General features: G+C 40.4%; 1 long non-coding RNA gene, 1 pseudogene and 7 gene segments (V, D, J or C); all 9 read left to right on the top strand.

Moving 5' to 3' along the window:
• Positions 1–5,977: 5,977 nt before the first annotated feature.
• Positions 5,978–6,669, top strand: LOC106028024 (immunoglobulin kappa variable 3-11-like). The segment is given in 2 exon segments: positions 5,978–6,055; positions 6,257–6,669. Coding segments are annotated over 2 exon segments (462 nt in total).
• A 5,293-nt stretch (positions 6,670–11,962) lies between these two features.
• LOC100715420 (uncharacterized) lies at positions 11,963–15,998 on the top strand. The gene is made up of 3 exons (XR_010040728.1): positions 11,963–12,074; positions 12,194–13,514; positions 15,771–15,998. It is a non-coding gene; the product is annotated as an uncharacterized LOC100715420 (long non-coding RNA).
• A 1,675-nt stretch (positions 15,999–17,673) lies between these two features.
• Positions 17,674–18,280, top strand: LOC100715989 (immunoglobulin kappa variable 1-39-like). The segment is given in 2 exon segments: positions 17,674–17,823; positions 17,946–18,280. Coding segments are annotated over 2 exon segments (465 nt in total).
• Positions 18,281–23,560: 5,280 nt separating this feature from the next.
• LOC100716269 (immunoglobulin kappa variable 1-39-like) lies at positions 23,561–24,085 on the top strand. The segment is given in 2 exon segments: positions 23,561–23,615; positions 23,739–24,085. Coding segments are annotated over 2 exon segments (402 nt in total).
• A 10,671-nt stretch (positions 24,086–34,756) lies between these two features.
• LOC134471449 (immunoglobulin kappa variable 1-27-like) lies at positions 34,757–37,438 on the top strand (annotated as a pseudogene).
• A 1,252-nt stretch (positions 37,439–38,690) lies between these two features.
• LOC100716829 (immunoglobulin kappa variable 1-39-like) lies at positions 38,691–40,029 on the top strand. The segment is given in 2 exon segments: positions 38,691–38,786; positions 38,908–40,029. Coding segments are annotated over 2 exon segments (402 nt in total).
• Positions 40,030–44,437: 4,408 nt separating this feature from the next.
• Positions 44,438–44,999, top strand: LOC100717100 (immunoglobulin kappa variable 1-39-like). The segment is given in 2 exon segments: positions 44,438–44,542; positions 44,665–44,999. Coding segments are annotated over 2 exon segments (375 nt in total).
• A 5,299-nt stretch (positions 45,000–50,298) lies between these two features.
• LOC134471448 (immunoglobulin kappa variable 1-39-like) lies at positions 50,299–50,823 on the top strand. The segment is given in 2 exon segments: positions 50,299–50,353; positions 50,477–50,823. Coding segments are annotated over 2 exon segments (402 nt in total).
• Positions 50,824–65,006: 14,183 nt separating this feature from the next.
• Positions 65,007–69,390, top strand: LOC100717937 (immunoglobulin kappa variable 1-39-like). The segment is given in 3 exon segments: positions 65,007–65,061; positions 65,180–65,480; positions 69,330–69,390. Coding segments are annotated over 3 exon segments (417 nt in total).
• Positions 69,391–72,089: the final 2,699 nt, after the last annotated feature.

Raw genomic sequence — 72,089 nt, 5'->3', positions numbered from 1 at the left:
AGTTGGGTCTGTCTCAGGTTTTTGGACTAGAGTAATATTTACTTCCAGGAATGACTTAGGAAGGATTGCTTCCCTTTCAATTTCATTGAAGAGTTTGAGGAGTGTCAACATTAGGTCTTCCTTGTATTTCTTGTAGAATTCTGCAGTGAATCCATCCGGGCCTGGGCTCTTCTTTGTAGGTAAGGATTTAATTACATTTTTGATTTCATTAATAAAAATTGGGTTATTCAGTAGTTTTACATCTTCATGACCTAGCTTTGGTGTTTCATATGCTTCTAGGAATGTGTCCATTTCCTCTGTGTTACCAAACCTTTGAGAGTAGAGGTTTTCGAAATAGGTGTTGATGATTTTCTGTATTTCTGTAGGGTCTGTAGTGATTTCTCCTCTTTCATTCCTTATTGCATGAATTTGAGCTTTATCTTCCCTTTTTAAAAAAGGTTGACTAGGGGCTTATCAATTTTATTTATTCTTTCAAAGAACCAACTCTTTGATTCATTGATTTTTTGGATTATTTTTTAGTCTCTGTTGCATTGATTTCTGCTGATTTTTATAATTTCTTCTCTTCTTTTGGCTTTGGGCTTGACTTGCTCTTCTTTTTCTAGATGTTTGAGGTGTAACATCAGGTTATTTATTTGTATTCATTCTGTTTTCCTGATGTGTGAACTCAGTGCTATAAAAATTTTCCTCTGAGGACAGCTTTCATTGCATCCCACAGATTCCGGTAAATTGTATTTGTGTTTTCATTTTCCTGTAGGTAGTGTTTAATTTCTTCTTTGATTTCCTCTGTGACCCACTGATTACTCAAGAGTGTGATATTCAATTTCCATGTCTTTGTGGGAATTTTGTAGTATCTTTTATCATTAATTTCTAATTCCATAGTGCTATGGTCCCATAGCATGCAAGGGATGATTTAAACCCTTTTGCATTTATTTAGATATGTTTTGTGGATTAATATATGGTCTATTTTAGAAAATGACCCACGTACTGCTGAGAAAAATGTGTATTCTATTGTTGTTGTGTGGAATAATCTGTAAATGTTTATTAAGTACATTTGTTCACAAGTGCAATTTAGTTCTTTTATTTCTTTGCTGATTTTCTGTCTGGTTGATCTGTCCATTGGTGTCAGTAGTGTGTTAAGATCCCCTGTTAGAATTGTGTTACTGCTGATTTGGTTTTTCATTTTTGTTAGTACTTGTTTTATATAACTGGGTGCTCTGGAATTTGGTGCATATATAAGATAGTTATCTCTTCCTCTTGGAGTTTTCCCCTAACCAGTATGTAGTGACCTTCTTTATCCCTTCTGATCATTATTGGCTTGAAGTTCACAAACAGAATAGCCACCCCTGCTTTTTTTTTTTTTTTTTTTTTTTTTTTTTTTTTTTTTTTTTTGGTTCCTGTTGCATGAAGTATTGTTTTCCATCCATTGACTTTCAGTCTGTGGGTATCCTTTTGGGTTAGATGGGTTTCTTGTAGACAGCATATGGTTGGATTTTGTTTCTTGATCCATTCTGCCAGTCTCTTTTAATTGGTGCATTGAGTATATTTACATTAATGGTTATAACTGTTATACATTGGTTTATTGTTGATATGTTATCTTTCTGCTGTTGCATCTTTGTCTTTCGGTTCTGTTTAATTGTCTGCTTTGTTTAGTGGTTTTTTCCTAGATGCATCTAGGCTGTCTTTCAGTATTCTTTGCAGGGTTGGCTTGGTGATCATGTAGTTTTTCAACTGTTCTTTGTCATGGAAGTATCTTATTTCTCCATCCATTTTGAAGGACAGTTTTGCAGGATACATCAGTCTAGGTTGGAAATCATTTTCCTTTAGGATATGAAATACTTCACTCCATGCTCTTCTTGACTTTATTGTTTGTGCTGAGAAGTCTACTGTGATTCTGATAGGTTTTCCTTTATAAGTGACCTGTGTTTTCTCTTTTACAGCTTTTAATATTCTATTTTTTGTTCGATTTCTGGGATGGTCATTACTGTGTCTCTGGGTGTAGTTTTATTTTAGTTATGGCTATTTGAAGTTCTATATGCTTCACTGATCTTAATATCAGTTTCCTGTCTCATGTTTGGGAAATTTTCAGTGATTACTTCTCTAAATATTCTGTTGACATCCTTTATGTTGTTCCCTTCTTTTTCATTTATCCCTACTAATCTTATGTTGTTCCTTTTTGTGTCATCTTGCAGGTGTTGAATTGTTATTTCCTGATTTCTTGTTATTTTTAAAAGATCTTTCCTTTCCTGTTCACTGGCTGCAATCTTGTCTTCAAGGTCTGAAATTCTATCTTCACATTCATTGAAGTGGTTTTTACAATTTTTGATGGAGTTTTTGATTTCCTGCATATCTCTTTGCATCTGCTTTATATATTCTGTTTGTTTCTTATATTGTTCATCTAGGGATTCTATCTTTTTTTTTTCTATCTCCTTAAGTGTTTTTTAACTGTGTCTTCTTTAGATATGTTCAGCATCTCCTTCATTTCTTTTATCATTTCTTCTTTTACCTGAGAGATTATTTCTAGTTTGATTTCCTTTAAGGCTTCCCAGAGTTGCTTCTTTATTTCAGTTACTATTATTTCAGGTATGTGGCATATATTTTCTTCTATGCACATGGCTCCTAGGCTTTCTTGGGTTGTGCTGGATGTTTGAGACTGCATTTTGGTCTTTCGTTTTGTCATTTTCCTATATTTTTGCACTTCAAATTTTGTTCCAAGTGAGGTAGAGAGGTCAGTCAGGCTGAGACAGAGGTCCCTGCTTCCTCCTTACTAACTGCTTTTGACAGGAAGCCGAATCCTGGGCTCCAGGCAAAGAAAACAGTTTGGAGGGCTTTGGTGGAGTTTCCCGTCTCCACTGGTCTTGTCTGACAAACAGGGAGCTGGAGGAGTCCAGCCTGCAGGCAAAGAGGAGAGTTCCATGCCTCCGCTGGACTTATGCGACCCACAGGCAGCTGGATCCTGGGCCCCAGGCGAAGAAAACAGTTCTCTGGCCTTGGGCAGGGTTCCCTGCCTCCATTGGTCTTACTGGAGCAACAGGGTTTGGCCCTTAACTTTAACTGGATTTGCCAGTACAAATTTAGAACTCTTGCTGTTCTTCTTTTGTATCATTTAGAGTCATTCACTATTTCACAAAACTTAGTTTGGGCTATTCTTCTGTTGCTCAGGAGAGTGCCAAGCAGGCTACCTTTGTTCTTCAGCATTTTAAAGGAAAAGAGCCCATTTAATTTCATGCTGAAACAATCTCCTTTCCTGTCACATACTACCATGTGATTTTCATGACTGTACAACTTGAACACATCTCATAAAACCAGTGTCTTAGCTGAGTGTGAAAACAGTTAGCTGAGTGTGAAAACCAGAGTCAAATCTTTGGGAAGAAATGGAGGTGGCTTAGTTGAGGTAGGGTCCCCAATAGGCTCTCTACTTTCCCACCAAGATGGCTTCACTGTCGGTGGTGACAACCACTATAGGGACCCAGGGTTTAAGGCTGCACTATTGTTTTCCAGACATATGTCAGATTGAGGCATACACTGTGTACCCACTGCATACCCCATTCCCTCCTTCCTCATCATAGCAATATGATGTTCTTATTTATCTCCTACTTTGCAGTAATTTTTAATTTCTTGTGAATCAACATTATTGTTTTTAATGGTCCCTTCCAAAGCATGTCAAGCACAGAGTACCAAGAAAGTGGTAACTAATAAGCATTAATAAATAACATGAATGGTAGGAGTTCCATTTTATTTTATGACTAATATTCTGTCATTTATGTTGCTTCCTCACTTTGGTTGTTGTGAATAATTCTTACTGAACATGAAAGTGCAGATGTCTCTTCAAGATTCTGATTCCGTTTCTTTCAGAGATACTCCCAGAGATGAGATCATATGTTGGTTCTATTGCTAAATTTTTGAGAAACCTCTATAATTGTTTCTTATAATGGTTGTACCAGTTTACATTTCCACCAACAGTACTACATGGTTTCCTTATTCTCCACACCTTCAACAACAGCTAGTATTTCTCATCTTTTTGAAAATAATCATCCTAGTAGATATAAGGTGATATTTATTATGGTTTTCGTTTGTATTTCCATGCTGATTAGCATGATTAGTGGCATTGAGTACCTTTTTACATATCTACTGATGTTTGCTTCCTTTGGAAATAGTTGTATTCTGACCCATTTTTAAGTTGTGTTGTTTTGTGTTTACTTTTGTTTTTGCTCTTGAGTTCTATTCATATATTTCTTAGATATTAAATACCTATTGGATATTTGATTTGTAAATATTTTCTTGCATCCTGTAGATTTCCTTTTCTTTTTCATTTTGTTGAATATCTCCTTTGTTTTGCAGAAAGCTTTTGTCCCACTTGTTTAGTTTGGCTGTGATTTTTGTGTGATATCTGAAAAGGCACTGCCAAGACCAGGTCAAGGTACTTTACCCGTTTCCTTTCTTTTAGATTATATAGTTTCAGATCTCACACATGTGTCTTTAATAAACTTTGATTTTATTTTTATAGATAGTGAGGGGCATAAGTTTAATGATTGTTTTGCTAGTGTATATCCATTTTTCCCAAAACTATTTGTTGAATATACTTTCCTTTCCCTATTGTGTATATTTGGTGCTTTTATCTAACATTCATTAATCTATAGGGAAAGTTTTGTTGTCTGTCTCCCAGAAAATGGTATCAGTACAGGGAAGGAAGAGAAACCTAGTGCTGCTCATCTGTGCAGGTGTGGTTGTCCACTGACCTACACTACTGAGCCTAAGTGCAAGCTGCCCTTTGTCAGTTCTCTTCAGAGTAAGGCTGTACCAGGGATCTCGGGAAAGACTACAAAACTGCAATGGAAATGAGTATCTGGAAGACAAATTCCATACAAAGACTTAATTCAGCTTGACAAAATCAATCACTTAGGTAGATGATAAGACACATTAGAGGCAGAGAGAAGCAATGTTCCTGTTATGGATCAAAAACTGGTGGTCAACTTACCACCAGCTGAGTTAAATCAGCATGGTGCTGAGTGTAGATGGCCCACTGAGGAAAGTGCCAGCATAAGAACAGATGTGGAAAGGAAGAGGAGGTGTTGTAGTTCTCCTAAGTGTTTTTGGTTGAAGCTTTCCCTGATATGAATTCTGTCATTATCATTGGAGGCGTTTGGGGCCTTGTTGCTGAGAAAAATTGCAGCTCAATTTGAGTGAGGTTTGGTCCTTATGTTCATCATTACTACCTGGCTTTGAAGCAGAAGATATGTGCTGTTCATGTTCCTTGAGAAGCTTGTCATGCTGTCTTCCTGACATGTACTTGGCTGTTATCATTGAAGGAGCTCAGGACCTCATTGTCACAGAGGATGTCTGTGATAATTTTCAAAGGAGACCTGGTCCTTATTTTGAGCCTTCTCAGCACAGATCTATAAAACAGACTTGCATGAAATGTTATCATGGGCTCTAGACCTCCAGTTGGACTCATCAGAGGCTTTGTCATGGACTCCACATCTCAAGCTGTATTGATGCAAGACATTGCTGTGGGATCCAGGCCCTCAGATGGATTTTCTAGGTCTTCAGTATGGTGCACAGATTTCCTGCACTTTCTTGTAGGTCACTCTGGGTGACCACAATAAAATGATATTACAAATTTGTGTCCCGTATGTAGTTGTTCTCCTTGCAGCGCCTGACTACAACAGTCTCTGTAAGCTTCTATCTTGTTCCTACCAGGTTTGCACTGAACATCATCTGGCTGAGTCTTGGAGTTTGATGATACAGAGTGTCACAAAGAATAAATTCTGTGAACACAAAAGGGAAATTCTTTATTTAGTCTTAAAAAAGGATATTTTCTGACATGAACACCTGGGAAGAAGTTGGTCAAGTGTGGAGAAGACCAGACCAATGTTGGCAGTGCTGGAGCCCAGCTCTCTCAGCTCCAGCTGCTTTGCATGCTCCTCCCAGCCTGCCCTGCTGTCCAGCGCCCATATCAATGCCCTGTTCTTCTGGGTGATCTGCTTCAGCAGGGACTCAGAGTGAACCATGGAAGCCTTGGCTCTGCTCCTCTGCTTTCTGGTACTAAAGCTCCCAGGTGAGGGGACTATGGGATGATGGTTCAGCACATCTGTGGAAACTCTTTTAATGCTGGGTCCTGTGTCCTGGCACCTCTGATCAGCAAGCACAGTAATTAAAGTTCAGTGTTTATCAATGCGCTGAGAAGACACTATTGAGAGTACAATGGGTGTTACCTGAATTACATAGGAAACATTTCTTTTCTATGTTTTAATTTCAGATACCATTGGACAAACCCAGCTGACTCAGACTCCAGAATCCCTGGCTGTGTCTCTTGGAGAAACAGTCACTCTCAGCTGCAGGGCCAGTCAGGGTGTGAGCAACTACCTAGAATGGTACCAGCAGAAACCTGGGCAGGCTTCCAGACTCCTCATCTATACTGCCTCTAGCAGGGCCACTGGTGTCCCAGCCCGGTTCAGTGGCAGCGGATCAGGGACAGACTTCACTCTCACCATCAGCAGCCTGCAGCCCGAGGACATTGCAGTTTATCACTGTTTCCAGTATTACAGCGGGAGTCCCACAGTGATTCAACCTGTGACAAAAATCTCCCTGATTGTTTGTCATGATTTTTCTCATTGCAGCTGCTTCCTGGACAGCTGCAAAGGACAGCTGCTGTGGTTGCTCTCAGTTTAAATGCTCTGCCTACATCTGGCAACCTTGTGACTCTGAAAAGTAACTTGCTGATAAGATTTTGACTGATTCCTCGATTTGTCCTCAGACTCAGGCGCACAGCCACGTGCAGGAATAGCTTTCCTGCTAATGCCGTCAGATCAGACTCACATTAGTGGTTGCCTAGAAAGATGTACATTTCATGCCCATGAAAATAAGACAATACAATAGCCAAGAGCAAAACTGCATCATATGCATGTGAGATTAACTCATTATGCATTCTAAACAGAAAGCATTCGTCCAATTTTCTTTTCTAGTATTAACTTGATTCATTGCAGTGCTAATTCTCTTGCTATTACCATAAATATTAGCTTTTTCAAAAATGATAGATCTATAGTTTTGTTTTTCACATCATTTTTCAGTGTTTTGGCTGAGATTGAGTGCAGTGTTATTTTTCTTGTATACCAGCACAGCTACTGGGTCTGTACTTATACTTCCCACTTATTACATGGGTTAGTTCCATTTTCATGTGGAGCCTGGTATTTCATATCATGTCACTGGCTCTATAAAACTCTTGGCACAAATTTTCTTTTGAAACCTGCATGAGATTTTCTATTATAGCCACTTTTCTTTTTTTTTTTCCTTTTTAACTCTTTCTGTTTCCTTCTTCCTTTATTTTTTCAATGGTGTTGAACTCTAATAACTGACTGAAACAATCGTAATAATAATCAGTAATGGTGCCTCTTTCTTATTTTCTTGTTATTAGCTCACTCATTCATCTTAATTTTAGTAAGATAATCAGAACATGAGACTCCAGCCCACAGAATACAAGTTAGGGCAATAATGTTTATCTGACTCAGTGAGCTTCACAGCTCCATTTGCTTATCTTCCACTAAATAGTTAAGCTCAATTAAGTACAGTATATTCCTGAGCTGGGCGTGGGGGCGCACTACTGTAAACCCAGCACTTGGGAGGCTGACAGGCAGGTGGATCCTTGCAGATTCGAGACCAGCCTTTCCTCCAATGTGAGCCAAGGACAGCCTGAATCACGTAGTGAGACTCTGTCTCAGAAACACACATATACACAAAAAATTATATTCTTCATAATTTTTATTTTTCTCATATTACTTCTTATATATGTATTCATTGCATAGTATTTAAAATTTGTGCATTAAACCATTTTGAAATCATTTAATGAAATGAGGAAACCATTTAATAAAGGAAATCATTGAAATTATATATATATATATATATATATATATATATGATGTGATATAAAATATGGTAAATATTTAAATTTGAAAAAAATACAATAAAGGACACATTGTCATCAGTTTCCCTTACAGTATTTCCCCTTGCTCTGAACATACTCATCCTACTGTTCTTTCCTCTTTCTGAAGCAGTTCTGGAAGTCCTCTTTCATGAGTATGTTAACTTGCACTGTCGTGGCTTCTTTGATGTCTACTTCACAATGTTTACCTCTCAGGGTCATTTTGACTTTGGGAAGAGCTAGAAGTCACAGTGTGATCTGGGTATGGTGATGCATGCCTGTAATCACTGCACTCAGAAGGCTGAAACACAAGGGTCACCATGAGTTTGAGGCCATGCTACATTACGTAGCTAGCTCTGGTCTCAAAAAAAAAAAGTATAAGTGAAGATAAATCACAATATATACAAGAGGCTGCCTTCTGTTAGATGGTTCTTGGTAGCAGGTTTCACTAATTCTTGGTCACACCTTGTAAAGACAAAGTAATGGAGAATATTATGAGGACAATCTATGGCAATATGTTTTTGTTTTTAATTGGGATAATGTTTTAAAAATATAAACATTCGGCCCATTTGTTAACTACACCTTTTATATACTTGAAACATATTTTCAATTTCAAGATAAATCCAATAGGACTCTGTGTTACTGAACTTTCCATTGCTGTGACAAAATATTTGTGATAAAGTGTTTAAGAGAAGAGAGGTTTATTTTGGCTCATGGTTTCAGAAATTTCTGTCCATGGTCTGCTGACTGCAATGCTTTTAAGGAGATAACGATATAGAAATGCCGTGGTGTAAGGAAGGATTGAAAAAAGGAATCTATTTATTTCATGATTGCCAGGAAGCAGAGAGAGAGAGACAGAAGGAGAGAGAGAGAGAGAGAGAGAGAGAGAGAGAGAGAGAGAGAGGCAGAGAGAGATAGAGAGACAGAGAGACAGAGACAGACAGACAGACAGACAGAGAAAAGATCCAAGAATGAGCTACAGTTCATACTGTCACGCTCTCCTCATCCAACTCCTTGTAACCACGTCACATCACCTGAGATTCCAATGCCTCCTATTAATTCCATCAACTTCTGACCTCATTAAGGGATTAATCCACAGATGAAGTTAGAGTACTCATGGACCCGTCACTTTCTGAAAACCCCACTTTGTACTGTATGACTTTTGGAGGGCATTTTGATCTAAATCATAGCAAATTCCTATTGTTGCTTTATTGAAGTAATTTGGAGCAAGTTGCATTATAATATTCATTTCATTATAATATTTCATTATAATATTCATTTCATTCATAGCTATTTCATTAATTGTTTTGAAACAGACAGTTTACTGGATATGCCATCATTTCTAGTCAGAAGCCTTTTGTACATTTACACATTATCTATGTTAACTTTTTATTTTACTTTACTGTCAGAGATAGAAGTACAAAAATGGTGAAAGGAACACAGACCTTTGACTTACATTTAGTTAACTCCAGTAGATGAGATTGTACTTGCATATCCTGCCATAACTATTAGTTGACATTCTGTTAGTTGGAGAATATGGTGTAAAGCAAATCACCCCAAAACATTGAGGCATATAGCAAAGTGTAATTACTTGTCAAACCTTGGAAGAGGATGAATCAGTTTATTTGAGACATCAAGACATTTGACAACTTCACCAATGTGGCAGCCCCAAGAATTTCTGTAAAGTTTTCATTGCACCCTCTGCACAGCAAATGTTTTCATTAGACAATCAAGATAATCACAATTTTTCCTGCTCAGTATAGCTACTTGACCTGCTGCCATCAATATCATGTGGAATGAGAAGAAGTTCCATGGCTAGTTTATGTGATGTATTTTGTTCAACCTGCTTTGATGGAAGGAGCAGGAGAGTTAACATAGCCTAAGATCAAGCTAAGGACCTGAGGAACTGTTCATTCCAGATGACTGAAAACTGCACCAGAGGACAGGGACAGATTGTGTCTCCACTCTGCTGCTGATCCCTGCCTCTGATCCTGCAAGAGGCTAGCTCATCAGAAACTCAGGTGTGCTCAGCAGTGATCAGCAGGGGAAGACAGAAAACATTGAGAACAGAGACCTATAAATTCTGTTTAAATCAATACAATGTCCATACGATCTGCATTTATCTTTCCTCTTACATTGGAAGTACATTTGCTTTTGGGATCTTATAAGAGACTTCTCTGGGATGCAGGCTGAGCAAATTAGATATGGCAAAGTCAAGATGATGTCCTTATCACGGCTCTTATGTTTCTAATATTGTAGATTCCCAGTGAGGCTACTTGGATGATGCTCAAAGTGACAGTATTACTTAAATCTATAACTTCCTTCCTTCCTTCCTTCCTTCCTCCTTCTTCATAAAAGCTCTATAAAAATATATCCTCTTTTATTTTAGACTACAGTTGTAGTGACTTTCATATGCACATGGTCATGTTCTGCTGATGCATGGCTTCAGCCTCCAGAAGCGAGACTGTGCCCAAACACCAAATCAGGCTCCAAAGCTCCTCATTAAGTGAGCCCTCTAGTCCATGTCAGGGATTCATATGAGGTTCAGTGGCAATAGATCTGGCACAGATTTGACCCTTATCATCATCACCCTGTGACTTGATGATGTCACAAGTTATTACTGTCACCAGGAATAGAGAATTCTTCACACTACACCACAAACCAGAACAAAAACTAGTTCAGCGTGGATGAGCAGGGAGATTTGGTGCTACCATGGTCTTCTGATTTTTGCAAGTGCAAATTGGTCACGGACTTCACAAACACCATGGACAGCCCAGCAGAAGTGAAATTTCAGATCCATGGTTTCATGTATTAGTTGCAACTTCATTTACAGGAATTTTTCTAAATAAAAGAAAAGCTGTTGAGGATAGATCCCTTTGTAACCATCTAAGGATTTCCTACTTTGTCCTTTACAAGTTGGTCAAATTTTGAAGTCTTCCTTGGGGACCTCCAATCAGTCAGTAAGATTCAATAGTCTTAAAAGTAGAATACTGTGAAATTACCAAGCAATTTCCAGGAGTTGAGGGGAAAGAAAAGACCCCTGGACAAGTACTCCTCAACCTTGAAACATTTCCAAGCTTGGCAACCAGCAAGGGTATCCCAGGTCCCCCACTCTTTCCCAAAACTAACTTTTTGTCATTTCTTGTAGTCACATACCTGGACCTTAACTACCCTGTGATCATTATCTTTTCTGAATTCCAGAAGAATTATTAGCTGTTTGTCTTTAATAGTTGCATGATTTATTTATTAAGAAGACGAACCATGAAAATTTCTATAGACACTTGTCTGGTAGTGGGCAGAATAAGATCAAGTTCCTGTATTTGGGATTGGGAGGGGTGATTAAGTGAAGAAATTAGGGCCCCAATCCAAAAGGTTGCTGTTACAAAGCTTTCATTAAATGGCAAAGAAACCCTATAATACACAAAGCGAGAGTCCTCATCCTAGAGAATGAATGAATGTTTGACTGTTGAAGTGAAAATTTCCCATTAAAGGAGGGAGCTCTCTGTCCAGCTCTCTAAGCTTATGTGGCTGGATCCTCAAGGGGCAATGGGTCATGTCTCCCCCATCTGCCAGTTCCTCAGGATTTCCTGCTTTACTTTGTGATGTGAAGTGCACTTGGCTATGATGCCCCTTCCAGGAGGATTCTTAGAGTATGACCTTGGTGAGCAATGAGACAGGAGGGGTGAGAGAGGCAGGTACACAGCTCTGAATGTGGGTGGCCATAAGTCAAACAGGAATGAAGAATCCTTGTGCATTTAGAGAGGGAGGGGACAGAACTTTTTAATCCCAGCTCTGTTCAAAGGTGCAAAGGGTGTTGTGATCCAACAATAGAACATGGTTCACTCTAGTCATGGGAGAACAGCTGGATTCTGCTCTGTGGCCCAAGGGAGAAACACATTCTCAGGGAAATTGGTGCCATCCTGGCCTGGAAGTAACCCCAGATAACCATGGACCACTGATGAGACGACACAGCCTAGCAGCTGTGTGCAACCCTGCTCAGCCCCTGCTGATTTGCATGCACACAGAGCACAGCACATGCCCAAAAGTATTTCTTCCCAAAGTTCTCATACCATGTGCAGGAGTCAGTCCTGGTCCAGACACAGCATGGACATGAGGAGCTCCACTCAGCTCCTGGGCCTCCTGCTGCTCTGGCTCCAAGGTGAGAAAAATTTTATTTTGTAATTTAGTCTAGTTAGAGTTCCCTGGTCACAGTTGCCTGGTTCTACAGGGAGGTGTTGTTTTACCATGGTTGTGTTGATACTTGTTTCTGATTTCCAGGTGTCAGATGTGACATCCAGATGACTCAGACTGCATCCTCCTTGCCTGCATCTGTGGGAGACACAGTCAACATCAAGTGTAAGGCAAGTCAGGGTATAATCAATGCTTTAAACTGGTACCAACAGAAACCAGGGAAATATCCTCAACTGCTGATCTATGATGCAACCAGTTTGGGATCTGGGGTCCCTTTGAGTTTCAGTGGCAGTGTATTTGGGACAGATTTCACTCTTGCCATCAGTAGCCTACAGCCTGAAGATGTTGCTACCTATTACTGTCAACATGTTTATGGTACCCCTCCCACAGTGATACAAGCCATGACACACCAGCCAGGGAAGCAGAAGTGTGAGGTTGGGCTGCCCCAGCTCAGCTCCACTGCATCTGTACTCAACTGCTGAGAGCATTTCTCTGAACAAGCCAGGCTTGAATGCTCCTTTGAAGCTTTAGAAGAAGAACCAAGCCTGTCGTCTACACCCTTACTCTCTTTCCTTGTTTTAGCTACTAAAGCACAGATAGTCCAGCTCCTGTCCTAATTAAGTGAAGGCCACAGATGAGCACCTCTGAGCAGTGTGGATTATGGCATAATTTTGGATTCAGACAGCAACATAGAAGCCCTTCTGTGTTCTAAGCAAGGATTTTTAAAGATCTCCTTCAATTTTTAGTGTAGATTTGTTCATGGAAAAGTTTAAAATACAGAGGTGGCCCTGATTACCCAGTACACATGGCTCTGCAGTCTATCATCAACAACCAAGGACAATTTTGTTACAAACCATTAAGATCCATAAGTGTGCAAAGTCTGTACTTTGCATGAAGGTTCACTATTGCTGCTATACATTTCACAAGAGGAAACAAATGTGCAATAACACACACGCAGCGTTTGCTACTGTGCAATTTTGTTTCATTGCCATAAAATTCTCCACCCTAAAAATTATCCCTGTTCATTCTCCTCCAATTCCTGCCAGTAATTTGTATTTTACCATCCCATTTCCAAAATGACAAAATCTTGCCTTTATAACTTAGAAGTTTTTGAAAGACAATCTCAGAATATGCTGTACTAAGAAATACAATAATTAAAAATATTGAGTAACACCTCTTTGTACTTACAAGGTTCTCTTTATCCCTTCTGTGTCCTCTGTTCAAGACCTGGAGGCCTTGCTGTGCAACCCTTGCTGGTGCTCTGCTTCTTCTACGAAGTCCCTTCCTGTCACAATCTCTCAGCGGGATGTGGTTACTGTCTCTGGACAAAGATCAACCTGAATCAGGTGCAGCAGTGAGCTGCAGACCTGGAGCTGTGGCCCTCTGAGTCCTGGTGCTCTGGGTCCAGGTGAGACAGCAGGGTTTGGAGAGGCCTCCATGACAGGACCTATAGCACCCAGGAGTCTGAGGCTGAGACTGTGTTCACTGTGCCCCACGTGCACTGTCCACTTGATCAGCCAGCATCACTCTTGCTGGGAAGACTCCGTTGTTGGGATATCATTCACTGAGGGGCTCACATGTGTCTTGTTCTGGCCTTTAAACTCCCGTGAGAGCATTGCAGGCTCTAGGGCCCAGCTTCCCTTTAAGTGTCTCTTAAGAGAAATGGTCTCCACCACTTTCCTTGCAGCAGCAGAATCCAGGCAAGTTTCCAAAGACTCAGCAATGTGCTGTGTATGCCTTGGCTTGAATCTGTCTATAATTGTGATTCAAACACAGGATAAATGCTCCAAGTACTTTATAGATAATACTTAGTTAAAATTAGAAGCATAATTCCACAATTAAACCAGACATAGATCCAGGGCTGAATAGAAATATGTTGCTCGTGGCTAGACTATTGATCAATAGGGGTGGATACACTTAAATAATTTTAGAAAATTATTTTGATATTCACTGTTCACATCTCCTTTGTCACTCATATTGTTATATACAGAGACATAACTTCCCTAACCTGCATCCCGTAAGCCTGATGACATCATTCTTTCCTCGGCTCTGTAGTTTTTGCTTCAATTTCCCTTTCTACTGAATTAATTTTTATTTCACGATGAGTCCTGCCAAAATAAATCTCAGGACCCAATCCTTTTCTGTAAGAGTGCTATGGTTTTCTAACTCCATTCTTTCTTTGAATATAACTGAGGTTCGTGTGGGGTGAGGATTATCTGATGACCTTTATTCAAATCCATAATTGGGCAGTTGGCTGACTGGGACCAGGAGAAAGTGAGGAGGAAAAGAGGAAGCAGAAGGGAGGAAAATAACATTATGCCAGTTGTGAGTGTTCTTGGATTGAGGAGGAAGGAGGAGATTACCTTTTTCACCTTAGCAGTGTTAGCTACTGTGTCAAATGTAAATTTGCGAGGTTTTTCCTGAGCTGTAACACAGTGAAACAATGTATTTGTGTTTATTACCTTAGGGAATAATCTGAGAATACCTAATACATATGGAAATATTGCACAGTTAGTTCATTTTGTTCACAGTCTTTTAGGGGAACTATATGTTACCTCAGGTATGAAGCTGTACTTGAAGGAATAAAACACGTAAGACTTAAAAATTTAAGAAAAAATTAAAAAATACCTGTCACTATAGATAGTTGAATGTAATTATAAATGAACCAAATTATACAGGTGTTAATTGCTAATTATCCAAAGGATAGAAACTCATGATATAAAAATTCTAAGAAGTAAAGTTACACCTGAATAAAATTAAGGTTTTTTTTTATTTTCTATCTTGAAATTAACCTTCAGTGTGTGGAGCAAAGTGTTTGCTATTCTGAATGGCTGCTTTCTTGTGAGCTCTCAGAAGATGATGTGATAATACATCTGTCTGAATAAATCTAGCGAGTCACCTCTCTAGTACTCTAACTGTATTATAAAAGTAGTTTACAATGCCATCCCTTAGAGATGGGTGGGAAGAGGTTACCTGACAACATTTCTCTGTTCAACCCCTAATCCCAGCATTGTCTGTGAATTACAGGTTAATGGTGATTATAAAGAAGATACAGGAGAAGAGAGGGAAATAGGATGCTAACAAAGAGTTTTCCTGCAGTGAGGAAATGAGGAAGTGTGAGGTTACTTTGTTTTCTCTGCATTAACTACTCTATTAAATACTGATTTCAGCAATTAACTCAGGAGGTGTTTCCTGATCTATGACTCAGAAATTTTCTTCCTTACACCAATGTATTTATAATCATGCTTATTACTTTAGAGGTCCTCAGAATAACCAATAAATATTAAACAAATGTACTTCTAGTTTATATAGTGTTTGAAGGTAAATATTCATTACCTCAGTGACAAAGATCTAACTAAATGCAACAAAGTAAATAGTAACTGGCTATGTAAAATTGGAAATACTTGTAGCATTACACATAAAAGTATAATTGCCACTGAAACATAAAATATCCTGGTGAACAAACTAAATGGTATCAATCTATGTATCTGATTAAACAAACTATATAGCCTTAATGAACCAACATTTAAAAATGTCAAACATAAGGGACAAACCAGAATACAATATCACCATATTTATTTTGAACACAAATGTCTGTATCAATGTATTTGCTATTGTGAAAATTGTCTATTGTGACCTTTATATATTATCACCTCTTGTTTAGTTTGGACAACATAGATGCTCTTAGAAGATTTCTGGAATGAGTGAATATTCGTGATATTGGGAACACCACCTGCAGTAGCAGAGTCATCAATGTACCATCAATGAAGCTCAAATAAATCTAGAACTGCTGTGTCCATATTATGTTACTAGCATTTAAGTTCATTGCTTTCAATGAAAAGTGAGAGCAATGGTTTCCTGAGAGATGTAACACTGTGTGATACATTAATCCAGAGATGCTGGAGGCCCTTAAAGGAAGTAAGTGTTGGTGGAAGCAGAAATATGCCTGGGCTCCAGTGCTAGCTGTGATCCCTTCCTCATGCCCTGTGTAGAGACTGGGAAGAGAGAGCTAGAGAGTGGCTTGCGGGAACCCAGCACTGAGACCTTCTCACATCTCAGCTGCCACAGTTGCAGCCAGTCACCAACCACTGAGAGTGTGAGCTAGGGAGCTGCTGGGTTCCCAGAGGCTGCTCTGGCAGGGGTTCTGGGACAGGAAGGATGGGCTGGCCTTACAGATCTATAGTGTGATTCTTCACAAACATTTCCTGCAGGGTCTTCAGGGGCTCATGGGCATTGCCAAAACTAAATCTTTGTCCGATCATGAGGGTTACACATGTCATGTTCACAGTCTTATTACCATTATCACTTTAGATTTCTAGGTGAACTGTTAGTCTTTTGTCCTCAGTAGTAGGATGATTTATTAAGAGGAATCATTTAAATTTCTATATCATCTTATCTCATACGTAATAGAATACAATCAGCTTCAGAAATACAATTGAAAAGATTCAGTCAAGGCCTGAGAGTATCAAAATGTACAGGTTGCTGTGTTAAAGATCTTCCAGTAGATGGCGAACAACCGCACATTAAACAAAGAGTGATGCTTTCCTGTGAGGGAGCCACTAAGGCAGGGAGCTCTCTGCCCAGCTCTCTAAGCTCACATGGCTGGGGCTGTTGTGCACAACGGGCTGTGTCTTCCCCATGTGCCAGTTCATTACTATTTCGTGTTTCAATCTGTGACTGGTATTCACCTGACTATAGTGAACTACCCAGGAGGCCTCGTGGTCAGCAATGAAACAGGATGGGTGAGAAAGCTAGGGCCACAACTCTGAGTGTGGCCAGCCATGAGTGAAACAAGAGTGAAGTGGCCTGGTGTATTCTGAGGTGGAGGTGACAGAGGCTGTAGATCTCGATTGCAGTCAGAGATGCAGGGGAGAAACACTGGAGGAGTCCCTACGAGGAGGGCAAGGTGTGGGGAGAGGGGTTGTTACTACAGACCTTTTCCCTGCTGTTTTCCAGAACCTTTGGCTCAGAAATATTCTGATCCCCAGATATCTGTTTACCACTTTATATGTCTTGATGCTCACATTGTTTCTTAGATGATTCTCACTTATCCTGCAATGAACATCGAACGCAAGAATCTGGCTGGGACTTAGAACTGCGCTTGGTTGAAGACAAGCTGAAACATGCTTCTGTGAGTGCTATGGAAGCCTGGGGCTGGACAGCAGCATTGGTCAGGTCCTTCCCTGCCCTCTTAGTCATTGTGTTATGGTGAATAGACAGACCCAGAGAATTTCACAGAGTTCAGAGATTCTGCTCTGTTCTTGTCTTGCATTCTCATTTTTTACTTTGTTTGAAGTAGCCCATGTGTTTCTCTTCATTCTTCTTTCTCAAAGGGATCATAACATAGAACCCTGGTCCTCAAGCAAGGCGTGTTCTGTTACGTGAGAGCAGCAGTGCACTCTACTCATGGGAGAGCAGCCTGATTCTGTCCTGTGGCCCAAGGGAGAAACAGGTGCTCTGTAGGCACATCTGTGCTGCCCTGTTGTGGACAGGGTCCCAGGGGACACTGAGCCTGTGCTGAGATGAGCCAACCCGCACCTGGGCCAAACCCCTTCCAACCCTGCTAATTTGCATGTCCCAAGATCCCAGCCAGCTACTTGTGGACTTATTCACAGGCTTCTGGTCTCATCCTGTGCAGCTTCAGTCCCAGTCAGGACACAGCATGGACATGAGGGTCCCCACTCACTTTCTGGGCCTCTTGGTGCTCTGGATATCAGGTAAGAAAGGGCAGCACCAGGAATTTACTTAGTTCTGAAGGTTCATAGTTGCCTGGCATTGCAGTGTGGGCCTGATTTATCTTGAATACCTATGTTGATATTTGTTAAGTTTCCCATTTCAGGTGCCAGATGTGATATCCAGTTGACACAGCCTGCATCTGCATCTGCATCTGTGGGAGACACAGTCAAGATCAGTTGTCAGGCCAGTCAGAGTGTTAGCAGTTACTTAAGCTGGTATCAGCAGAAACCAGGGCAAGCTCCTAAACTCCTGATCTACTATGCAAACAGATTGGCATCTGGAGTCCCATCGAGGTTCAGTGGCAGTGGTTCTGGGACAGATTTCACTCTCACCATCAGCAGCCTGCAGCCTGAAGATTTTGCAACTTACTACTGTCTACAGTATGATAGTTCCCCTCCCACAGTGATACAAGCCATGACATAAACCTCCCAGGGAAGCAGAAGTGTGGGGCAGTGCTGCTTCTGTTGTTCCTCTTTGTGTCTCCAGCTGCAGACCAAGTTCTCAAATGCATCTGGACTTTGAAGGTCCCTGGAAGGATTTGGTAGAAGTATCCAAGGAAGCTCCTCCCTCCGCTAACTCCTTTTCTGTTTCTCACCCCTGATTTAATGAAAGACCCTGATTTAATGAAGTAATGTGGAGTATGCCATCATTTTCTATTCACTTGGCATCAGTGAAGCTCTTCTTTGGGTTCCAAGCAATAACTTTTAAAATCTTTTATCACTGTTATACATTTATTAATTAATTTTGTTTTTTATTTTAAAGAGACTAAAACCAAAGTACAACAAAATAATTTTAAGCAAAACAATACAGTTAAATCCATATTGCACTACAAAACAAGGTAATAGAAATCAACAGAGGCTAACATATATACATATGTATAGCTATGTTCAAAGTAACTTCCCATAGCATCAGACGTAATGAAGTAAATAAAACAAAATGGAATAAAATCAAACAAAGTAAAACATTATAAACAGTATAGAACAATGAAATAAGATTTTAGGATATTAATAATGGCTGCAGATATGCCTCTTCAGGTCCTCCATTTAGAGACGTGTATTCACAACGAAGGTTAAAGTGCAGAGGTGTATTTCATGCCTCTGTCCCTACATCTGCAAAGTAGATTATCACCATAAATTCAACTGTGTTGCAACTCATCATGATAAGTTCAAACTCAAATTTCCCAGTCCACAATAATTTTGACTCTTGACAGTAAATATTTCAGCACATGACACAGATGTAATGCCACATGTCCAAAATGTTTTATGACGTAGTGTTGTCATAATACCACTGTCTTGTACCTATGCAGCTTCTTTTTCCTCCGTTTTCTGTAAGTGAACCATGTCTCCCCATGTCTATAGCATTCCCTTTCCTAGAAAGATAATATCCTGGTGTTTACATTATGGAAGATTTTCAAAAACCAATGTCAAAATATACTGCTATGTAACACAGAAATAAAAATAATCAATAATACATTTTGTTACTACCAAGACTCCCTTTATAGCTTCTATGATTATCACAAATATCTTGCATAGCAAGTGTGTTAGATCCTGTACTGTGCAATACTGAGGTGCTTTCATAGTACTGAGTGTGTCTCAGAGGTCACCACATGGATACTGATTGTTTGGACTTATGTTAAGAGTCTATTGTAATTTTAAAATAAGCAGTGGGGGTTCTAAACTCTTTTTTCTTTAAGTTATTTTATTGATATAATTTTGTTATAAATCTGGTGCTCATACAACCAATTGCATTTACAGGTGGACCCTGAGACTCTCACTGTTCTTTTTACATCATTCAGCGCCTTTCACTGTTTCACTGAACCCAGCTGTGTCTTTCTCCACCAGTCAAGGAGTTCCCACTTGCTCGTGTTGATCTTTTTCTTAGAAATGAAGAAAGAAAGCAGTGGCTTCAATTTTTCCCAAAGATAAGTATCTTCTGTTCTTATTTCCACATCTTCATATGTGACTTTTAGGTTGTGGCACTGAATACCTTCCATCAAAACAGCCTTTCAGCCCCGGGGGAAAAATAGACTTCATTCTTAGGTAAATATTATGGTGTGGCCTGGTTATCATAGGGCCACTAGAATGTTTTCTAGTTTTCCAATCAAGATGGCAACAGCAGAGAAGGTTGCAGCCATTGTAGGAACACAGTCTTCAAGTAACATACTGTTATGGATTAAGAATTGGTGGTCAACTTCATGCCAGCTGGATTATATCAACATGGCGCTGAGCATAGATGTTCCACCTGAGAAAATTTGCCAGCATAGAGCCGTGGAGAACGAGAAGCTATTGGGTTGAGGCATTGATGCATTGTGGGTTCACCTATGAGTTTCTGTTTGAGCCATTGGTTCTCCTCTAGAAGGTCTGGTCTTCACATTGAGCATTGCTTCCTGGCCTGGGGAGGAAGATGTGTGCCCTTTGGTCTCCAGGATGAACTGGTCATGCTGGCTTTCCAGCACATACTCGACTGTGCTTGTTGTCCAAGGAGCCTGAGGCCTCTCTTTGGCTGGGGATGGTTGTGGTACTTTTTAGGACAGACCCGGTCTTTGTTGTTAGTGTGACTTCTCAGCTCCATCATAGAACCCTCAACCCACCAGCACAGCTGGTATAGATTTCCTGGCTTCCATCGCTGACCTTTGGGCCTTCCCAGCACAGATCTGTAAAAGAGACTGTCATGAGACCTTGTGGGCTTTAGACCTCCAGTGGGACTCATGGGAGGCATTGTCATGAGCTCTGGGTCTTCATCGGGACTCATGTGGGACATGGCTGTGGGATTCAGGCCCTTGGCTAATATTCTATGTCTTTAGTGTTGTGGATAGTTTTTCTGCATTTTCTTGTGTTAACTCTGGGTGACCATTATAAAAAATAATATTATATACTCCATATCTTGATTCTAATGGTTCTCTGAACAACCCCTGACTATAACACATACTGATTTTTTTCCCAGAAAAACCTCACATTTAGCAGTAGCGAGCATTCTCTCTGTGTAACACATTCCCTCCTTCTTGAATCCATTGGCAAGATGTTTTCAGGTATTCCCACTCTCCAATGTTTTCTTTACTAATTTTTGCCTTTTCGATAGGCTGTATTAATTAAGATTATCTCTCAGGCTTCTAAAACATTCCAAGCGTAGAGAATGGTAATTAATAAATGCTTTCATGACCTCTACCTCATCTAGTTACTATTGGGTATAAACTAACCAAAATTTTTAAAAAGTTACTAATACGATCATCTGATATGCACCTCAATTCCTGCTGGAAATGATTACCTTATAACTTCCTAGGATAATAGTTTGGCAGAGTCTTATAAACCTGTTTTCATAGTGTCACATCCAACAGCTGAAATTTCAAACATTTGAATAACATACGTGGAAAGACCTGTTCTCTCACATTTTGCCTAAAACCATCCAAACTAGACTCATTCATAATAGCCTGACAGGAAACTTACCTCAGTCTCCATAAAGCAATACGTTATGACATCTCCATCCATTACATAGTACTCAGAAAAGCAGAGGATCCCATTATTTGTACATGAATAGCATGACTTGAACTAACAAGCAACTGTGTTGTGTAAAATAGGAAAGGAGTAGGGAATAGAAGATAGATGATATATTTGTGTACAAAATTCTAGAAAAGGACAAATCTAATATGTAGTGACAACAGATAGGCTTGAGTTTACAAAGTCCATGGGGTGAGGAGGAAATTGGTCAAAAAGAACAGCAGGAAAATGTGCTGCATATTTAGAATAATTTGTTATTCCAGTGGAATTTTCTCAATGTCATTTTTATGGGGATTTCATCGAATCTGTAATCCACTTTAGATGCTTTGAACATTTTAGCAGCATTAATTCCTCCAACCCAGGAACAGGGGGGTAACTTTCCATTTATTTGTGATTCTGTGATTTCTTTCACCACTTTCAGTGAAGTTTAATTTATTCATATTTCTGTCCAGTGATTGTGTGAGTGAGGGTTTGTGTCCTGTTATGTGTTTACCTTCTTTTACCGCCTACAGTCACACTCTTGCTCTTTCTCCTGAAGCTCCCCTACTCACACCTGTTGACCATGGGTCCTATTAATTCATATTTTTATTCTTATGCCATGTGGTTCAATATTTTCCCAATATGTACTTAATTTCATTTTCCTTTCCAATTGCTCCTCACCATGTATTGAAAAACACACACATAAACTATACTTTACTATGATTGGAGAAATGACTACCTGTGGGTGTTTTCTCTAGACTCTTCTTTTTTGCATGTTCAGTTTATTTTTGTTCCTACAGTGCACACATTGTCTCACTGAAATTCCTTGATAATCTTCACCCTTGTTGGCAAAGCTGGGAATCAGACTGAGGCGCTTATGCATACCAGGCAAATTCTCTATTGTTGAGCTTTATCTTCACTCCCTATACAATCTTAGAATAGAATTTTATGCATATTCTAGTTCTGTTCCTCAAAATTTTTGTTGCTGTTGCAGGAACTTTGTGATTTTTTAAGTATTATATAAACTACCCATTCATTAAGTACATCATTGGTAGATTGATTGGATTTCATTACATGAAATATATTTTTCTGTATATATATCTTTCGAAAAAATGAAACTTTAGTTATATCAAGTTTCTGACAAGAGGAACATAGAAAAATTCTCTATTTACCTAACTGTTTTTTTTTTAAATTTATAAGACACAATGGCTGAATTGACAGTGAATCTAGAGATTTTATGAAGTTATTATTTTGGTTAATTTTGTTGCAGAATTTAGTAATGTATGCAAAACATTTTGTGGAAAGTATGTGGAAAGGACAATAACCTTTTTGGCTTTTAACTTGTGCATTTTATTAGTTTGTCTTATTAGATTTTGGAGGAGTTTCAGCATACTTTTAAAAAATTAGACATGCTTTTTCATTTATTCTGAAGGATAAAGCACTCACTATTTTATTGGTGAAAATAATGTTTGTAGACCCTTTATTAGGAGTGTAAACCCAGTTTTCGAAAGCTGTTAAGGTTAAAGTGTCGGGGTTCAGGTTGACTGAAGCATTGCAATAGAACGAGGTGTAGGATCACCCAGGGAATTGTACTTTGCCTGCAAAGAAAGTTCCCTTTCTGATTTCAGTGCAATGGTATTGAGGGGCTGAAGAAAGAGAAACTCAGTGCTGCTCATCTGTGAATTTGGAGGCCTCTGGGCACAAAGAGCCGTGTCCTCCCCATCTACCGGTTCCTCGTATTTCCCATTTTCCTCTGTGATTAGTAATGCTCCTATCATCCCTCTCTCAGGAGGATTCTTAGAGTCCGAATTGTGGGTAAGCAATGCGAAAGGGTGGGCAAGAGAGCAAGGTGCCCAGCTCTGACTGTGGGCAGCCGTGAGTGAAACAGGGATGAAGTGACCTGGGGAATGAGAGACAGGGGGACAGAACTTACAGACCCCATCTCTATTCAGAAATGCGAGGTGCATTGTGAACCATAAAGAGGATGGTAGTTCACTGTATTTATGGGAGGGCAGTCAGATTCTGCCCTGTGGCTCATGAGAAAAACACCTTCTCTGAAGGATATATGAGCATCTGTGGCCATTGAATCCCAGAGAGCTGTAGGCCAGTGCTGAGATCAGCTACACCTGCAGTTGTGCCCAGCCATGCCTAACTCTGCTGATTTGCATGTGCCCAGAGCATAGCCCTGCTTAGGATTTCTTAGAGTTTCTCACACCAGATCTAAGTGTCCCAGTCAGGATACAACATGGACATGAGGGACTCTGCTCAGCTTATGTGGCTTTTGCTGCTCTGGCTCCGAGGTAAGAAAAAATTGATCTTGTAATTTAGTTTATTTAGAATTCCCTGGCCAGAGGGGCCTGTGTCTGCAGGGAGGTCCTGTTTTACTAAGATCATGTTGATATTTGTTATGCTTCTAATCTCAGGTGCCAGATGTGACATCCAAATGACTCAGATTCCGTCTTCCTTGCCTATTTCTGTGGAAGACACAGTCACCATCACTTGCAAGGCCAGTGAAGACATTGGCTACCTTTTGTACTGCTTCCAACAGAAACCAGGGAAAGTTCCTAAATGGCTGATCTATGCAGGAAACAGTTTGGAATCCGGGGTCCCATTGAGGTTCAGTGGCAGTGAATCTGGGGTAGATTACATTCTCACCATCAACAGCCTTGAGCCTGAAGATGTTGTGAATTATGACTGTCTACAAGGTTATGATACTCCTCCCGTGGTGATACAAGCCATAATAAAACCAGCAAGGAAAGCAGAAGTGTGAGGCTGGGCTGCCACCCCAGGTGTCAGCCCTGCTGTGTCCAACAGCTGAGAGCAGTTCTCTGACCCTGCCAGGCCTGCAAGTTCCCTGGGAGGCTTTAGAAGAATGGCACAGAATTATCTGTACTCTAACTCTCTTTTCTATTCCTATTCCTCAGCTCTAGCAGAATAGACATCACAGTGCCTGTCCTGCTTTAGTGAAGCACACAGATGAGTCCCTCTGAGCAGTGTTGGTTATGGCATCACTTTTTATTCAGACAGCAGCGGAGAAGCCCTTGTATGCATTCTGAGAAAGAGTTTGTAAAGACTTGCTTCAAAATTTAAAGTGCATTAAGGCCATTGAAAAATTTACAATACAGTGGTAACCCTCACAACTCTGTTCAGGTGGCTATGCAGTCTATCATCAACATACAATTACAATTTTTTGCAAATACCAAGATTCATAAACATGCAAAGCCTGTAGTTTACTTGAAAGTTTACATTTTGTTATAATTTTTTACTTTAAAACAGAAAAAAGGGATACAGAATTTCAAAAAAAATTGTAGGAAATTAACACTAATAAATATATTGCATATTGTTATCTTAGAAGCAGTTGTTCAGGTTACAAGATCTAGGCACAGAAAAGATGAATAATCAAACAATGAAAGCACAAACTGTTCTTTGGATGAAGTAACAGAGATCAATACTGTAGCTGCCTATGTTGTAGACATGCACACACAGATGCATACATATGTACACCTATATACGTAGAATCCTTTCCTTTCTTCTTTCTCTCCTTCACTTTTGATGCTGTATATTTCATCAGGATAAACAAGTGTGTGATAACACACAGGCAGCATTTTGGCCTGATGCAATGTTGTTTCACTGCTCTAAAAAGCCTCTGCTCTTAAGAATTTCCCCATTCATTCTCTTTCACCCCATTTCCTATAAGTCATTTGTGTTTACCATTTCTGTAGTTTTTCCTTATCCAGAATGACAAAATCTTGCTTTTACACTATGGAAGATTATTGAATGGTAACCTCAGAATACACTGTATTAGGAAACACAATAATTAAAAATATTAAATAACACATCTGGCTAATTACAAGATTTCCTTTTTAGAGTCTATGTTTATTGGAATATATTGGCTTAGTGATAATTTTGGAGTGGAAATTGGCAATGTACTGATTTTGTGTCTCAAGTCACCAGAAATATATAGATTTGCTTGGACTAAGAGTCTAAATAATTCTTGAAATATGGGAAGGAGTTTTCATAATCTTTTACCCTACTTTCATCTGGATTTTCAGGTGGAAATTTAGATCTAGGAGTGCTTTTGTTTGTATCACTTAGAATTACGCACTATTTCACTGAACCTAACCTGGGCTCTTTCTCTACTGCTCAGGAGAGTCCCAGCAGGCTCCCTTTGGTCTTGCGCATTGTCAAGAAAAGAGCCTGTTTCATTTCATGCTGAAACATACCTCCTCTACTTACTGTCCCATCTTGGCATTTGATTTTCACACCTGTGGAACTTAAATACCTCCCATAAAAACAGTGACTTAGCTTAGTGTGAACACCAGGGTCAAATCTTGGGAACACAATGGAGGTGGCAGACTTGAGAGTCCCCAGTAGGATGTTTATTTTCCAAACAAGATGGTTGCAGTGGAAGTGATGTCAACCACTGTCTTTAAGGCTGCACAATTATTTTGCATTAAAATCTCAAAATCAGCCATAGAATGCATCTCCTCTGTGTACACCACTTCCTGCTTCCTCATCCCAGGGATATGATGTTCTTATTTAGCCCCAGTAATGATTGCAGTAATGCTTCATTTTTTTTTATATTACCTTTTGCCCTTTCAAAAGTCTGTATTAACAAAGATAAGATCTAAAATATGTCAAACACAAATACATGACCGGAGAATGCTAACTTGTAAACCATAATAAATAGGTTATTGAAATCTGTCTATTTTCTTTACTGTCAAATATTAATAAATGGAAATCTTAAACAAAGAAAGAAACAAGTACTGCAACAACTAAACTATCAATTCCTGATGAAAATGAAGAACTTATTACCTCTTAGCATAGTAGTTTGGGAAGGGCTTAGAAATTTCTGTGAGACCCAGCAGCTGCCTCCCCAGACCTCTGAGTAAGGTCCTCAAAATGAGCAGTTCACACAGCATCTTGTGTCACACCAATCAAACTAGCTTCATTCATAACAGCCACAGTGGAGTACAGAATATCTGTTTAAAAGAAATTAATTAAAACACAGCCTGAATTTGTTAAATAGCAAAGAATTCAAGCACATGATGCAGTGTCTGGAGATGTGAGACTGTTTATCCACGGTGACCAGCGGAGGTCTCTGTGATCACTCGCTGTGTGCTCTGCATGCCATGGCCACGTGAATGAACTCAACCTGCAGAAGTCAGGGATTTGTTCAATCTTGGGAGCTGCGTATACCAGGAGATTCCACTGAATCCACTGTTTACTGAAAAAAATATGTGGACAACACAAAAATTATCGAGCAATACAAGAATCATACCCATGGGTGATTTTACTCTCTTAAGGGTGAATAATACTGTGCTATATTCCAGCAGACATGTGGTCCTGGCTCTCTTGCACGGATCACACAGTTTGCCCTCTGTTCAGAACCTGGAGGCCCTGCTGTGCACCCCTTGCTGCTGCTCTGCTTGTTCTCCAAATCCCCTGCCTGTCACAAGCTCTCAGCAGAATGCAGTCACTGTATCAAACAAAGATCAACCTGAAGCATGTGCAGCACTGAGCTGTAGACCTGGAGCTGGGCTCTCTGGGTCCTGGTGCTCTGGGTCCAGGAGAGACAGCAGGATGTGGAGAGGCCTCTGTGACAGGTCCCATAGGACCCCGGAGTCTGAGGTTGAGACCGTGTTCACTGTGCACTGTCCATTTGATCAGCCAACATAGCTCTTGCTGGGAAGACCCTGGTGTGGGACATCATTCACTGAGGGGTTCACGTGTGTTTTGTTCCTGCCTTTACACTCCAGTGACACCATTGTGGGCTCCACGGCCCAGCTTCCCTTTCAGTGACTATAAGAGAAATGGGCTCCACTACTTTTATTGCATCAGCAGAATCCAGGAAATTTTCCGAAGATTCAGCAATGTGCTCTTTGTGCCTTAACTTGGCTCTGTCAACAATTGTGCTTTAAACAACAGTTCACGTTCCATCTACCTTGGTAGATAAACCTCAGTTAAAATGAGAAGCACAGTTCCTCAGTTATACTACATACAGTTCCAGGACTGAGTGGAAATATGTGACTCATTGCTGGTGTACTGTTCAACACAAATATATACATTTATATCATTTTAGAAAATTATTTTGGTCATCACTGTTTCAATTTCCTCTGTTCCTTGTAGTGTTATAGACTGAACAAAGACTTCCAAAATTTAATCCCATAGGCATGGTAACACTAGATATTTCTTTGTTATTTCTATGTTATGTTATGATTCCCTTATGTTTTTGCTTTACTTTCTCTCTCTACCGAATTAATATTTATTTCAAGATGTGAGCTGTCACAATAAATCTAAGGATTCCGTCCTCTTCTATAACAGTGCTGTTATTTTTGAAACTCCTTTCAATATGTGCATATATCTGAGAACTTTGTGCAATGAGGATTATCTGAGAGCATTTCTCTATTCAAACCAACATGGTTTTTATGCTTCGAATAGTCTGTGAGATGCTAAATGATCCCCACAGTAAGCAAATCACAGAGGCCTCATCCCAGAAACCCTGGAACTGTAAAAGAGTTGCTCTCCCATTACGGGATACTAAGGCAGGGATCTCTCTTTGCAATTCTAGACTCGTTGGCCATAGGATCTCTAAGGACAGTGACCTGCTTTTTTGCTATCTACCAGTTTCTTAATATTTCCTATTTTGCTTTGCGATTGATAATACACATGGCTATGTTGTGCTTTCCTGGGAGATTCTCACACTCTAAACTATGGGTGTGCACTGAGGCAATGTTCCTGAGTCCCACATGGGATGAGGGAAGCAGAGTCCACAAAATCTGACCCTATTCAGAGATGCAGATGAGATGCACTGGTGCTGCCCATAGAAGAGGGGAAGCCAGGCAGGGGAGGCTGTGGTTTTACACCTGCTCCCCTGCCATTCTCTGTTATGCTCAGAAATGATAATAAAACTTATTATTATATCAAGTAATAAAGCTATCACATTAAACTATTAGTTAATGTATTACATGCACACATCAGTGAAACGATGTAGGCTTCTATTTGTGAAATGTACGCCTTATTCTCTCTAAGCAGAACAAATGCTGAGTGAGTTGAGACTCTGAGAATGGGGCATTTGCTGACCTTCTTGGCCTCTGGTCATTCTGAGCACAGTCTGAAGAGCCCGACCCAGCACTGATGTCCTGTTCTCTGATGGCCTCTGTGTTCTATGGGACTTTCATTTTGGTTTAATAGTCAGAGGTGTCCACAACATTCCTTCCTTAGGTCCTATGTGAGGCAGTACCTTGGGCAGAGCCCTGACCCCCACTGTGTCCCCATAGTACAGGGCCAGAGCTGGCTGGTCTCTGCACAAAAAGCCTGACCTCAGCCTTGATTTGTGATCCTACTCCAAAACCTCTCCAGTTGTTTCTAGCTTGAAAGCTCTCCTGGCTTTGAATTCCTAGGACCCTCTTCCACACTGTGCAGAGAGCTGAAGAGTGATTTGCAGGAGACCAGTACTCCCGAGGCCTTCTGACATCTCAGCTGCCACAGTTGCAGCCACTCACCAAACCACTAGGTATGTGAGCAGGGGAGCTGCTGGGTTCTCACAGGCTGCTCTGGAAGGGGCTTTGGGATAGGAAGGATGCGGTGGCCTTGTACATCTGTGCCAGGATTCTTTAGTCTACAGATATATCTTGCAAATCTTCGTGGGCCCCTGATCTTTACCAAAACTAAATCTTTGTCATATCATGTGGGTTTTACATGTCAGGATCACTGTCCTATAACCATTATCTTTTTACAACTCTAGGTTAACTGTTGGTGTTTGTTCTTTTTAGCAGGATGAATTATTATTATTATTATTATTATTATTATTATTATTTTGTCTTTTTCCTTTTTATCGGTACCAGGGATCGAACTCACGACTGCCTGCTTGCAAGGCAGGCGCTTATGCCACTGAGATAAATCCCCAGCCCCCAGCAGGATGAATTGTTAAGTTGAATCATTTGATTTTCTATAGAGTCTTCCCTGGTAATTGATAGGATCAGTTTTATGAATAGAGGTGAAAATGTTCAGTCTAGGCCTTTGGTTGCAGAAATGAATAGGTTGCTATGGTAAAGATCCTCCACTAGATGGCGAACAACTCCACATTAAACAAACCACTGAGGCCTTGTCCTAGAACACTAGGACTGTAGAAGTGATGCTTTCCCAAAAGGAGCCACTAAGGTAGGGAGCTCTCTGCTCATCTCTCTAAGCTCACATGGCTTAGGGGCCCTGTGCACAGTGAGCCATGACTTCCCTATCTGGCTGTTACTCAGGATTTCCTGCTTTACTTTGTGATTTGTAATGTACATGAGCATGATGAACTTTCTGAAGGCCTCTGGGTCAGCAATGAAGCAGAGTGAGCCAGAGAGCAAGAGCCACAACCCTTAATGTGGCCAGCTGTGAATGAATCAACAGTAAGTGTCCTCATGCATTCCCAGGTGGAGGTGACAGGTCCCACAGAACTTAGTTCCATTCAGAGATGCAGAGGAGATGCCGTGGAGGAGTCCCTTTGAGGAGACGAATGTGGGCTTGGAGACGCCTTGTGATTGAACATGTTCCCCTGCTGCTCTCCAAATACTGCACCAATGAGCCCTATGCTCAGCTTGGTCCTCTGAGCTTCATGTTGCTCAGACTGCAGTGGGGAAGATTTGGGAGGTAATGTGGTGACTCTGGGCTCTCATTGTTCATTTTCAGTTTGCTAGATTTGAAATTACATATATATATTTTTTTTAAGGAGAAAAAGGAAAAAATAGAAAAAGTGTACAAGTAATACAAAATTTAAAAAATAAACAGTAAGAAATCACTAGTTAATAGATTATATATTCTCAGTTGTTCAAGTTACAAAATTGAATCATATAAAGTGGACTTTCAAACAGTGAGAGTGCAAATAGTTTTGTTCAATGATCCAAAAAACACTCAGTAATATGGTTATCTCTATCTTATACACATAAACATACATGCAGTTCTAACCTTTAGAGCACTTCCTTTTCTTTTCTTTTGTACAATGACAATTACACATTTTGAGTTTTATTACTCCCACAGTTCTTATTACTTTTTTTGAAGAGAGTAAAACCAAATGTGACATATCAGAACAGAGTCAGTCAAATCAAAAGGATGGACATAATAGATAATGTAAAAACAAAATATAAGGTGATCAACAATGGTTACTATACTGCCTCTTGCTATTTTAAGAAGAATTGGCAGTTATAATAAAATTGAACTAAACAGTAAAGAATAAAACCAAAGCATTGGAGACACAGGATTTTAAAAGAAAATAATAGTCAACTGGAATGGGTGTCATAATGATTTTATTGTCTTCACAGTTATGCCTATACAAAGCAGAATAGAGGAAAATCAGTCAAAACAAGATGGTGAGGGCAACACAGGATTTCAAATCAAGTTAATAGGAAATCAAAGTAGGTTACTATAATGCATCCTGCTTTTTTAAATTTATTTTTCCCATAATTAAAAAAATAAAATGTAAATAATTTTTAAAAAGGGGATTGAGATAAAAGAGGGCATAACAACAGAACAGCGCAGGTCAAAACATAACCATTTAAGCAAAATAGGTTTCACCACAAGATATCCTGACATAAAAATAGTTACCATAGTGTCTCTTTCCTTGAAATCTTTGAGTATAACTTCGTATACTGTAGCACCAAACATATCTAGACACTATGAAACCATTCAAGAGAATGACATTATTACAGGGTATTTAGAACCAATTAACAGAAAATGAACAATGGTTTCTATAAAAACTCCTTGTCTATAAAAGTTTTTGCTTATATTACCATATAAAATAAAATCCAATAAGATACAACCTTTTAAGACCAATGGAGACAGAAGAATACAAGTTTGATGGGACTTCAAAACAAAATGATACTAAATCAGCATTAGCTATTATGATGTTTTGTTTTCTCCAAAATAGCTGTTCCTACCTTCCAATCTTCTCTGCCTCATTTCTGTTGAGCTCTTTTTCTGTCATTTGTTGTCAGTTTGTCTTCTTCATTTCGTTTTCTGCTCCATTCATTGTGGCCTGTCTGCCACTATTTCTAGAATCTTGGTATTTTCCTTTTTTACACTATCCTGCAGTATTCTCTGTAGAGTTGAATTAGTGGCTGCAAATTCCCCTACTTTCTCTTTATCCTGGAAACACCTTGTTTTTCCATCAATTTTTAGGGACAGTTGTGCAGGATATATCAATTTGGCTGGAGGTTATTTTCTTTCAAAGCTTGAATTATTTCCCCCCACACTCTTTGTGATTTGATGGTTTGTGCCGAGAAGTCTGTTGTAATTTTGATAGGTGTTCCCATGTAAGTGATCTGTTTCTTGTGTCTGATGGCTTTTATTGTTCTGTTCTTATATTGCATTTCTGGAATTTTGATTATTATATACCTGGGTGTAGCTCTGTTTGGGTTGTAGGTGGCTGGAATACTGTTTGTCTCATATATCTGAGTATCTTTACCATTTGCTAAATTAGGGAAAGTCTCTTGGATTATTTCTGTGAATAGCTTTTGTAGTCCATTTGTTTATGTCCCCACTTCTTCTCTTATATTCTTAATTCATAAGTTATAGATCCTCTTTTAATCTTCTAGCTTTTGTATTGTTGCTGGTTTTTTTTTTTTTTGTTATTTTTAAGAAGTTTTTCATTTCATGCTCCCATATTACAATTCTGCCCTCCAGTTCAGATAATCTATCCTTAGTTTCTTTCAAGCTGTTATGCCAGTTTTCCATAGAGTTTTTCTTTTCCTGGTAATCTCTTTGAACCTGCTTCACATATTTATGTCTTCTCTATCTTCTCCACCAAACAATTCTCCCCTTTTTTTCTGTTCTTCCATTCCACCATCTGTTTTTTCTTGGGCGGTGCTTAGCATTTCTCTAAGTATTCTGCCTATGTCTTGCTTCAGGTCATTAATAACTTCATTCCTGAACTTGTCTATGAGGCTCTGGTGATAGTGTTTTATGCCTATTAGTGCTGTGTCTGCTATTGCATATTTCTCAGGATTGGGGGCCAAGGAACCTTTCTTGTTGCTCCCTCTTCCTATATTCTTTGTTCCTTATATATAAGCGTATATAGAAGGCATAGCTTCCTTCCCTGTCGGCCACAGTCTGTTTCAATTGCATCTGGGAGGTTTTCCAGCCCACCGCAGCACACCAGGGAGACACAGACCTGGGCAGTCTATGCTGGGCCCTCCCCTCCAGGTCAACCTAAGGAAGGCTTTACTGCTAGGGTGTACCTCCAGGCTTTAGGACCTGGTTTGTGCTAGCCTATTGGTTCTCAGCCAGTGGCATCTTGCAGGCCAGGCACTCCCCACCAATCCCGCTTGAGGGGAGGGTATGTGACTGAAGTCACTCTTTCTGGGAAGTCTGCCTGGTCTGAGTATGTCCTCCGCTGAAGCCTCCTTCTCTATGGAAGGGTCCCCATATGCTCACTCACCGAAGGTCGATGCAGAGTACCAGGCCAGTCTCGCTCCCAACTCCATTCAAGCTTCCCATTCTCTGAGCTTTCACACCTCTCTCTCTGCTGTGTCAACCAGGATGCAACAGCGGCTGCAGGAGATTCAAATCACAGTTTCCAGTGGTGCGGGGTCCGGCTTCCTTGCTGAGCCCTTATCTGTACCTGCTGTATCACTGGGATTGCGTTTCCAGTTGGTTTCTCTTAATTTAGTTTGTTCCTGGGTTGGCAAAGAATATCCTCACTTGCCTAGGACTTCCTGCCCAGCAGCATTCCTGCATTGCAAGTGTGGTTTCTCAAAGAGCCTTTCAGGCTGCTGCTATCTATCCGGCATGTTCTTCTGGACTCGAAATAATATGTTATGGAAGCAACAAAAACCATCATTTATTGCTACATTAAAGTAGTAGTTAATATACTAATGCAGTGAAGAATTAATTTACACCTTTTTTGTGTAACGTGTGTTTTCATCTTTCTAGGCACATCAGAATCTCAGTGAGTCGAACTCACAGATGTGGATATTTGCTGTTCCTCTTCTTGGCCTCTGTTCCTCAGGCTTAATCAGTGCTGAGAACCTTAAGCTCAGAGGGCCAGGTCAGCTCTTTGGTCCAGGTGTCTCACAGTGTTGTTCCTCCTGGGGCTCTCAGCTTGCTCAGAACCCAGAAGGTTGAGTACTTTCCTTCCCTGCATCTGCTGCCATGCAATGCAATGTGCAGGCTCTGTGGTTCTCCCGTGTATTCGGCCCCAGGGTCTGGAGAGCAGCTACTTCCTCCACAGCCCAGGTCTACAGCTCAGCAGCTCTGAGCACTGCAGGCCTGACCTCAGCTTGGGCACAGGTCCCTGTTCCAAACCTCTCCCATTCACTGCAGTGCTTGGAAATCTATGAAGACCTTAAATTCTCTGCCCGTGTCTCTTCAATTCCTGAAACCACTCTAGCAGCTGAATGAAGGAGGATATGTTTTCCTTGTTATCCTAACATCCTACTGGATCCTGACACAGCAGATAAAAGTTTCTCTTCAGATAGCTTGTCCCTATGCATTATAAGTTAGAAGCACAGGATTATATATTTCTTTAAATTTCTAATAAAAATTTATCACTTTCCCAGCAGTTGTCTCTGATTTCTTCAGTTTGTTCAGTAGCAACTCTGCCCTGCTGTGCATGGCCAACACAGATGAACCTCTTTCAGCCTAGGCAGGAGTAGGAAATAGGAGGCTTATGTGACCCCTTCAGGATTGAGATGTAAGAGGAAGGAAGAAGGTGAACAGGTGGTACTGGGACATATTTTCATACAGCTGAATTGGGAGGGTGAGGCCAAACTTTTGCCTTGATTTCTTCTAGAAACAGATTTGAGACTAACTGATGCAGAGACATTGCAGCCCTTTTGAGATTAGGATCCCTTAGGTCCAGTCTTGAAAGGTCTGTGTGTTGAGATTTCAAATAGGAAGGAGAAAATTTGTGTCATTTCTGCTTTATCTATGCTGCTGCCCCAATCCCAAGGATTGCAACAGCCAGACTTTTGTTTATGTATTTAAGTACATCCTGATTCTCACATTGCATCTGAAATGATTCTAACTTATCTTGCAAAAAAAAAAATCAAGACCAAATAACTGAATGGGCCTCAGTACTGCCCTTAGAGGAAGACAGGCAGAAACGTGCTCTTGCGTGTGTTTTCAGGAACCCGGGGCTGGCATTGTTCATGTCCTTCCCCACAGTCTCAGTCATGCTGTGATAGTGAGTATAGGAACCCAGACAAGTTCACCTACCTCACAATTTCTGCTCTCTTCTACTCATTACTTCCCTTATATACCCTAAATTTGAAATAGCCCATTTGTTTCCTTTAATTACTTCTTTTCAAAAGGGTCATGACAAAGACCCTGGTCCCCAGGTAAACCGAGTTCTGAAAGATGAAAGCAGCAGTTCCCTCTAATCATGGAAGGAATCATTGTCCTAAAGGAGGAGCACATTCTCTGCAAGGAAACCTGTGCCATTCAGGTATGAACAGGGACCCTAGAAGACACTGAGCCTGTGCTGAGAGGGGCCAGCCCTGAAGATGGACCAAATCCCTCTACCTCTGCTGATTTGCATATTCCAAGAGCCTAGCAGGCTACTTGAGGACTTCTTCATAGGCCGCTGGTGTCAATCTGTGCAGCTTCAGCCCCAGTCAGTACACAGCAGGGACATGATGGTCCCCACTCACTTTCTGGGGGTCTTGCTGCTCTGGGTCCCAGGTAAGGAAGGACAGACAGCACCAGGAATTTTCTCAGTGGTGTGTTCAGCATAGACTAACTTTTCAGGAAGGTCCGGCTTTATCATGGACAATCATGTTGGTCTTTGTTGTTTCCCATCTCAGGTACCAGATGTGACATCCAGTTGACTCAGCCAGCATCGATATCTGCATCTGTGGGAGACACAGTCACCATCAGTTGTAGGTCAGTCAAGGCATTAACGGTTACTTAAGCTGGTATCAGCAGAAACCAGGGCAAGCTCCTAAATTCCTGAGCTATTGGGCAAAACGTTTGCAATCTGGAGTCCCATCAAGGTTCAGTGGCAGTGGGTCTGGGACTGATTTGACTCTCACCATTAGTAGCCTGTGGCCTGAAGTTCTTGCAACTTATTATTGTCAGCAGTATAAAAGTACTCCTCCCACAATGACACAAGTCATAACAAAAACCTCCCAAGGAAGCAGAAGTATGAGGCTGGGCTTCCCTAGCTGGTCCTCTTCCTGTCTTCAGTTGCACAGCAGGTTCTTCAGATGCATCAAATCTTTGAAGCTCACTGGAAGGATTAAGCAGAAGCATCCAAGGAAGCTGCTCTCTACTCTAACTTTCTTTTGTGTTTCTCAACCCTGATTTAATGAACCAATGATTACACTGGTGCAATGCGGATTATGGCATTCTTTTGTATTCACCTGGCAACCAAGAAGCACTTCAATAGGTTACAAGCAATGGGTTTTAAAGATTTTCCTCAACTGTAAAAATTTACATTCATAGCAAATTTAAAGTGCAAAGGTGTCTCATATAGTGCTGCCCGTATATGTACATTATAATATTCATTTCATTCATAGCTATTTCATTAATCATTGTTTTGTAACAGACGGTTTACTGGATATGCCATCATTTCTAGTCAGAAGCCTTTGTACATTTATACATTATTTATGTTAACTTTTTATTTTACTTTACTGTCAGAGATAGAAGTACAAAAATGGTGAAAGGAGCACAGACCTTTGACTTACATTTAGTTAGCTCCAGTAGATGAGATTGTACTTGCATATCCTGTCATAACTATTAGTTGACATTCTATTAGTTGGAGAATATGATGTAAAGCAAATCACCCAAAAACACTGAAGCATATAGCAAAGTGTAATTACTTGTCAAATCTTGGAAGATGATGAATCAGTTTATTTGAGACATCAAGACATTCGACACCTTCACCAAAGTGGCAGCCCCAAGAATTTCTGTAAAGTTTTCATTGCACCCTCTGCACTGGAAGTGTTTTCATTAGACAGTCAAGATAATCACAATCTTTCCTGCTCAGTACATCTACTTGACCTGCTGCCATCAATATCATGTGGAATGAGAAGAAGTTCCATGGCATGTTTATGTGATGTATTTTGTTCAACCTGCTTTGATGGAAGGAGCAGGAGAGTTAACATAGCCTAAGATCAAGCTAAGGACCTGAGGAACTTTTCATTCCAGATGACTGAGAACTGCACCAGAGGACAGGGACAGATTGTGTCTCCACTCTGCTGCTGATCCCTGCCTCCGATGCTGCAAGGGGCCAGCTCTTCAGAAACTCAGGTGTGCCCAGCAGTGATCAGCAGGGGAAGACAGAAAACATTGAGAACAGAGACCTATAAATTCTGTTTAAATCTATACAATGTCCATATGATCTGCATTTACCTTTCCTCTTTCATTGGATGTACATTTGCTTTTGGGATCTTATAAGAGACATTTCTGGGATGCAGGCTGAGCAAAATAGATATGGCAAAGTCAAGATGATGTCTTTATCACGGCTCTTATGTTTCTAATATTGTAGATTCCAAGTGAGGCTACTTGGATGATGCTCAAAGTGACAGTATTACTTAAATCTATAACTTCCTTCCTTCCTTCCTTCCTTCCTCCTTCTTCATAAAAGCTCTATAAAAATATATCCTCTTTTCTTTTAGACTATAGTTGTAGTGACTTTCATATGCACGTGGTCATGTTCTGCTGATGCATGGTTTCAGCCTCCAGAAGCGAGAGTGTGCTGACTCATTCTCAGCATTGCTGTCTATGATGCAATGGAAGACAGCCACTATCACCTGCTGGCAAGTCAGAACATTGCCTCCAATTCACATTGGTACCAGCAAACACCAAATCAGGCTTCAAAGCTCCTCATTAAGTTAGCCCTCTAGTCCATGTCAGGGATTCATATGAGGTTCAGTGGCAATAGATCTGGCACAGATTTGACCCTTACCATCATCAGCCTGTGACCTGATGATGTCACAAGTTATTACTGTCACCAGGAATGGAGAGTTCTTCACACTACACCACAAACCAGAACAAACACTAGTTCAGCGTGGATGAGCAGGGAGATTGGGTGCTACCATGGTCTTCTGATTTTTGCAGGTGCAAATTGGTCACGGACTTCACAAACACCATGATCAGCCCAGCAGAACTGAAATTTCAGATCCGTTGTTTCACGTATTAGTTGCAACTTCATTTACAGGAATTTTTCTAAATAAAAGAAAAGCTGTTGAGGATAGATCCCTTTGTAACCATCTAAGTATTTCCTACTTTGTCCTTTACAAGTTGGTCAAATTTTGAAGTCTTCCTTGGGGGCCTCCAATCAGTCAGTAAGATTCAATAGTCTTAAAGGTAGAATACTGTGAAATTACCAAGCAGTTGCCAGGAGTTGAGGGGAAATAAAAGACCCCTGGACAAGTACCCCTCAACCTTGAAACATTTCCAAGCTTGGCAACCAGCAAGGGTATTCTAGGTTCCCCTCTCTTTCCCAAAACTAACTTTTTGTCATCTCTTGTAGTCACATACCTGGAACTTAAGTACCCTGTGATCATTATCTTTTCTGAATTCCAGGAGAATTATTAGCTGTTTGTCTTTAATAGTTGCATGATTTATTTATTAAGAAGATGAATCATGTAAATTTCTATAGACACTTGTCTGGTAGTGGGCAGAATAAGATCAAGTTCTTGTATTTTGGATTGGGAGGGGTGGTTAAGTGAAGAAATTAGGGCCCCAATCCAAAATGTTGCTGCTACAAAGCTTTCATTAAATGGCAAAGAAACCCTACAATACACAAAGCCGGAGTCCTTATCCTAGAGACTAAATGAATGAATGTTTGACTGTTGAAGTGAAAATTTCCCATTAAAGGAGGGAGCTCTGTGTCCAGCTCTCTAAGCTTACATGACTGGATACTCAAGGGGCAATGGGTCATGTCTCACCCATCTGAAATTTCCTCAGGATTTCCTGCTTTACTTTGTGATGTGTAGTGCACCTGGCTATGACGCCCCTTCCAGGAGTATTCTTAGAGTATGAACTTGGTGAGCAATGAGACAGGAGTGGTGAGAGAAGCAGGTACACAGCTCTGAATGTGGGTGGCCATAAGTCAAACAGGAATGAAGAATCCTTGTGCATTCAGAGACGGAGGGAACAGAACTTTTAAATCCCAGCTCTATTCAAAGGTGCAAAGGGTGTTATGATCCAACAATAGAACATGGTTCACTCTAGTCATGGGAGAACAGCTGGATTCTGCTCTGTGGTCCAAAGGAGAAACACATTCTTGGGGAAATTGGTGCCATCTTGGCCTGGAAGTAACCCCAGAAAACCAAGTACCACTGATGAGACTAAACAGCCTTGCAGCTGTGTGCAACCCTGCTCAGCCCATGCTGATTTGCATGCACACAGAGCACAGCACATGCTCAAAAGTATTTCTTCCCTAGGTTCTCATACCTTGTGCAAGAGTCAGTCCTGGTCCAGACACAGCATGGACATGTGGATCTTCACTCAGCTCCTGGGCCTCCTGCTGTTCTGGCTCCAAGGTGAGAAAAAATTTATTTTGTAATTTAGTCTAGTTAGAGTTCCCTGGTCACAGTTGCCTGGTTCTACAGGGAGGTCTTGTTTTACCATGGTTGTGTTGATACTTGTTGGTTCTGATTTCAGGTGTCAGATGTGACATCCAGATGACTCAGACTCCATCCTCCTTGCCTGCATCTGTGGGAGACACAGTCCCCATCAAGTGTAAGGCCAGTCAGGGTATAATCAATGCTTTAAACTGGTACCAGCAGAAACCAGGGAAAGCTCCTCAACTGCTGATCTATGCTGAAACCAGTTTGGGATCTGGGGTCCCTTCGAGGTTCAGTGGCAGTGGATTTGGGACAAATTTCACTCTTGCCATCAGTAGCCTACAGCCTGAAGATGTTGCTACCTATTACTGTCAACATGGTTATGGTACCCCTCCCACAGTGGTACAAGCCATGACAAAAACAGCCAGTGAAGCAGAAGTGTGAGGTTGGGCTGCCCCAGCTCAGCTCCACTGCAGCTGTACTCAACTGCTGAGAGCATTTCTCTGAGCAAGCCAGGCTTGAATGCTGCTTTGAAGCTTTAGAAGAAGGACCAAGACTGTCCTCTACACCCTTATTCTCTTTCCTTTTTTTAGCTACTAAAGCACAGACAATCCAGCTCCTGTCCTAATTAAGTGAAGGCCACAGATGAGCACCTCTGAGCACTGTGGGTTATGGCATAATTTTGGATTCAGACAGCAACATAGAAGCCCTTCTGTGTTCTAAGCAAGGATTTTTAAAGACTTCTTTCAATTTTTAGTGTAGATTTGTTCATTGAAGTTTAAAATACAGAGGTGGCCCTGATTACCCAGTACACATGGCTCTGCAGTCTATCATCAACAACCGAGGACAATTTTGTTACAAACCATTAAGATCCATAAGTGTGCAAAGTCTGTAGTTTGCGTGAAGGTTTACTATTGCTGCTATACATTTCACAAAGGGAAACAAATCTGCAATAACACACACGCAGCGTTTGCTACTGGGCAATTTTGTTTCAGTGCCATAAAAATTCTCCACCCTAAAAATTATCCCTATTCATTCTCCACCAATTCATGCCAGTCATTTGTGTTTTATCATCACATTGTTTATCCTTTTCCAAATGACAAACTCTTGCCTTTATAATATAGAAGTTTTTGAAAGACAATCTCAGAATATGCTCTACTAAGAAATGCAATAATTAAAAATATTGAGTAACACCTCTTTGTACTTACAAGGTTCTCTTTATCCCTTCTGTGTCCTCTGTTCAAGACATGGATGCCTTGCTGTGCACCCCTTGCTGGTGATCTAACTCTTGTACGAAGTCCCTGCGTGTCACAAGCTCTCAGCGGGATGTGGTTACTGTCTCTGGACAAAGATCAATCTGAATCAGGTGCAGCAGTGAGCTACAGACCTGGAGCTGTGGCCCTCTGAGTCCTGGTGCTCTGGGTCCAGGTGAGACAGCAGTGTTTGGAGAGGACTCCATGACAGGACCTATAACACCCAGGAGTCTGAGTCTGAGACCGTGTTCACTGTGCCCCACGTGCACTGTCCACTTGATCACCCAGCATCACTCTTCCTGGGAAGACTCCGTTGTTGGGACATCATTCACTGAGGGGCTCATCTGTGTCTTGTTCTGGCCTTTAAACTCCCGTGAGAGCATTGCGGACTCTAGGGCCCAGCTTCCCTTTAAGTGTCTCTTAAGAGAAATGGTCTCCACCACTTTCCTTGCTGCATCCGAATCCAGGCAAGTTTCCAAAGACTCAGCAATGTGCTGTGTGCCTTGGCTTGATTCTGTCTATAATTGTGATTTAGACACAGGATAAATGCTAAGATAAAAACTTAGTTAAAATTAGAAGCATAATTCCACAATTAAACTAGACATAGATCCAGGGCTGAAAAGAAATATGTGGCTCATGGCTAGACTATTGATCAATAGTTGTGGATACACTTAAATCATTTTAGAAAATTATTTTGATATTCACTGTTCACATTTCCTTTGTCACTCATATTGCTATAGACAGAGACATAACTTCCCTAACCTGCATCCCATAAGCCTGATGACATCATTGTTTCCTCGGCTTTGTAGTTTTTGCTTCATTTTCCCCTTCTACTGACTTAATTTTTATTTCAGGATGAGCCCTGCCAAAATAAATGTCAGGACCCAATCCTTTTCTATAAGAGTGCTATGGTTTTCTAACTCCATTCTTTCTTTGAATATAACTGAGGATCGTGTGGGGTGAGGATTATCTGATGGGCTTTATTCAAATCCATAATTGGGCAGTTGGCTGACTGTGACCAGGAGAAAGTGAGTAGGAAAAGAGGAAGCAGAAGGAAGGAAAATAACATTATCCCAGGTGTCAGTGTCCTTGGATTGAGGAGGAAGGAGGAGATTATCTTTTTCACCTTAGCAGTGTTAGCTACTGTGTCAAATGTAAATTTGCGAGGTTTTTCCTGAGCTGTAACACAGTAAAACAATGTATTTGTGTTTTTTACCTTAGGGAATAATCTGAGAATACCTAATAAATATGGAAATATTGCACAGTTAGTTCATTTTGTTCACAGTCTTTTAGGGGAACTATATGTTACCTCAGGTATGAAGCTGTACTTGGAGGAATAAAACACGTAAGACTTAAAAATTTAAGAAAATATTAAAAAATACCTGTCACTATAGATAGTTGAATGAAATTATAAATGAACCAAATTATACAGGTGTTAATTGCTAATTATCCAAAGGATAGAAACTTAAAAACTCATGATATAAAAATTCTAAGAAGTAAAGGTACACCTGAATAAAATTAAGGGTTTTTTTTTTCTATCTTGAAATTAACGTTCAGTGTGTGGAGAAAGTGTTTTTCTGAATGGCTGCTGTCTTGTGAGCTCTCAGAAGAGGACGTGATAATACATGTGTCTGAAGAAATCTAGCGAGTCACCTCTCTTTAGTACTCTAACTGTATTATAAAAGTAGTTTACAATGCCATCCCTTAGAGATGGGTGGCAGGAAGTTACCTGATAGCATTTCTCTGTTCAACCCAAAATCCCAGCATTGTCTGTGAATTACAGGTTAATGCTGATTATAAAGAAGATACAGGAGAAGAGAGAGAAATAGGATTCTAACAAAGAGTTTTCCTGCAGTGAGGAAATGAGGAAGTGTGAGGTTACTTTGTTTTCTCTGCATTAACTACTCTATTAAATACTGATTTCAGCAATTAACTCAGGAGGTTAATTGCTGATCTATGACTCAGAAATTTTCTTCCTTACACCAATGTATTTATAATCATGCTTATTACTTTAGAGTTCCTCAGAATAACTAGTAAATATTAAACAAATGCACTTCTAGTTTATAAAGTGTTTGAAGGTAAATACTCATTACGTCAGTGACAAAGATCTAACTAAATGCAACAAAGTAAATAGTAACTGGCTCTGTAAAACTGTAAAATCTTGTAGCATTACACATAAAAGTATAATTGCCACTGAAACATAAAATATCATGGTGAACAAACCAAATGATATCAGTCTATGTATCTGATTAAACAAACTATATAGCCTTAATGAACCAATATTAAAAAATGTCAAAAATAAGAGACAAACCGGAATACAATGTCACCATATTTATTTTGAACACAAATGTCTGTATCAATGTATTTGCTATTCTGATAAATCATCTATTGTGACCTTTATATATTATCACCTCTTGTTTAGTTGGACAACATAGATGCTCTTAGAAGATTTCTGGAATGAGTGAATATTCGTGATATTGGGAACACCACCTGCAGTAGCAGAGTTACCAATATACCAGCAATGAAGCTCAAATAAATCTAGAACTGCTGTGTCCATGTTATATTCCTAGCATTTAAGTTCATTGTTCTCAATGAAAAGTGAGAGCAATGGTTTCCTGAGAGATATTACACTGTGTGATACATAAATCTGGAGATGCTGGAGGCCCTTAAAGGAAGTAAGTGTTGTTGGAAGCAGGAATGTGTCTGGTCTCCAGTGCTAGCTGTGATCCTTTCCTCATGCCCTGTGTAGAGACTGGGAAGAGAGAGCTAGAGAGTGGCTTGCAGGAACCCAGCATTGAGACCTTCTCACATCTCAGCTGCCACAGTTGCAGCCAGTCACCAACCAGTGAGAATGTGAGCCAGGGAGCTGCTGGGTTCCCACAGGCTGCTCTGAAAGGGGAACTGGGAAAGGAAGGATGGGCTGGCTCTACAGATCTGTAGTGTGATTCTTCACAAACATTTCCTGCAGGGTCTTCAGGGGTTCATGGGCATTGCCAAAACTAAATCTCTGTCTGATCATGAGGGTTACACATGTCATGTTCACAGTCTTATTATCATTATCACTTTAGATCTCTAGGTGAGCTGTCAGTCTTTTGTCCTCAGTAGTAGGATGATTTATTAAGAGGAATCATTTGAATTTTCTATATCATCTTATCTCATACGTAATAGAATACAATCAGCTTCAAGAATACAGTTGAAAAATTCAGTCACGGCCTGAGAGTATCAAACTGTACAGGTTGCTGTGTTAAAGATCTTCCAGTAGATGGCGAACAACCGCACATTAAACAAAGAGTGATGCTTTCCTGGGAGGGAGCCTCTAAGTCAGGGAGCTCTCTGCCCAGCTCTCTAACCTCACATGGCTGGGACTTCTGTGCACAATGGGCTGTGTCTTCCCCATGTGCCAGTTCATTACTATTTCGTGTTTCAATCTGTGACTGGTATTCACCTGACTATGGTGAGTTACCCAGGAGGCCTCGTGGTCAGCAATGAAACAGGATGGGTGACAAAGCTAGGGCCACAACTCTGAATGTGGCCAGCCATGAGTGAAACACAAGTGAAGTGGCCTGGTGTACTCTGAGGTGGAGGTGATAGAGGCTGTAGATCTCGACTGCAGTCAGAGATGCAGGGGAGAAGCCCTGGAGGAGTCCCTAAGAGGAGGGCAAGTTGTGTGGGGAGAGGGGTTGTGATTACAGACCTGTTTCCCTGCTGTTATCCAGAAGCCTTGGCTCAGAAATATTCTGATCCCCAGAGATCTGTTTACCACTTTTAGTATGTCTTGATGCTCACATTGTTTCTTAGATGATTCTAACTTTTCCTGCAAAGAACATGGAGCCCAAGAATCTGGCTGGGCCTTAGAACTGTGCTTGGTTGAAGACAAGCAGAAACATGCTTCTGTGTGTGCTATGGAAGCCTGGGGCTGGACAGCAGCATTGGTCAGGTCTTTCCCTGTCCTCTTAGTCATGGTGTGATAGTGAATAGACGAACACAGAGAATTTCACAGAGTTCACAGACTCTGCTCTATCCTTGTCTTGCTTCCTCATTTTTTACCCTGTTTGAAACAGCCCATGTGTTTCTCTTCATTCTCCTTTCTAAAAGGGATCATAACATAGGACTGTGGTCCTCAAGCAAGCTGTGTTCTGTAACATGAGAGCAGCAATGTACTCTACTCATGGGAGAGCAGCCTGATTCTGTTCTGTGGCCCAAGGGAGAAACAGCTGCTCTGTAGGTACATCTGTGCTGTCCTGTTGTGGACAGGGTCCCAGGGGACACTGAACCTGTGCTGAGAAGAGCTAGCCTGCAGCTGGCCCAAACCCTTTATAGCCCTGCTAATTTGCATGTCCCAAGATCCCAGCCACTTACTTGTGGACTTATTCACAGGCTTCTGGTCTCATCCTGTGCAGCTTCAGTCCCAGTCAGGACACAGCATGGACATGAGGGTCCCCACTCACTTTCTGGGCCTCTTGGTGCTCTGGATATCAGGTAAGAAAGGGCAGAACCAGGAATTTACTTAGTTCTGAAGGTTCAGAGTTGCCTGGCATTGTGATGTGGGCCTGATTTATCTTGAATACCTATGTTGATATTTGTTAAGTTTCCCATTTCAGGTGCCAGATGTGACATCCAGTTGACACAGCCTGCATCTGCATCTGCATCTGTGGGAGACACAGTCAAGATCAGTTGCCGGGCCAGTCAGAGTGTTAGCAATTACTTAAGCTGGTATCAGCAGAAACCAGGGAAAGCTCCTCAACTGTTGATCTATGCTGCAACCAGCTTGGTATCTGGGGTCCCATCAAGGTTCAGTGGCAGTGGTTCTGGGACAGATTTCACTCTCACCATCAGCAGCTTGCAGCCAGAAGACTTTGCAGTTTATTACTGTCAGCAGTACCAGAGTTGGCCTCCCACAGTGATACAAGCCATGACATAAACCTCCCAGGGAAGCAGAAGTGTGGGGCAGGGCTGCTGCAGTTGTTCCTCTTTGTGTCTCCAGTTGCAGACCAAGTTCTCAAACGCATCTGGACTTTGAAGGCCACTGGAAGGATTTGGTAGAAGTATCCAAGGAAGCTCCTCCCTCCGCTAACTTCCTTTGCTGTTTCTCACCCCTGATTTAATGAAAGACCCTGATTTAATGAAGTAATGTGGATTACGCCATCATTTTCAATTCACTTGGCAACAGTGAAACTCTTCTTTGAGTTCCAAGCAATAATTTTTAAAATCTTTTATCACTGTTATACATTTATTAATTAATTTTATTTTTTATTTTAAATAGACTAAAACCAAAGTACAACAAAATAATTTTAAGCAAAACAATACCGTTAAATCCATATTGCACTACAAAACAAGGTAATAGAAATCAATAGAGGCTAACATGTATATATATATATACTTATGTTCCAAGTAACTTCCCATATAGACGTAATGAAGTAAATAAAACAAAATGGAATAAAATCAAACAAAATAAAACAGTATAAACAGTACAGAACAATGAAATAAGATTTTAGGATATTAATAATGGCTGCAGATATGCCTCTTCAAGTCTGCCATTTAGAGACCTGTATTCAAAACGAAGGTTAAAGTGCAGAGGTGTGTTTTATGCCTCTGTGCCTACATCTGCAAAGTAGATTATCACCATAAATTCAACTCTGTTGCAACTCATCATGATAAGTTCAAATTCAAATTTCCCAGTCCACATTAATTTTGACTCTTGACATTAAATATTTCAGCACAAGACACAGATGTAATGTCACATGTCCAAAATGTTTTATGATGCAGTGTTGTCATAATACCACTGTCTTGTACCTATGAAGCTTCTTTTTCCTCCGTTTTCTGTAAGTGAACCATGTCTCCCCATGTCTATAGCATTCCCTTTCTTAGAAAGATAATATCCTGGTGTTTACATTATAGAAGATTTTCAAAAACCAATGTCACAATATACTGCTATGTAACACAGAAATAAAAATAATCAATAATACATTTTGCTACTACCAAGACTCCCTTTATAGCTTCTATGATTATCACAAATATCTTGGCATAGCAAGTGTGTTAGATCCTGTACTGTGCAATACTGTGGTGCTTTCATAGTACTGAGTGTGTCTCAGAGGTCACCACATGGAAACTGATTCTTTGGATTTATGTTAAGAGTCTATTGTAATTTTAAAATAAGCAGTTGGAGTTCTAAACTCTTTGTTCTTTACGTTATTTTATTGATATAATGTTGTTATAAATCTGGTGCTCATACAACCAATTGCATTTACAGGTGGACCCTGAGACTCTCACTGTTCTTTTTACATCATTCAGAGCCTTTCACTGTTTCACTGAACCCAGCTCAGTGTCTTTCTCCACCAGTCAGGGAGCTCCCACTTGCTCGTGTTGATCTTATTCTTAGAAATGAAGAAAGAAAGCAGTGGCTTCATTTTTTTCCCAAAGACAAGTATCTTCTGTTCTTATTTCCACATCTTCATATGTGACTTGTAGGTTGTGGCACTGAATACCTTCCATCAAAACAGCCTTTCAGCCCCGGGGGAAAAATAGACTTCATTCTTAGGTAAATATTATGGTGTGGCCTGGTTATCACAGGGCCACTAGAATGTTTTCTAGTTTTCCAATCAAGATGGCAACAGCAGAGAAGGTTGCAGCCATTGTAGGGACACAGTGTTCAAGTAACATACTGCTATGGATTAAGAATTGGTGGTCAAGTTCATGCCAGCTGGATTACATCAGCATGGCGCTGAGCATAGATGTTCCACCTGAGAAAATTTGCCAGCATAGAGCCGTGAAGAAGGAGAAGCTATTGGGTTGAGGCGTTGATGCATTGTGGGCTCACCTATGAGTTTCTGTTTGAGCCATTGGTTCTCCTCTAGAAGGTCTGGCCTACACATTGAGCATTGCTTCCTGGCCTGGGGAGGACGATGTGTGCCCCTTGGTCTCCAGGATGAACTGGTCATGTTGGCTTTCCAGCACGTACTCGACTGTGCTTGTTTTCCGAGGAGCCTGAGGCCTCTCTTTGGCTGGGGATGGTTGTGGTGCTTTTTAGGACAGACCCGGTCTTTGATGTGAGTGTGACTTCTCAGCTCCATCATAGAACCCTCAACCCACCAGCACATCTGGTATAGATTTCCTGGCTTCCATCGCTGACCTTTGGGCCTTCCCAGCACAGATCTGTAAAAGAGACTGTCATGAGACCTTGTGGGCTTTAGAGAGAGAGAGAGAGAGAGACCTCCAGTGGGACTCATGGGAGGCATTGTGATGAGCTCTGGGTCTTCCTCTGGACTCATGTGGGACATGGCTTTGGGATTCAGTCCCTTGGCTAAATATTCTATGTCTTTAGTGTTGTGGATAGATTTCCTGCATTTTCTTGTGTTAACTATGGGTGACCATTATAAAAAATAATATTATAAACTCCATATCTTGATTCTAATTGTTCTCAGAACAACCCCCGATTATAACACATACCGATTTTTTTTTCCCAGAAAAACCTCACATTTAGCAGTAGCGAGCATTCTCTCTGTGTAACACATTCCCTCCTTCTTGAATCCATTGGCAAGATGTTTTCAGGTATTCCTACTCTCCAATGTTTTCTTTACTAATTTTTGCCTTTTTGATAGGCTGTATTAATTAAGATTAGCTCTCAGGCTTCTAAAACATTCCAAGCATAGAGAATGGTAATTAATAAATGCTTTCATGACCTCTACCTCATCTAGTTACTATTCGGTATAAACCAAAATTTTTAAAAAAGTTACTAGTATGAGCATCTGATATGACATCAATTCCTGCTGGAAATGATTACCTTATGACTTCCCAGGATAATAGCTTGGCAGAGTCTTATAAACCTGTTTTCATAGTGTCACATCCAACAGTTGAAATTTCAAACATTTGAATAACATACTTGGAGACACCTGTTCTCTCACATTTTGCCTAAAACCATCCAAACTAGACTCATTCATAATAGCCTGACAGGAAACTTACCTCAGTCTCCATAAAGCAATACGTTATGACATCTCCATCTATTACATAGTACACAGAAAAGAAGAGGATCCCGTCCTTTGTACATGGATAGCATGACTTGAACTAACAAGTAGCTCTGCTGTGTAAAAGTAGGAAAGGAGTAGGGAATAGAAGACAGATGATATATTTGTGTATGAAATTCTAGAAAAGGACAAATCTAATATGTAGTGCCAACAGATACACTTGGGTTTAAAAAGTCCATGGGGTGAGGAGGAAATTGGTCAAAAAGAACATCAGGAAAATGTGCTGCATATTTAGAATAATTTGTTATTCCAGTGGAATTTTCTCAATGTCATTTTGATGGGGATTTCACCGAATCTGTAATCCACCTTAGATGGTTTGAACATTTTAGCAGCATTAATTCCTCCAACCCAAGTACAGGGGGGTAACTTTCCATTTATTTGTGATTCTGTGATTTCTTTCACCACTTTCAGTGAAGTCTAATGTATTCATATTTCTCTCCTGTAATTGTGATAATATGGATTTGTGTCTTCTTGAGTTTACCTTCTTTTACAGCCTACAGTTACACTCTTGCTCTTTCTCCTGAAGCTTCCCTACTCACACCTGTCGACCATGTGTCCTATTAATTCATATTTTTATTCTGATGCCATGTGGTTCAATATTTTCCCAATATGTACTTAATTTCATTTTCCTTTCCAATTGCTCCTCACCATGTATTGAAAAACACACACATAAACCTATACTTTACTATGTTTGGAGAAATGACTACTTGTGGGTGTTTTCTCTGGACTCTTCTTTTTTACTTGTTCAGTTTATTTTTGTTCCTATGGTGCACACATTTTTTCCCTGAAATTACTTGATAATCTTGACCCTTGATGGCAGAGCTGGGAATCAGACTGAGGCGCTTATGCATACCAGGCAAATTATCTACTGTTGAGCTATATCTCCACTCCCTATACAATCTTAGAATAGAAGTTTATGCATATTCTATTTCTGTTCCTCAAAATTTTTGTGGCTGTTGTAGGCACTTTGTGATTTTTTTAAGTATTATAGAAACTACCCTCTCATTAAGTACATCACTGGTAGATTGATTGGATTTCATTACATGAAATATATTTTTGTGTATATATACCTTTTGAAAAAATGAAGCTTTAGTTATATCAACTTTTTGACAAGAGGAAAATAGAAAAATTCTCTATTTACCTAACTGTTTTTTTTTTTAATTTATAAGACACAATGACTGTATTGACAATGAATCCAGAGATTTTATGAAGTTATTATTTTGGTTAATTTTGTTGCAGAATTTAGTAATGTATGCAAAACATTTTGTGGAAAGTATGTGGAAAGGACAATAACCTTTTTGGCTTTTAATTTGTGCATTTTATTAGTTTGTCTTACTAGATTTTGAAGGAGCTTCAGCATACTTTTAAAAAACAATTAGACATCCTTTTTCATTTATTCTGAAGGATAAAGCACTCACTATTTTATTAGTGAAAATAATGTTTCTAGACTCTTTATTAGGAGTGTAAACCCAGTTTTCCAAAGCTGTTAAGGTTAAAGTGTCGGGGTTCAGGTTGACTGAAGCATTGCAATAGAACGAGGTGTAGGATCACCCAGGGAATTGTACTTTGCCTGCAAAGAAAGTTCCCTTTCTGATTTCAGTGCAATAGTATCGGGGGGCTTAAGAAAGAGAAACTCAGTGCTACTTGTCTGTGAATTTGGGGGCCTCTGGGCACAAAAGGCCATGTCCTCCCCATCTACCGGTTCCTAGTATTTCCCATTTTCTTCTGTGATTAGTAATGCTCCTGACTATCATCCCCCTCTCAGGAGGATTCTTAGAGTCCGAACTGGGGGTCACCAATGAGGAAGGGTGGGTGAGAGAGCAAGGTGCACAGCTCTGACTGTGGCAGCCGTGAGTGAAACAGGGATGAAGTGACCTAGGGAATGAGAGACAGAGGGACAGAATTTACAGACCCCATTTCTATTCAGAGATGCGAGGTGCAGTGTGAACCATAAAGAGAACGGTAGTTCACTGTACTTATGTACTCAGATTCTGCCCTGTGGCTCAAGAGAGAAACACCTTCTCTGAAGGAAATCTGAGCAGCTGAGGCCATTGAATCCCAGAGAGCCATAGGCCAGTGCTGAATGAGCCAGACCTGCAGTTGTGCCCAGCCATGCCTAACTCTGCTGATTTGCATGTGCCCAGAGCACAGCCCTGCTTCAGGATTTCTTAGAGTTTGTCACACTAGATGTAAGTGTCCAAGTCAGGACACAGCATGGACATGAGGGACTATGCTCAGCTTCTGGTGCTTCTGCTGCTCTGGCTCCGAGGTAAGAAAAAATTGATCTTGTACTTTAGTTTATTTAGAATTCCCTGGCCAGAGGGGCCTGTGTCTGCAGGGCGGTCCTGTTTTACTAAGATCATGTTGATATTTGTTATGCTTCTAATCTCAGGTGCCAGATGTGACATCCAGATGACTCAGATTTCGTCTTCCTTGCATATTTCTGTGGAAGACACAGTCACCATGACTTGCAAGGCCAATGAAGACATTGGCTACCTTTTGTACTGGTTCCAACAGAAACCAGGGAAAGTTCCTAAATGGCTGATCTATGCAGCAAACAGTTTGAAATCTGGGGTCCCATTGAGGTTCAGTGGCAGTGAATCTGGGGTAGATTACACTCTCACCATCAACAGCTTGGAGCCTGAAGATGTTGCGAATTATTACTGTCTGCAAGGTTATGATACTCCTCCCGTGGTGATACAAGCCATAATAAAACCACCATGGAAAGCAGAAGTGTGAGGCTGCGCTGCCCCAGGTGTCAGCCCTGCTGTGTCCAAGGGCTGAGAGCAGTTCTCTGACACAGCCAGGCCTGCAAGTTCCCTGGGAGGCTTTAAAGAAGGGCACAGAATTCTCTGTACTCTAACTCTCTTTTCTATTCCTATTCCTCAGCTCTAGCAGAATAGACATCACAGTGCCTGTCCTGCTTTAGTGAAGCACACAGATGAGTCCCTCTGAGCAATGTTGGTTATGGCATCACTTTATTCAGACAGCAGCAGAGAAGCCCTTGTATGCATTCTGAGAAACAGTTTGTAAAGACTTGCTTCATAATTTAGAGGGCATTAAGGCCATTGAAAAATTTAAAATACAGTGGTAACCCTCACAACCCCGTCCAGCTAGCTATGCAGTCTATCATTAACATACAATTACAATTTGTTGCAAATACCAAGATTCATAAACATGCAAAGCCTGTAGTTTACTTGAAAGTTCACATTTTGTTTTTGCTGTTTTGTTATAATTTTTTTTACTTTAAAACAGAAAAAGGGGATGCAGAATTTCAAAAAAATTGTAGGAAATTAACACTAATAAATATATTGCAAATTGTTATCTTAGAAGCAGTTGTTCAGGTTACAATATCTAGGCACGGAAAAGATAAATAATCAAACAATGAAAGCACAAACTGTTCTTTGGATGAAGTAACAGAGATGAATACTGTAGCTGCCTATGTTGTACATATACACACACAGATGCATACATATGTACACCTATATACGTAGAATCCTTTCCTTTCTTCTTTCTCTTCTTTACTTTTGATACTGTACATTTTATCAGGATAAACAAGTGTGTGATAACACACAGGCAGCATTTTGGCCTGATGCAATGTTGTTTCACTGCTCTAAAAAGCCTCTGCTCTTAAAAATTTCCCCATTCATTCTCTTTCACCCCATTTCCTATAAGTCATTTGTGTTTTAACATTTCTGTAGTTTTTCCTTATCCAGAATGACAAAATCTTGCTTTTACACTATGGAAGATTATTGAATGGTAACCTCAGACTACACTGTATTAGGAAACACAATAATTAAAAATATTAAATAGCACATCTGGCTACTTACAAGATTTCCTTTTTAGAGTCTATGTTTATTGGAATATATTGGCTTAGTGATAATTTTGGAATGGAAGTTGGCAATGTATTGATTTTGTCTCCAAAATCACCAGAAATATATAGATTTGTTTGGACTAAGAATATAAATAATTCTTGAAATATGGGAAGGAGATTTCATAATCTTTTACCCTACTTTCATCTGGATTTTCAGGTGGAAATTTAGAACGAGCACTGCTTTTGTTTGTATCACTTAGAATCATTCACTATTTCACTGAACCTAACCTGGACTCTTTCTCTGTTGCTCAGGAGAGTGCCCAACAGGCTGCCTTTGGTCTTGGCATTGTCAAGAAAAGAGCCTGTTTCATTTCATGCTGAAACATACCTCCTCTCCTTATTGTCACATCTTGTCATTTGATTTTCATACCTGTGGAACTTAAATACCTCCCATAAAAACAATGACTTAGCTTAGTGTGAACACCAGAGTCAAATCTTTGGGAACACAATGGAGGTGGCAGACTTGAGAGTCCCCAGTAGGATGTTTATTTTCTAAACAAGATGATTGCAGTGGAAGTGATGTCAACCACTGTCTTTAAGGCTGCACAATTATTTTGCATTAAAATCTCAAAATCAGTCACAGAATGCATCTCCTCTGTATATACCACTTCCTGCTTCCTCATCCCAGGGATATAATGTTATTATTTAGCCCCAGTAATGATTGCAGTAATGCTTCATTTTTTTTCTATTAACTTTTGCCCTTTCAAAAGTCTGTATTAACAAATATAAGATCTAAAATATGTCAAACACAAATACATGACATGAGAATGCTAATTTGTAAACCATAATAAATAGGTTATTGAAATCTGTCTATTTTCTTTACTGTCAAATATTAATAAATGGAAATCTTAAACAAACAAACAAACAAACAAACAAACAAGTACTGGAACAACTAAGCTATCAATTCCTGATGAAAATGAAGAACTTGTTACCTCTTAGCAGATAGTTTGGGAAGGGCTTAGAAATTTCTGTGAGACCCAGCAGCTGCCCTCCCAGACCTCTGAGTAAGTTCCTCAAAAACAGCAGTTCACACAGCATCTTGTGTCACACCAATCAAACTAGCTTCATTCATAACAGCCACAATGGAGGACAGAATATCTGTGTAAAAGAAATTAAATAAAAAACACCTGAATTTGTTAAACAGCAAAGAATTCAAGCACTGGATGCAGTGTCTGGAGATGTGAGACTGTTTATCCACGGTGACCAGCGGAGGTCTCTGTGATCACTCGCTGTGTGCTCTGCATGCCATGGCCACGTGAATGAACTCAACCTGCAGAAGTCAGGGATTTGTTCAATCTTGGGAGCTGCATATACCAGGAGCTTCCACTGAATCCACTGTTTACTGAAAAAAATATGTGGACAACACAAGAATTATCCAGCAATACAAGAATCATACCCATGGGTGATTTTACTCTCTTAAGGGTGAATAATACTGTGCTATATTCCAGCAGACATGTGGTCCTGGTTCTCTTGCACGGATCACACAATTTGCCCTCTGTTCAGAACCTGGAGGCCCTGCTGTACACCTCTTGCTGCTGCTCTGCTTGTTCTCCAAATCCCCTGCCTGTCACAAGCTCTCAGCAGAATGCAGTCACTGTATCACACAAAGATCAACCTGAAGCAGGTGCAGCACTGAGCTGTAGACATGGAGCTGTGGCTCTCTGGGTCCTGGTGCTCTGGGTCCAGGAGAGACCACAGAGTGTGGAGAAGCCTCTGTGACAGGGCCCATAGGACCCAGGAGTCTGATATTGAGACCATGTTCACTGTGCACATTCCACATGATTAGCCAGCAAGCTCTTGCTGGGAAGACCCTGGTGGGTGACATCATTCACTGAGGGGTTCACCTGTGTTTTGTTCCTGCCTTTCCACTCCAGTGACACCATTGTGGGCTCCACGGCCCAGCTTCCCTTTCAGTGACTGTAAGAGAAATGGCCTCCACTACTTTTATTGCATCAGCAGAATCCAGGAAAGTTACCGAAGATTTAGCAATGTGATCTATGTGCCTTAACTTGGCTCTGTCAACAATTGTGCTTTAGACAGCAGTTCATGTCCACCTACCTTGGTATATAAAACTTGGTTAAATTGCGAAGCACAGTTATACTACATACAGTTCCAGGACTGAGTGGAAATATGTGACTCATTGTTGGCATACTGATCAACACAAATATATATATACATATATATATATATATATATATATATATATATATATATATAGGTCATCACTGTTTCAATTTCATAGTGTTATAGACTGAACAAAGACTTCCAAAATTTAATCCCATAGGCCTGGTAACCCTAGATATTTCTTTGTTATTTCTACGTTATGTTATGATTCCCTTATGTTCTTGCTTTACTTTCTCTCTCTACTGTATTAATATTTATTTCAAGATGTGCGCTGTCACAATAAATCTAAGGATTCCGTCCTCTTCTATAACAGTGCTGTTATTTTTGAAACTCCTTTCAATCTGTGCATATATCTGAGAACTTTGTGCAATGAGGATTATCTGAGAGCATTTCTCTATTCAAACCAACATGGTTTTTATGCTTCGGATAGTCTGTGAGATTCTAAATGATCCCCACAGTAAGCAGATCACAGAGGCCTCATCCCAGAAACCCTGGAACTGCAAAAGAGCTGCTCTCCCATTACGGGGATACTAAGGCAGGGAACTCTCTTTGCAATTCTAGACTCGGTGGCCATAGGCTCTCTAAGGACAGTGACTTGCTTTTTGCTATCTACCAGTTTCTTAATATTTCCTATTTGCTTTGCGATTGATAATACACATGGCTATGTTGTGTTTTCCTGGGAGATTCTCACACTCTAAACTATGGGTGTGCACTGATGCAATGTTCCTGAGTCCCACATGGGATTGGGGAAGCAGAGTCCACAAAATCTGACCCTATTCAGAGATGCAGATGAGATGCACTGGTGCTGCCCATAGAAGAGGGGAAGCCAGGCAGGGGAGGCTGTAGTTTTACACCTGCTCCCTTCCCATTCTCTGTTATGCTCAGAAATGATAATAAAACTTATTATTATATCAAGTAATAAAGCTATCACATTAAACTAATAGTTAATGTATTACATGCACACATCAGTTAAACGATGTAGGCTTCTATTTGTGAAATGTATGCCTTATTCTCTGTAAGCAGAACAAATGCTGAGTGAGTCGAGACTCTGGGAATGGGGCATTTGCTGACCTTCTTGGCCTCTGGTCATTCTGAGCACAGTCTGAAGAACCAGACCCAGCACTGATGTCTTGGTCTCTGATGGCCTCTGTGTTCTATGGGACTTTCATTTTGATTTAATAGTCAGAGGTGTCCACAACATTCCTTCCTTAGATCCTATGCTAGGCAGTACCTTGGGCAGAGCCCTGACCCCTGCTGTGTCCCCATAGTCCAGGACCAGAGCTGGCTGGTCTCTGCACAAGAAGCCTGACCTCAGCCTTGATTTGTGATCCTACTCCAAAACCTCTCCAGTTGTTTCTAGCTTGAAAGCTCTCCTGGCTTTGAATTCCTAGGACCCTCTTCCATAATGTGCAGAGAGCTGAAGTGTGATTTGCAGGAGACCAGTACTCCCAGGGCCTTCTGACATCTCAGCTGCCACAGTTGCAGCCACTCACCAAACCACTAGGTATGTGAGCAGGGGAGCTGCTGGGTTCTCACAGGCTGATCTTTAAGGGGCTTTGGGATAGGAAGGATGCGGTGGCCTTATACATCTGTGCCAGGATTCTTTAGTCTACAGGTATTTCCTGCAAATTTTCGTGGGCCCCTGATCTTTACCAAAGCTAAATCTTTGTCATATCATGTGGGTTATACCTGTCAGGATCACTGTCCTATAACCATTATCTTTTTACAACTCTAGGTTAACTGTTGGTGTTTGTTCTTTTTAGCAGGATGAATTATTATTATTATTATTTTGTCTTTTTCCTTTTTATAGGTACGAGGGAGGGAACTCACGACTGCCTGCTTGCAAGGCAGGCGCTTATGCCGCTGAGATAAATCCCCAGCCCCCAGCAGGATGAATTATTAAGTTGAATCATTTGATTTTCTATAGAGTCTTTCCTGGTAATTGATAGGATCAGTTTTATGAATAGAGGTGAAAATGTTCAGTCTAGGCCTTTGGTTGCAGAAACGAATAGGTTGCTAGGGTAAAGATCGTCGACTAGATGGTGAACAACTCCAAATTAAACAAACCACTGAGGCCTTGTCCTAGAAACACTAGGACTGCAAAAGCGATGCTTTCCCAAAAGGAGCCACTAAGACAGGGAGCTCTCTGCTCATCTCTCTAAGCTCACATGGCTTAGGGGCCCTGTGCACAGTGAGCCATGACTTCCCTATCTGGCTGTTACTCAGGATTTCCTGCTTTACTTTGTGATTTGTAATGAACCTGAGCATGATGAACTTTCTGGAGGCCTCTGGGTCAGCAATGAAGCAGAGTAAGCCAGAGAGCAAGAGCCAGAACCCTTAATGTGGCCAGCTGTGAAACAAGAGTAAGTGTCCTCATGCATTCCAAGGTGGAGGTGACAGGTCACACGGAACTTAGTTCCACTCAGAGATGCAGAGGAGATGCCCTGGAGGAATCCCTTTGAGGAGGGGAAGGTGGGCGTGGAGAGGGCCTGTGATTGAACCTGTTCCCCTGCTGCTCTCCAAATACTGCACCAATGAGCCCTATGCTCAGCTTGGTCCTCAGGGTCTGAGCTTCATGTGGCTCAGACTGCTGTGGGGAAGATTTGGGAGGTAATGTGGTGACTCTGGGCTCTCATTGTTCATTTTCAGTTTGCTAGATTTGAAATTATATATATATATATATATATATATATATATATATTTAATTTAAGGAGAAAAAGGAAAAATAGTAAAATTGTACTAGTAATACAAAATTTAAAAAATAAACAGTAAGAAATCACTAGTTAATAGATTATATATTCTCAGTTGTTCAAGTTACAAAATTGAAGCATATAAAGTGGACTTCCAAACAGTGAGAGTGCAAAGAGTTTTGTTCAATGATCCAAAAAAAACACTCAGAAATATGGTTATCTATCTTATACACTTAACCATATATGCAATTATAACCTTAGATCACTTTCTTTTCTTTTCTTTTGTAGAATGACAATTACACATTTTGGGTTTTATTACTCACACAGTTCTTATTACTTTTTTTGAAGAGAGTAAAACCAAATGCAACATATCAGAACAGAGTCAGTCAAATCAAAGATGGACATAATAGATAATGGAAAAAAATATAAGGTGATCAACAATGGTTACTATACTGCCTCTTGCTATTTTAAGAAGAATTGGCATTTATAATAAAATTGAACTAAACAGTAAAGAATAAAACTAAAGCATTGGAGACATTACAGGTTTTTAAAAGAAAATAATAGTCAACTGGAATGGGTGTCATAATGATTCTTATTGTCTTCAAAGTTATGCTTATACTTTCGAACTTGGTACTATCAAGCAAAGCAGAATAGAGGAAAATCAGTCAAAACAAGATGGTGAGGGCAATACAGGATTTCAAATCAAGTTAATAGGAAATCAAAGTAGGTTACTATAATGTATCCTTCTATTTTTTACTTATTTTCCCTTAATTAAAAAAAAGGAAAATAATTTTAAAAAAGGGGATTGAGATAAAAGAGGGCATAACAACAGAACAGCGCAGGTCAAAACATAACCATTTAAGCAAAATAGGTTTCACCACAAGATATCCTGACATAAACATAGTTACCATAGTGTCTCTTTCCTTGAAATCTTTGAGTATAACTTCATATACTGTAGCATCAAACATATCAAGACACTATAATTATTTCCCCCCACACTCTTTGTGATTTGATGGTTTGTGCTGAGAAGTTTGTTGTAATTTTGATGGGTGTTCCCTTGTAAGTGATCTCTTTCTTTTGTCTAATGGCTTTTAATGTTCTGTTCTTATATTGCATTTCTGGAATTTTGATTATTATATGCCTGAGTGTAGCTCTGTTTGGGTTGTAGGTGGCTGGAGTCCTGTATGTCTCATATATCTGAGTATCTTTACCATTTGCTAAATTAGGGAAATTCTCTTGGATTATTTCTGTGAATAGCATTTGTAGTACATTTGTTTGTGTCCCCACTTTTTCTCTTATATTCTTAATTCTTAAGTTATAGATCCTCTTATCATCTTCTAGCTTTTGTATTGTTGCTGTTTTTTTTTTGTTATTTTTAAGAAGGTTTTCATTTCATGCTCCCATATTACAAATTTGCCCTCCAGTTCAGATAATCTATCCTTAGTTTCTTTCAAGCCAGGTTTCCATAGAGTTTTTAGTTTCCTGGTAATCTCGTTGAACCTGCTTCACATATTTATGTCTTCTCTATCTTCTCCATCAAACAATTATCCCCCTTTTTTCTGTCCTTCCATCCCACCATCTGTTTTTTCTTGGGCGGTGCTTAGCATTTGTCTAACTATTCTGCTTATGTCTTGCTTCAGGTCATTAATAACTTCATTCCTGAACTCGTCTATAAGGCTCTGAAGATAGCGCTTTATGTCTATTGGTGCTGTGTCTGCTATTGCATGTTTCTCAGGATTGGGGGCCGAAGAACCTTTCTTGTTGCTCCCTCTTCCTATATTCTTTGTTCCTTATATATAAGTGTATATAGGAGGCCCAGCTTCCATCCCTGTTGGCCACAGTCTGTTTGAATTGCACTGGCTAGGTTTTCCAGCCCACCGCAGCACACCAGGGAGACAGACCTGGGCAGTCTATGCTGGGCCCTCCCCTCCAGGTCAACCTACTGAAGGCTTCACCGCTAGGGTGTACCTCCAGGCATTAAGACCTCGTTTGTGCTAACCTCTTTGGTCTCAGCCAGTGGCATCTTGCAGGCTAGGCACTCCCCACCAGTCCTGCTTGAGAGGAGGATATGTGACTGAAGTCACTCTTTCTGGGAAGTCTGCCTGGTCTGAGTATGTCCTCCGCTGAAGCCTCCTTCTCTATGGAAGGGTCCTGATCTGCTCACTCACCGAAGGTCGATGCAGGGTACCTGGCCAGTCCCGCTCCCAACTCCATTCAACGCTTCCCATTCTCCGAGATTTCACACCTCTCTCTCAGCTGTGTCAACCGGGATGCAACAGCGACTGCAGGAGATTCAAATCACAGTTTCCAGTGGTGCGGGGTCCAGCTTCCATGCTGAGCTCTTATCTGTTCCTGCTGTATCACCGGGATTGTGTTTCCAGTTGGTTTCTCTTAATTTAGTTCGTTCCTGTGTTGGCAAAGAATATCCTCACTTTCCTAGGACTTTCTGCCCAGCACCATTCCTGCATTGCAAGTGTGGTTTCTCAGAGAGCCTTTGAGGCTGCTGCTGTCTACCCAGCATGTTCTTCTGGACTCGAAATAATATGTTATAGAAGCATCAAAAACCATCATTTATTGCTACATTAAATTAGGAGTTAATATACTAATGCACACTGTGAAAAATTAATTTACACCTTTTTTGTGTAACGTGTGTTTTCATCTTTCTAGGCACATCAGAAGCTCAGTGAGTCGAACTCATGGATGTGGATATTTGCTGATCCTCTTCTTGGCCTCTGTTCCTCAGGCTCAATCTGTGCTGAGAACCTTAAGCTCAGAGGGCCAGGTCAGCACTTTGGTCTTAGTGTCTCACAGCGTTGCTCCTCCTGGGGCTCTCAGCTTGCTCAGAACCCAGAAGGTTGAGTACTTTCCTTCCCTGCATCTGCTGCCATGCAATGTAATGTGCAGGCTCTGTGGTTCTCCCCTGTATTCAGCCCCATTGTTCTGGAGAGCAGCTACTTCCTCAACAGCCCAGGTCTCCAGCTCAGCAGCTCTGAGAACTGCAGGCCTGACCTCAGCTTGGGCACAGGTCCCTGTTCCAAACCTCTCCCATTCACTGCAGTGCTTGGAAATCTATGAAGACCTTAAATTCTCTGCCCATGTCTCTTCAATTCCTGAAACCACTCTAGCAGCTGAATGATGGAGGATTTGTTTTCCTTGTTATCCTAACATCCTACTGGATCCTGACACAGCAGATAAAAGTTTCTCTTCAGATAGCTTGTCCCTATGCATTATAAGTTAGAAGCACAGGATTATTTATTTCTTTAATTTTCTAATAAAAATTTATCACTTTCCCAGCAGTTGTCTCTGATTTCTTCAGTTTGTTCAGTAGCAACTCTGCCCTGCTGTGCATGGCCAACACAGATGATCCTCTTTCAGCCTAGGCAGGAGTAGGAAATAGGAGGCTTATGTGACCCCTTCAGGATTGAGATGTAAGAGGCAGGAAGAAGGTGAACAGGTGGTACTGGGACATATTTTCATACCGCTGAATTGGGAGGGTGAGGCCAAAATTTTGCCTTGATTTCTTCTAGAAACAGATTTGAGACTACCTGATGCAGAGACATTGCAGCCCTTTTGAGATTAGGATCCTTTAGGTCCAGTCTTGAAAGGTCTGTGTGTTGAGATTTCAAATAGGAAGGAGAAAATTTGTGTCATTTCTGCTTTATCTCTGCTGCTGCCCCAATCCCAAGGATTGCAACAGCCAGACTTTTGTTTATGTATTTAAGTACATCCTGATTCTCACATTGCATCTGAAATGATTCTAACTTATCTTGCAAAAAAAAATCAAGACCAAATATCTGAATGGGCCTCAGAACTGCCCTTAGAGGAAGACAGGCAGAAACGTGCTCTGGCGTGTGTTTTCGGGAACCCGGGGCTGGCATTGTTCATGTCCTCCCCCGCAATCTCAGTCATGCTGTGATAGTGAGTATAGGAACCCAGACAAGTTCACCTAGCTCACAATTTCTGCTCTCTTCTACTCATTACTTCCCTTATATACCCTAAATTTGAAATAGCCCATTTGTTTCCTTTAATTACTTCTTTTCAAAATGGGCATGACAAAGAACCTGGTCCCCAGGTAAACCGAGTCTGAAAGACGAGAGCAACAGTTCCCTCTAATCATGGAAGGAATCATTGTCCTAAAGGAGGAGCACGTTCTCTGCAGGGAAACCTGTGCCATTCGGGTATAAACAGGGACCCTAGAAGACACTGAGCCTGTGCTGAGAGGGGCCAGCCCTGAAGCTGGACAAAATCCCTCTACCTCTGCTGATTTGCATATTCCAAGAGCCCAGAAGGCTACTTGAGGACTTCTTCATAGGTTGCTGGTGTCAATCTGTGCAGCTTCAGCCCCAGTCAGTACACAGCAAGAACATGATGATCCCCACTCACTTTCTGGGGCTCTTGCTGCTCTGGGTCCCAGGTAAGGAAGGACAGACAGCACCAGGAATTTACTCAGTGGTGTGTTCAGCATAGACTAACTTTTCAGAAAGGTCTGGCTTTATCATGGACAATCATGTTGGTCTTGGTTGTTTCCCATCTCAGGTACCAGATGTGACATCCAGTTGACTCAGCCAGCATCGATATCTGCATCTGTGGGAGACACAGTCACCATCAGTTGTAGGTCAGTCAAGGCATTAACGATTACTTAAGTTGGTATCAGCAGAAACTAGGGCAAGCTCCTAAATTCCTGATCTATTGGGCAAAACGTTTGCAATCTGGAGTCCCATCAAGTGTCAGTGGCAGTGGGTCTGGGAAAGATTTGACTCTCACCATTAGTAGCCTGTGGCCTGAAGATCTTGCAACTTATTATTGTCAGCAGTATAAAAGTACTCCTCCCACAATGACACAAGTCATAATAAAAACCTCCCAGGGAAGCAGAAGTATGAGGCTGGGCTTCCCTAGCTGCTCCTCTTCCTGTCTTCAGTTGCACAGCAGGTTCTTCAGATGCATCAAATCTTTGAAGCTCACTGGAAGGATTTAGTAGAAGCATCCAAGGAAGCTCCTCTCTACTCTAACTTTCTTTTGTGTTTCTCAACCCTGATTTAATGAACCAATGATTACATTGGAGTAATGCGGATTATGGCATTCTTTTGTATTCACATGGCAACCAAGAAGCACTTCAATAGGTTACAAGCAATGGTTTTTAAAGATTTTCCTCAATTGTAAAAATTTATATTCATAGCAAAATTTAAAGTGCAGAGGTGTCTCATATAGTGCTGCCCGTATATGTACATTATAATATTCATTTCATTCATAGCTATTTCATTAATCATTGTTTTGTAACAGACAGTTTACTGCATATGCCATCATTTCTAGTCAGAAGCCTTTTGTACATTTACACATTATTTATGTTAACTTTTTATTTTACTTTACTGTCAGAGATAGAAGTACAAAAATGGTGAAAGGATCACAGACCTTTGACTTCCATTTACTTAGCTCCAGTAGATGAGATTGTACTTGCATATCCTGCCATATCTATTAGTTGACATTCTATTAGTTGGAGAATATGATGTAAAGCAAATCACCCAAAAACACTGAAGCATATAGCAAAGTGTAATTGCTTGTCAAATCTTGGAAGAGGATGAATCGGTTTATTTGAGACATCAAGACATTCGACAACTTCACCATAGTGGCAGCCCCAAGAATTTCTGTAAAGTTTTCATTGCACCCTCTTCACAGCAAGTGTTTTCATTAGACAGTCAAGATAATCACAATTTTTCCTGCTCAGTACATCTACTTGACCTGCTGCCATCAATATCATGTGGAATGAGAAGAAGTTCCATGGCAAGTTTATGTGATGTATTTTGTTCAACCTGCTTTGATGGAAGGAGCAGGAGAGTTAACATAGCCTAAGATCAAGCTAAGGACCTGAGGAACTGTTCATTCCAGATGACTGAGAACTGCACCAGAGGACAGGGACAGATTGTGTCTCCACTCTGCTGCTGATCCCTGCCTCTGATCCTGCAAGGGGCCAGCTCTTCAGAAACTCAGGTGTGCTCAGCAGTGATCAGCAGGGGAAGACAGAAAACATTGAGAACAGAGACCTATAAATTCTGTTTAAATATATACAATGTCCATATGATCTGCATTTACCTTTCCTCTTACATTGGAAGTACATTTGCTTTTGGGATCTTATAAGAGACTTTTCTGGGATGCAGGCTGAGCAAAATAGATATGGCAAAGTCAAGATGATGTATTTATCATGGCTCTTATGTTTCTAATATTGTAGATTCCAGGTGAGGGTACTTGGATGATGGTCAAAGTGACAGTATTACTTAAATCTATAACTTCCTTCCTTCCTTCCTTCCTTCCTTCCTTCCTTCCTTCCTTCCTTCCTTCCTTCCTTCCTTCCTTCCTTCTTTCCTTCCTTCCTTCCTCCTTCTTCATAAAAGCTCTATAAAAATATATCCTCTTTTCTTTTAGACTACAGTTGTAGTGACTTTCATATGCACATGGTCATGGTCTGCTGATGCATGGTTTCAGCCTCCAGAAGCAAGAGTGTGCTTACTCAGTCTTCAGCAGTGCTGTCTATGATGCAATGGAAGACAGCCACTATCACCTGCTGGCCAGTCAGAACACTGCCTCCAATTCACATTGGTACCAGCAAACACCAAATCAGGCTTCAAAGCTCCTCATTAAGTGAGCCCTCCTGTCCATGTCAGGGATTCATATGAGGTTCAGTGGCAATAGATCTGGCACAGATTTGACCCTTACCATCATCAGCCTGTGACCTGATGATGTCACAAGTTATTACTGTCACCAGGAATGGAGAGTTCTTCACACTACACCACAAACCAGAACAAACACTAGTTCAGCCTGGATGAGCAGGGAGACTGGGTGCTACCATGGTCTTCTGATTTTTGCAGGTGCAAATTGGTTACGGACTTCACAAACACCATGATCAGCCCAGCAGAACTGAAATTTCAGATCCGTTGTTTCACGTATTAGTTGCAACTTCATTTACAGGAATTTTTCTAAATAAAAGAAAAGCTGTTGAGGATAGATCCCTTTGTAACCATCTAAGGATTTCCTCCTTTGTCCTTTACAAGTTGGTCAAATTTTGAAGTCTTCCTTGGGGGCCTCCAATCAGTCAGTAAGATTCAATAGTCTTAAAGGCAGAATACTGTGAAATTACCAAGCAGTTGCCAGGAGTTGAGGGGAAATAAAAGACCCCTGGACAAGTACCCCTCAACCTTGAAACATTTCCAAGCTTGGCAACCAGCAAGGGTATTCTAGGTTCCCCACTCTTTCCCAAAACTAACCTTTTGTCATTTCTTGTAGTCACATACCTGGACCTTAAGTACCCTGTGATCATTATCTTTTCTGAATTCCAGGAGAATTATTAGCTGTTTGTCTTTAATAGTTGGATGATTTATTTATTAAGAAGACGAGTCATGTAAATTTCTATAGACACTTGTCTGGTAGTGGGCAGAATAAGATCAAGTTCCTGTATTCAGGATTGGGAGGGGTGATTAAGTGAAAAATTAGGGCCTCAATCCAAAAGGTTGCTGCTACAAAGCTTTCATTAAATGGCAAAGAAACCCTACAATACACAAAGCCGAAGTTCTTATCCTAGAGACTAAATGAATGAATGTTTGAATATTGAAGTGAAAATTTCCCATTAAAAGAGGGAGCTCTGTGTCCAGCTCTCTAAGCTTACATGGCTGGGTCCTCAAGGGGCAATGGGTCATGTCTCCCCCATCTGCCAGTTCCTCAGGATTTCCTGCTTTACTTTGTGATGTGTAGTGCACCTGGCTATGATGTCCCTTCCAGGAGTATTCTTAGAGTATGAACTTGGTGAGCAATGAGACAGGAGGGGTGAGAGAAGCAGGTACACAGCTCTGAATGTGGGTGGCCATAAGTCAAACAGGAATGAAGAATCCTTGTGCATTCAGAGACGGAGGGAACAGAACTTTTAAATCCCAGCTCTGTTCAAAGGTGCAAAGGGTGTTATGATCCAACAATAGAACATGGTTCACTCTAGTCATGGGAGAACAGCTGGATTCTGCTCTGTGGTCCAAAGGAGAAACACATTCTTGGGGAAATTGGTGCCATCTTGGCCTGGAAGTAACCCCAGAACACCATGGACCACTGATGAGAAGACACAGCCTTGCAGTTATGTGCAACCCTGCTCAGCCCATGCTGATTTGCATGCATGCAGAGCACAGCACATGCCCAAAAGTATTTCTTCCCAAGGTTCTCATACCCTGTGCAAGAGTCAGTCCTGGTCCAGACACAGCATGGAAATGAGGATCTCCACTCAGCTCCTGGGCCTCCTGCTGTTCTGGCTCCAAGGTGAGAAAAAATTTATTTTGTAATTTAGTCTAGTTAGAGTTCCCTGGTCACAGTTGCCTGATTCTACAGGGAGGTGTTGTTTTACCATGGTTGTGTTGATACTTGTTTCTGATTTCAGGTGTCAGATGTGACATCCAGATGACTCAGACTCCATCTTCCTTGCCTGCATCTGTGGGAGACACAGTCACTATCAAGTGTAAGGCCAGTCAAGGTATAAGCAATGTTTTAAACTGGTACCAACAGAAACCAGGGAAAGCTCCTCAAATGCTGATCTATGATGCAACCAGTTTGGGATCTGGGGTTCCTTCGAGGTTCAGTGGCAGTGGATTTGGGACAGATTTCACTCTTGCCATCAGTAGCCTACAGCCTGAAGATGTTGCTACCTATTACTGTCAACATGTTTATGGTACCCCTCCCACATGATACAAGCCATGACAAAAACAGCCAGGGAAGCAGAGGTGTGAGGTTGGGCTGCCCCAGCTCAGCTCCACTGCAGCTGTACTCAACTGCTGAGAGCATTTCTCTGAACAAGCCAGGCTTGAATGCTCCTTTGAAGCTTTAGAAGAAGGACCAAGACTGTCCTCTACACCCTTATTCTCTTTCCTTTTTTTAGCTACTAAATCACAGATAGTCCAGCTCCTGTCCTAATTAAGTGAAGGCCACACATGAGCACCTCTGAGCAGTGTGGGTTATGGCATAGTTTTGGATTCAGTCAGCATCCTAGAAGCCCTTCTGTGTTCTAAGCAAGGATTTTTAAAGACTTCCTTCAATTTTTAGTGTAGATTTGTTCATTAAAAAGTTTAAAATACAGAGGTGGCCCTAATTACCCAGTACACATGGCCCTGCAGTCTATCATCAACAACCAAGGACAATTTTGTTACAAACCATTAAGATCCATAAGTGTGCAAAGTCTGTAGTTTGCATGAATGGTCACTACTCCTGCTATACATTTCACAAGGGGAAACAAATGTGCAATAACACACACACAGCGTTTGCTACTGTGCAATTTTGTTTCACTGCCATTAAAATTCTCTGCCATAAAAATTATCCCTGTTCCTTCTCCTCCAATTCCTGCCAGTCATTTGTGTTTTACCATACTACTGTTTATACTTTTCCAAAATGACAAAATCTTGCCTTTATAACTTAGAAGTTTTTGAAAGACAATCTCAGAATATGCTGTACTAAGAAATACAATAATTAAAAATATTGAATAACACCTCTTTGTTTCTCTTTATCCCTTCTGTGCCCTCTGTTCAAGACCTGGAGGCCTTGCTGTGCACCCCTTGCTTTTGCTCTGCTTCTTCTATGAAGTCCCTGCCTGTCACAAGCTCTCAACGGGATGTGGTTACTGTCTCTGGACAAAGATCAACCTGAATCAGGTGCAGCAGTGAGCTGCAGACCTGGAGCTGTGGCCCTCTGAGTCCTGGTGCTCTGGGTCCAGGTGAGACAGCAGGGTTTGAAGAGGCCTCCATGACAGGACCTATAGCACCCAGGAGTCTGAGGCTGAGACTGTGTTCACTGTGCCCCACGTGCACTGTCCACTTGATCAGCCAGCATCACTCTTGCTGGGAAGACTCCGTTGTTGGGATATCATTCACTGAGGGGCTCACATGTGTCTTGTTCTGGCCTTTAAACTCCCGTGAGAGCATTGCAGGCTCTAGGGCCCAGCTTCCCTTTAAGTGTCTCTTAAGAGAAATGGTCTCCACCACTTTCCTTGCAGCATCCGAATCCAGACAAGTTTCCAAAGACTCAGCAATGTGCTGTGTATGCCTTGGCTTGAATCTGTCTATAATTGTGATTCAAACACAGGATAAATGCTCCAAGTACTTTATAGATAAAACTTAGTTAAAATTAGAAGCATAATTCCACAATAAAACTAGACATAGATCCAGGGCTGAATAGAAATACGTTGCTCGTGGCTAGACTATTGATCAATAGGGGTGGATACACTTAAATCATTTTAGAAAATTATTTTGATATTCACTGTTCACATTTCCTTTGTCACTCATATTGCTATAGACAGAGACATAACTTCCCTAACCTGCATCCCGTAAGCCTGATGACATCATTGTTTCCTTGGCTCTGTAGTTTTTGCTTCATTTTCCCCTTCTACTGAATTAATTTTTATTTCACGATGAGCCCTGCCAAAATAAATCTCAGGACCCAATCCTTTTCTATAAGAGTGCTATGATTTTCTAACTCCATTCTTTCCTTGAATATAACTGAGGATCGTGTGGGGTGAGGATTATCTGATGGCCTTTATTCAAATCCATAATTGGGCAGTTGGCTGACTGGGACCAGGAGAAAGTGAGGAGGAAAAGAGGAAACAGAAGGGAGGAAAATAACATTATGCCAGTTGTGAGTGTTCTTGGATTGAGGACGAAGGACGAGATTACCTTTTTCACCTTAGCAGTGTTAGCTACTGTGTCAAATGTAAATTTGTGAGGTTTTTCCTGAGCTGTAACACAGTAAAACAATGTATTTGTGTTTATTACCTTAGGGAATAATCTGAGAATACCTAATAAATATGGTAATATTGCACAGTTAGTTCATTTTGTTCACAGTCTTTTAGGGGAACTATATGTTACCTCAGGTATGAAGCTGTACTTGGAGAAATAAAACATGTAAGACTTAAAAATTTAAGAAAAAATTCAAAAATACCTGTCACTATAGATACTTGAGTGAAATTATAAATGAACAAAATTATACAGGTGTTAATTGCCAATTATCCAAAGGATAGAAACTTAAAAACTCATGATATAGAAATTCTAATAAGTAAAGGTACTCCTGAATAAAATTAAGGTTTTTTTTTTTCTTTCTTGAAATTAACCTGCAGTGTGTGGAACAAAGCGTTTGCTATTCTGAATGGCTGCTCTCTTGTGAGCTCTCAGAACAGGACGTGATAATTCATCTGTCTGAAGAAATCTAGCGAGTCACCTCTCTTTAGTACTCTAACTGTATTATAAAAGTAGTTTACAATGCCATCCCTTAAAGATGGGTGGGAAGAGGTTACCTGATAACATTTCTCTGTTCAGCCCCTAATCCCAGCATTGTCTGTGAATTACAGGTTAATGGTGATTATAAAGAAGACACAGGAGAAGCGAGGGAAATAGGATGCTAACAAAGAGTTTTCCTGCAGTGAGGAAATGAGGAAGTGTGAGGTTACTTTGTCTTCTCTGCATTAACTACTCTATTAAATACTGATTTCAGCAATTAACTCAGGAGGTGTTTCCTGATCTATGACTCAGAAATTTTCTTCCTTACACCAATGTATTTATAATCATGCTTATTCCTTTAGAGGTCCTCAGAATAACTAGTAAATATTAAACAAATGCACTTCTAGTTTATATAGTGTTTGAAGGTAAATACTCATTACCTCAGTGACAAAGATCTAACTAAATGCAACAAAGTAAATAGTAACTGGCTATGAAAAACTGTAAAAACTTGTAGCATTACACATAAAATTATAACTGCCACTGAAACATAAAATATCCTGGTGAACAAACCAAATGATATCAATCTATGTATCTGATTAAACAAACTATATAGCCTTAATGAACCAACATTAAAAAATGTCAAAAATAAGAGACAAACCGGAATACAAAGTCACCATATTTATTTTGAACACAAATGTCTGTATCAATGTATTTTCTATTCTGAAAATCATCTATAGTGATCCTTATATATTATCACATCTTGTTTAGTTGGACAACATAGATGCTCTTAGAAGATTTCTGGAATGAGTGAATATTCGTGATATTGGGAACATCACCTGCAGTAGCAGAGTCACCAATGTACCAGCAATGAAGCTCAAATAAATCCAGAACTGCTGTGTCCATATTATATTCCTAGCACTTAAATTCATTGTTTTCAATGAAAAGTGAGAGCAATGGTTTACTGAGAGATATTACACTGTGTGATACATGAATCTGGAGATGCGGTGTGGGGCCACACTCGCCCCAGAGCCCAGCCTATTTGGGACTCCTGCACCTTGCCATCGGTGTGCAGAGGAGGGGCTGGGCGGATCTGGGGTGCCTGCATCAGCCTCCCTGTGTGTCTGGAGGACTGTGGATGTCTCAGTGGGCAGTGGAGCATCGCAGGTTCCAGAGGCCCTGCAGCCTGTGGTGAGTGCTCAGCACACTCTGCCCAAATCCCAGACTGTTCAGTTCCCTCTGGGCTTCCTGGTGCATTGAAGTGGAGAGGTGGGTGTGAGGCGTCTACATCTGCGTACACATCCCGCCTGCGATTGGAGAGCTGTGGAGCTTCCAATGGGGAGGTGGGCGCACAGTGTCCCTGAGGCCCAGCTTATCTGGAACTGCACAGTTCTGAACAGGAAGAGGAGGGCCATTGGTTCTCCAGGCCCAGTGGCTTGGGGTAATGTGGTGCCAGAGTCACAGGTGCTGCAAATATAGAAGGGGATTTCCAACAGACCCTGAGGAAGCTTTCAAATAACACTTGAAACACAGAAATATAGGAAAATGACAAAACGAAAGACCAAATTACAACCTCAAACCTCCAGCCCAGCTCAAGAAACCCTAGGAGCAATGTATATAGAAGAAAATATATGCGATTCATCTCAAGTATCAGACCCAATAGCTACTGAAATTAACAAGCAACTCTAGGAAGCTTTAAAGAAATTCAAACTCAAAATAGTCTCCCAGGTAAAAGAAGAAATGGTAAAAGAAATGAAAGAGATTCTGAATATATCTAAAGAAAACACAGATAAAAAATTGGAGGAACTAAACAAAAAGATAGAATCTCTAGACGAGCAATATAAGAAACAAACACAATACATAATGCAGATGCACAGAGATATGCAGAAAATAAAAAACTCCACTAAAAGTTGCAAAAACTGCCTTAATGAAAGTGAAGATAGAATATCAGACCTTAAAGACAGGGTTGAAGCTAGTGAACAGGAAAGGAAAGATCTTTTAAAAATAACAAGGTATCAGGAAACAACAATTCAACAACTGCAAGACGATACAAAGAAAAGTAACATAAGAATGATAGGGATTAATGAAAAAGAAGGAGACAACATAAAGTATGTCAAGAGGATATTTAGAGAAGTAATAGCTGAAAATTTCCCAAGCATGTGATCAGAAACTGACATCAGGATCAGTGAAGCATATAGAACTCCAAATAGTCATAACCAAAATAAAACTACACCCAGACATATAATAATCACCATCCCAGAAATCCAACACAAGAATACATTATTAAAAGCTGTCAGAGGGAAAAGACAGATCACTTATAAAGAAAAACCTATCAGAATCACAGCAGACTTCTCAGCACAAACGATAAAGTCAAGAAGAGCATGGAGTGAAGTATTACAGATCCTAAAGCAAAATAATTTCCAACCTAGACTGATGTATCCTGAAAAACTTTCATTCAAAATTGATGGTGAAATACGATGCTTCCATGACAAAGACCAGCTGAAGAACTTCATGAACACCAAACCAACCCTGCAAAAAATATTGAAAGACAGTTTAGATACACAAAGGAAAAAACGACTAAGCAAAGCAGATAATTAAACAGAACAGAAAGATAACGATGCAACAGCAGAGAGATAACATGTCAACAATAAGCCAGCATTTAACAGTAATAACCATTAATGTAAATGGTCTCAATGCACCAATCAAAAGAAACAGACTAGCAGAATGGATCAAGAAACAAAATCCAACCATATGCTGTTTACAGGAAACCCATCTAACCCAGAAGTATACTCACAGACTGAAAGTCAAAGGATGGAAAACAATACTTCATGCAGTAGGAATCCAAAAAACGGCAGGGGTAGCCATTCTGTTTGCAGACAACGTGAACTTTAAACCAACAGTGACCATAAAGGACAAAGAAAGTTACTACATACTCGTAATGGGAAAACTCCAAGAGGAAGAGATAACTATCTTAAATATATATGCACCAAACTCCAGAGCACCCAGTTATATAAAACAACTATTAACAGAAGTGAAAACTCAAATTATCAGTAACACAATTGTAACAGGAGACCTTAATATGCCATTGGCACCAAGGGACAGATCAACCAGACAGAAAATGAGCAAAGAAATAACAGAACTGAATCACACCTGTGAAGAAATGGATTTGATAGACATATACAGAATGTTCCACCCAACAACATCAGAATACACATTCTTCTCAGCAGTACATGGATCATTTTCTAAAATAGACCATATATTAGCTCACAGAACATATTTAAACAAATGCAAAAGAGTTGAAATCATCCCTCGCATGTTATCGGATCATAGCGCTCTGAAATTAGAAATTAATGATTAAAGATACTGCAAAAATCCCACAAACACATGGAAACTGAATAACACACTCTTGGGTAATCAGTGGGTCACAGAAGAAATTAAAGAAGAAATTAAACAATACCTAAAGGCAAATGAAAATGCAGATACAACTTACCGGAATTTGTGGGATGCAATGAAAGCTGTCCTCAGAGGAAAATTTCTTGCACTGAGTTCCCACATCAGGAAAAAAGAACGATTACAAATAAATAACTTGATGCTACACCTCAAACAGCTAGAAAAAGAAGAACAAGTCAAGCCCAAAGCCAAAAGTGGAGAGGAAATTATAAAAATCAGAGCAGAAATCAATTCAACAGAGACTAAGAAAACAATCCAAAGAATCAAGGAATCAAAGAGTTGGTTCTTTGAAAGAATAAATAAAATCGATAAGCCCCTATTCAACCTTATTAAAAAAGGGAAGAAAAAGCTCAAATTCATGCAATAAGAAATGAAAAAGGAGAAATCACTACAGACCCAATAGAAATACAGAAGATCATCAACACCTATTTTGAAAACCTCTACTCTCAAACGTTTGATAACACAGAAGAAATAGACAGATTCTTACAAACATATGAAGTACCAAAGCTAGATCAAGAGGATGTAAAACTGTTGAATAACCCAATGTCTGTTAATGAAATTGAAAATTTAATTAAGTCCTTACCTACAAAGAAGAGCCCAGGCCCAGATGGATTCACCGCAGAATTCTACAAGAAATACAAAGAA

The sequence above is a fragment of the Cavia porcellus genome, unplaced genomic scaffold (genome assembly GCF_034190915.1).
Source record: "Cavia porcellus strain 051 isolate PalLab524CR breed Dunkin Hartley unplaced genomic scaffold, mCavPor4.1 scaffold_18, whole genome shotgun sequence".
In the NCBI taxonomy this organism is placed as follows: domain Eukaryota; kingdom Metazoa; phylum Chordata; class Mammalia; order Rodentia; family Caviidae; genus Cavia; species Cavia porcellus.
Note: the sequence above shows the minus strand (reverse complement) of the source record. Positions and strands in the feature narration are given on the sequence as shown.